The following is a 71,910-nucleotide window of genomic DNA, read 5'->3' as shown; positions in this document are numbered from 1 at the left end:
GCCGAGTTGTAAACTGCCTCCGGAAGCAACGTCAGCACAAGAACTGTTTGTCGGGAGCTTCATGAAATGGGTTTCCATGGCCAAACAGCTGCACACAAGCCTAAGATCACCATGCGGCATGCCAAGTGTCAGCTGGAGCGGTGTAAAGCTCGCTGCCATTGGTCTCTGGAGAAGTAGAAACACGTTCTCCGGAATGATAAATCACGCTTCAACATTTGGCAGTCTGACAAACCGAATTGGGTTTGACAGATGCCAGGAGAACATTAACTGCCCCAATGCATAGTGCCAACTGTAAAGTGTGGTGGAGGAGGAATAATGGTCTGGGGCTGTGTTTCATGGTTTGGGCTAGGCACCTTAATTCCATTGAAAGGACATCTTAACGCTACAGCATACAATGACATTCTAGACGCTTCTGGGCTTCCAACTTTGTGAAAACAGTTTGGGGAAGGCCCTTCCCTGTTTCAGCATGACAATGCCTCCGTGCACAAAGCGAGGACATACAGAAATGGTTTGTTGAGATCAGTGTGGAAGAACTTGATTGACCTGCACAGGGCCCTGACCTCAACCCCATCGAACACCTTTGGGATGAATTGGAATGCCGACTGCCAGCCAGGCCTAAATGCCCAACATCAGTACCCAACCTCACTAATGCTCTTGTGGCTGAATGGAAGCAAGTCCCCTCAGCAACACCTAGTGGAAAGCCTTCCCAGAAGAGTGGAGGCTGTTATAGCAGCAAAAGGGGGACCAACTCCATATTAATGCCCATTATTTAGACGAAAAGGTGTCCACATACTATTGGTCATGTAGTTTAGGTTGGTGGGTGAGGTGGTTGGTGAGGGGGTGGATGGGTGGTTAGTTGTTGTTTGTTTGGTAGCAAGGATAAAGCATAGACTTATTTCAAAATTAACCTCAAACCAATGTGTGTTCATTTTCTTCTTAGTCAGATTTTTTTATTATGTAACATTTGCATATTCGGCTAGAACTAGGTTTGGTGCTGCTCACCAGAAAGAACACAGACCTCGATGGAAAGAAAATAGGTCGTAGCATTCTAAGTTCAGAAGAGGGAAAAGAGAAAAAAGAAACACAGAAAATAAACATTTTACTCATCTACCGAAATTCCTGACACATTTAGATTGTCCCGACCCAAGAATAATAAAACGTGTGGGATTTGAAGGCAGCTGTGTATAAAAGGGAACCCTCTGCAGGATGGCTCCTTCTCATGCTAAGCATGGACAGAACCTAGGCTGGAATGACATGGTTTCCGCTGACCACAAAGTATCTGCACATCTGGCTTCCTTCACCACCGCTTGCTGAGACCAATAGCGATCCTCACCTATAAACTAGGCAAAGATTCATCTCACATTAAACAAACACAATAGTTTAACTGTTCACATCTGCTCTATCACAAATGTATAACAAATGAATGGTAGATACAGATAAATCCTAATATTCAATGTGTTCTAAACAAATCACTGCTTTAACTGCCTACATCTGGTGTGTGATATTTTGTTATTTTGTGTGTTATTTCTTACATTATTAGCCCAGAAAACGCTGTGTACACAAAAAAACGAAAAGACAATAATAAAATAAGAATACAAGCATTTTGCTACACCCGCAATAACATCTGCTAAACATGTGTATGTGACCAATACAATTTTGGATTTGATTAACAGTTTGTAACTGATAAATCCCTCCGTCTCTACCTTTGTCCCTTCATCTCTCTCCCCATCCCCCCATCTCTCCCTTCATCCCTCCATCTCTCCCTTCATGCCTCCATCTCTCCCTCCATTCCCCCCACCATCCCAACCGCCATGCTCCCCCAGGTCCTTTCAGGGACTGTCTCCAGGCCCAGGAGGCTGGCCATGGCACCAGCGGTATGTACCTGCTGAAACCTGGCGAAGCGGAGAGGCCCATGCAGGTGTGGTGTGAGCAGGGCCTGGACAACGGAGGCTGGACCGTCATCCAGAACAGGAGGGATGGCTCTGTCAACTTCTTCAGGAACTGGGACGCCTACAAGGTGATGATGAAAAAGAGAAAAGACACTGAAAACGAATAAGCCAGAGACAACAACAGTGCCGTTATGTGACCTATCCAAAATGAACTCGTCTGGTCTGGTGTCTCAGGATCCTTTCCAAGGCCTGGACCCCTTGTGTTTTCACTTATAATATAATGTATTTTGTGTGTGTCAGTGTATTATTGCTGAAGTGATTTAGTTTGAGATGGCCATTGTGAAAGGTAAGAAGACCCAACAGGAAGGTATATTCCACCGCTCAATCTCCAATGTTTACTTTCCAAACTACCACAGCTCTGCTAGGTATATCTTCTTTAATTACAGTGCACTAATTCAATCTGAAGTGAACTCTCTGATTGTTGTTTGTCTTATATATTATCATGGCCAAAGAGATTAAAGCTGTTCACCTGAACAGACCAAAGTTATTTTAGATGCATTTGTCTTCCAAAGGTACTTTCTGACAAAAATTGATTTATAGTATTCCTTTTTTTAGCGTTCCTCTTTTTCAACCACTCAGATTATACAAAACCAACAACTAACTTTTCATTTATCTTTCTTAGAATGGATTCGGCAACATAGATGGGGAGTACTGGCTGGGGCTGCTGGGGATCTACAATTTAGGGAAGCAGGGAGACTACAGACTTCTAGTGGAGCTGGAGGACTGGGTGGGGAAGAAGGTATATGCTGATTACAGCAGCTTCCACCTGGAGCATGAGAACGAGGGCTACCGCCTGAGGTTGGGCACCTACCAGGGAAACGCTGGCGACTCACTCAGCAGCCACAACGGCAAGCAGTTCACCACACTGGACAGAGACAAGGATGCCTTCTCAGGTGGGTCAATCAATCAATTCATATACTGTTGGCTAAATGCATAAGATATACAGTAGGCCCTACAGAAAGCATATGAGACAAACAAATGGGCTATTTACATTATCTCTATGCAGGTAACTGTGCACACTTCCTTAAGGGAGGCTGGTGGTACAACTCCTGTGGCCAGGCCAATCTGAATGGTGTTTGGTACACTGGCGGCGTCTACCGCAGCAAGTTCCAGGACGGAATTTTCTGGGCAGACTACGGCGGAGGATTCTACTCTATGAAGGGAGTCCGCATGATGATTAGACCTATAGACTGAGACTACAGAGGGAGAGACATGACCATCCTATCCCTCAACCAACACATGTACACTATTGCCTATCTCAGACCTACTCACTCACAGAGATTGAGTACAAACATTGTCTGACCTCATTGTGGGATGGTAAAGTATTAAAGTATACTACTAATGTCTGGGCCTTACTGTCAGCACTAGACTTAGAGCCAAGGAGTGCCAGACCTTTCAGTTACCATGGAGAGCAGAACAACTGACCATATGGTATGGAATTGAAATATGTGTATGTTGCTAGAGGTAAAAGCTTGCCTATTTTAGAGGCGTGTAAATATCTTTACATGTCATAATAACATCTTATGTAAGCATTCAATCTACTTTGTTTCAACTTCTTCATCTTGAGATGCTTTACCATTTGAATCCCTTGAGATGTTTTTTTCATGTATTTGAAATAAACCAGGGAGAAGCTGTAAATGATCCTATAGAAAACATTGGATTGTCGATTCACTGTCCATATTTGTGGATCATGCACCATTTATTGTGCTCTCACAGCTGACTTATGTACTGTAGCCTGTGTGAATGTTTTTCTCATTTTGCAGTTGATTAAATCTCAATACGAGCCAGAGGCAAAACAAGAAGAGAAAAAAAGGAAAGGAATTACGGTTTGTTTTGTGTGGTTTTCAGAGACTTAAAAAATGCACACGAAGCAGAGAGTTAGTATGAAGTATCGGAACAGACAACGAGAAACACATGGCTGAAAGCCACAGGATAGAGTGAAGGGAAGAAGGGAGAGAGGGGGAGAGGGAAAGAGACAGGGGAAGAGAGGAGGGGGGGGGGACTGGGATGGATTCTGTCCACATTTTAAAGTGATCCTTTTTTTCTTCCTTTTAAATACAGAGAAATTGACATTCTTTCCTTACAAAAGTGCTTGGGCTGTATGTTTAAAAATATATGTTTGTCATTGAAAAAGTCACGACTCCCTGTGGTCCATAATCACCGGTAGAACTGGCTAGATCTGGAGGGAAACTGACCCCAAAGGAGAGACCAGCGGGTTCCTCTGACTGATGGGTCTGCAGCACACGGCACACTACAAAAAGACATACTGTATCACACATTAAAGTCAATGGGAAAGAGACATCCATAAACTTCAACAAAACATATGATTATAATGAGCTTTGCTGTATATTTGTCACACATGGACACAAGATGAAGGGTAATATTCAAGTTTAAGTCACCAGACTTGAATGTAAACCAGTCAGAATGAACCAAACAGGCTCTTTGTGTTGTTTTATGGACATGTTTACAGACGTCCAAAAACTCAGAGCCAATTAAACATGCTGTTGTGGAATACTTAATCCAAAGATTAAGGCAGAGAATAATTGAAAGTATAATAGTGAATATTTTAATGCAAGCAGCTGGAAGGTAGATCCCTCTCTGATCTCAGTCAGGGAAGGACCTGGAAGGTAGATCCCTCTCTGATCTCAGTCAGGGAAGGAGCTGGAAGGTAGATCCCTCTCTGATCTCAGTCAGGGAAGGAGCTGGAAGGTAGATCCCTCTCTGATCTCAGTCAGGGAAGGACCTGGAAGGTAGATCCCTCTCTGATCTCAGTCAGGGAAGGAGCTGGAAGGTAGCTCCCTCTCTGATCTCAGTCAGGGAAGGAGCTGGAAGGTAGATCCCTCTCTGATCTCAGTCAGGGAAGGACCTGGAAGGTAGATCCCTCTCTGATCTCAGTCAGGGAAGGAGCTGGAAGGTAGATCCCTCTCTGATCTCAGTCAGGGAAGGAGCTGGAAGGTAGATCCCTCTCTGATCTCAGTCAGAGAAGGAGCTGGAAGGTAGATCACTCTCTGATCTCAATCAGGGAAGGAGCTGGAAGGTAGATCCCTCTCTGACCTCAGTCAGGGAAGGGCCCGGAAGGTAGATCCTTCTCTGATCTCAGTCAGGGAAGGAGCTGGAAGGTAGATCCCTCTCTGACCTCAGTCAGGGAAGCAGCTGGAAGGTAGATCCTTCTCTGATCTCAGTCAGGGAAGGAGCTGGAAGGTAGATCCCTCTCTGATCTCAGTCAGGGAAGGAGCTGGAAGGTAGATCCCTCTCTGATCTCAGTCAGGGAAGGAGCTGGAAGGTAGATCCCTCTCTGATCTCAGTCAGGGAAGGACCTGGAAGGTAGAATAACTGGTTACATGTTGTTGGTCAATTTCTTCAACAGATGATCAGATCTATATAATTATCAAACTTATATACAGTTGAAGTCGGAAGTTTACATAAACTTAAATTCTCTAACCTAAGTGTAAGTTAAACAATTTAAAGGCAATGCTACCAAATACTAACTGAGTGTATGTAAACTTCTGACCCATTGGGAATGTGATGAAATAAATCAAAGCTGAAATAAATGATTCTCTCTACTATTATTCTGACATTTCACATTCTTAAAATAAAGTGTTGATCCTAACTGACCTAAGACAGGGCATTTTTACTAGGATTAAATTGTGAAAAACGGAGTTTAAATGTATTTGGCTAACGTGTATGTAAACTTCCAACTTCAACTGTATATTGGTAGTAGAATGGAAACACAGACTCTTTGTTTAAGTATTAAACGTCTCCTTTAGTAATACAATTGTAGGCAGAAGTTGGTATAGAGTACAGTATATGATAGCTCTCCCCAGGTTCTGCAAAGTGTCTGAGACATCCTGTAACTCATATAGCCTCCCCAGTCCTACTTGCGTGAGTTTCCCTGGCAACAACATTTTAATACATCTAACCTCCCCCTGACAGTAGCAACCATCTTGTCAGCAAAAAAAAGCTCAGAAGTGGGTTTGACCGAAACTTGACCTTTCATCACAAGTATGGGGTCATAACAAGGTGAACGAGTCTAAGCATCTTCTGACAGGTGACTGTTTTTATTAGGCCTGCGGCAGCCTTGTGTTCTCAGGAAACCAGTCGTATTCTCAGAACCTCAGATAGCCAACGGCGGGGCCCAGGCACCACCTTCTGATAGTGTCTGAAGGGCACAACACTCAAAACAGGTGTTTACACACACACACACAAACACACACACACAATCATATTGTTTACGCAACAGTTATTTTATACAAGCAACAGTTCCAGAACACAATGGCCTTGTGTTAGGGTGCAGAGATAACAGGAGTCTATGAAATGCATAATATCACAGTCCAACACAGAGCAGAACATAACCCTTGAGAAGTTAAAACAGCTCACCCCAATTCTGCCACAACAATGCTTACTCACAAACTATTACAACAATGTTTTACATTTACTAGACGCTCTTATCCAGAGTCACTTACAGGAACAATTAGGAGTAAGTGCCTGGCTCAAGGGCACATTGACAGAATTGTCAGCTCAGGGATTCGAACCAGCAACTTTTGGGTTACTGGCCCAACACTCTTAACCACCTTATATTCTACATATATTTTTGAAAATGAATGATATACCCATTGATTCTTGAAGAACATGTCTTATAAATGCCTCATGAGGTTAAGACAACAAGGGAATGGACGACTAAGAGAGGTCATCCAAGGTTAATCTCTTTATGTGAGAACAGTTCAGTTCTATATGTATTTCAGCAGATTGAGCATTACCGTGATCTACATTCTGAGACCTTCTCTCCCTCAACTGATTTGCATGGGTTGCTTGAGTCTCTGTGTGTGCCTTGTGCAGTGGTATGGTTCAGTGGGGAAGAGAGAAAGAGATTTCCACTGGAGGCCTGAGGTACTGTGTATTTTTTTACAGGCTCTCTAATATTTGCATTGGATGGCGCTGGGGCCTCTCCTAAAGATGTGTGTGTGTATGAATGAGGCTGGCGGAGAGAGATGGACCAACCACATTGAGCTCTTTCTGCAGCTGTTAACATGTTCAGATTCCACAGCTTTACACTGTACTGTACACTTTCTTTGTTGCCACTCAGGGACTGGCGACAGCCAGGCTCTGGAGATGACTGGTGGTCTTCTGTGAAACCATCAGCGCCATCAGAGTCTTTGACCACCATGACAGTGCTAAGTTCGAAGATGTTTGGGAAATAATTGTGGAACCTTCAAACAACAGGTTCCCGGGGACAGTTGGGAATCTCCATAGCGATCCATTTATCCATCCCGGCCCAGTGGTTCTCAAACTTGTCACAGGCAGCACACCCACAAACAGCTAATGATATTGAGCTGGGATGCAAAACCATACCGATTGACAGAAAAAATCCCTGTATAAAAATATAACCAATTAGCTAACAGAGCTCATTTCTGTATGGAGTCTGGACTGTGCAACTCCTCCACTAAGACATACAGATTTTAGATTCATAGTCATCCAGTGAGAGCTGGGAAGTTTCATTTAAAGGCAGCTGCCCGGAGGAGTTTGCCTCTCACTCAAATAACTTTAAAACGTGGTATGATATTTCAGTGAGACGTGAAACACAGGAGCCTTTGCCAAGGCTCAATTAAATTTATTTTAACAGCACACAAGAGCAAATCCAAGCACAGAAAACATATCCAAAGACAACAAATAAAAGAGAGCCTTGAGCCATGAAAAGAGCGTTTACTCTTCTCTTCAAGCCAAGTTTTCATGCCAAGCCAAGCTGCCGTTTAGAAGGTATTTAGTCTATTAGACGTCTATTAGCTGTCCTTCAAGGCATATCAGTTGTCAGCAAGAGCTTTCCACAGTCCCTATACTTGAACAGATATATTATGTTTGCTCCCTCAACATCCAGAGCATGGCATGCATTTGTAGATGATGATAGATGAAACAACACATTTTCATATATTTTTTACAAAATGTTATTCCCCAAACCATGAAACCCGGAGAACATCAATAGTATAAACAGACGTTTGATCTTGATTCAGTTGTGCAGACAGCTTTGTCACTTGGCAGTGGCCTATGTGTCTGCTTGCCCCTAATGTGACTCCTTACTGTGTGACATAATAAGAATCATATTTGGGGCAAGATGCCTGTATGTCTGTCTGGCCCCTGGTAATAGAGCCAATACTGCCCTCCTGCTTATTGCTCAGCTGTTTTTATGGCCTAGTCCAAACAGCTGAAGTAATGGTCATGAAGAATGTATAAACAGTCGCCTACCGATAATATTTTCCCTGAAGCCAGTGGCCCCTCCTTGTGGCAAAACTAGTTACTTGACTTCTTCAAAAACATTACATAGGCCTAAATCAGATAGGCTACTGAGCAAATGGCACTAGATCCCAATGAATAAATAATTCTGCATTCTATTATCGAATGCAAATTTTGGCAAGTCAATTAGGACATCTACTTTGTGCATGACACAAGTCATTTTCCAACAATTGTTTACAGACAGATTATTTCACTTATAAGTCACTGTATCACAATTCCAGTGGGTCAGAAGTTTACATACACTAAGTTGACTGTGCCCTTAAACAGCTTTGAAAATTCCAGAAAATGATGTCATGGCTTTAAAAGCTTCTGATAGACTAAATGTAAATGTAATTGACATCATTTGAGTCAATTGGAGGTGTACCTGTGGATGTATTTCAAAACCTACCTTCAAACTCAGTGCATCTTTGCTTGACATCATGGGAAAATCTAAAGAAATCAGCTAAGACCTCAGAAAAAATATTGTACAAGTCTGGTTCATCCACAAGTCTGGTTCATCCCTGGGAGCAATTTCCAAACACCTGAAAGTACCACATTCATCGGTACAAACAATAGTATGCAAGTATAAACACCATGGGACCACGCAGCCGTCATACCGCTCAGGAAGGAGACACGTTCTGTCTCCTAGAGATTAATGTACTTTGGTGCGAAAAGTGCAACTCATTCCTAGAACAATATTTTTTATTTCACCTTTATTTAACCAGGTAGGCTAGTTGAGAACAAGTTCTAATTATATTTTTAAAAATTATTATTATTTTTAACCTTTATTTAACTAGGCAAGTCAGTTAAGAAAAAAATCTTATTTTCAATGACGGCCTAGGAACAGTGGGTTAACTGCCTGTTCAGGGGCAGAACAACAGATTTGTACCCAACTGCGACCTGGCCAAGATAAAGCAAAGCAGTGTGACACAGACACCAACACAGAGTTACACAGAGGTACAAAAGTATCTATATCCACAGTAAACAAGTCCTATATCGACATAACCTGAAAGGCCGCTCAGCAAGGAAGAAGCCACTGCTCCAAGGCCAGCATCCCGGAGTCACCTCTTCACTATTGACGTTGAGACTGGTGTTTTGCGGGAACTATTTAGGGAAACTGCCAGTTGAGGACTTGTGAGGCGTCTGTTTCTCAAACTAGACACTAATACATGTCCTCTTGCTCAGTTGTGCACCGGGGCCTCCCACTCCTCTTTCTATTCTGGTTAGAGACAGTTTGAGCTGTTCTATGAAGGGAGTAGTACACAGCGTTGTACGAGATCTTCAGTTTCTTGTTAATTTCTCGCATGGAATAGCCTTCATTTCTCAGAACAAGAATAGACTGTAGAGTTTCAGAAGAAAGTGCTTTGTTTCTGGCCATTTTGAGCCTATAATCAAACCCACAAATGCTGATGCTCCAGATACTCAACTACTCTGAAGAAGGCCAGTTGTATTGCTTCTTTAATCAGAACAACAGTTTTCAGCTGTGCTAACATAATTGCAAAAGGGTTTTCTAATGATCAATTAGCCTTTTAAAATGATGAACTTGGATTAGCTAACACAACATGCCATTGGAACACAGGAGTGATAGTTGCTGATAATGGACCTCTGTACACCTATGTAGATATTCCATTAAAAAAATACATTTCAGCTGTTTCCAGCTACAATAGTCATTTACAACATTAAACATTTTCTTCACTTTATTTCTGATCAATTGGATGTTATTTTAATGGGAAAGAACTATGCTTTTCTTTAAAAAAACAAGGACATTTCTAAGTGATCCAAACTATTGAACGGGAGAGTAGCTGTACCATAGTATTTGCATTTCTACTAAGTAAACCTACAATTGTACTCTACTATTCCAACCACTAACCCCCCCCCATTCCAAGTTGGGTTGTCAGACCACCTCTGTCCCCCTGGATTGGAGAACCTATTCAATGAAGTAAATATATTTTGAAAATGTAAAAACAAATATGTATTATTAGCTAGTGTTAGCCTGCACTGTAGCTAATGCAAATGAGCTGCTAACATAGCTAGCTAGCCAACTTCACATACTGTATAGATAGCTAGCTAAGTGATTTAAATATCCTCAGCCACCTAACTTCATATTAGCTACCTTGATACATTTATCATTGTAAATTAAAGACAAACTCCAAATACATTTGTAGCCAGCTAACAGCCATGGAAGAGAATGAAAGGATAGCAGCTCCAGCTGTCAAAGAAGGGAGAGTGCAGGCTATTCCGGATAGGGCAGGTACTTTTGTGTAGTTCCAGTCCCTAGAAAGAAGTGAGGACATAGATAATAGTAACATAATATTTAGTGCTGTCTAATATGAGTATAATGAAGCCTGTTTCTTGTGATGTTTTCTATCCTCAGATACAAAGAGCTGTGAAAGCCTGTCTGCAGATGAAAAGGTCTCAATGAAGTGCAGTGGTTCTTAGTCCTGTGGTCCTAAAGGGGGGCACATTTTAGTTTTTGCCTTAGCACTGCACAGCTGATTCAAATGATCAACTCATCAAGCTTCAACTGGCATTTATGTATTCATTTGGGATGCCATCCTTGATGTGATCCTGCTGTTGTCACATGCATCTATCTATCCAATGTTCTCATGATTTGTTATAAGATATATTATACTTCAATAATCCACAATGACCTGGTGATGCAAAAGTCTAATAATGACATTGTCTTCCATGTTCCTACAGATCCCTTGCAGGGTAGCCTACTGGTTAGAGTGTTGGACTAGTAACCAAAAGGTTGCAAGTTCATATCCCCAGCTGACAAGGACCAGAATGGGACCTGCAGCTCTCTGCCGTGTGCCAGAGGAGAGGTCTGCTGCTCTGCATGATGGATGGGGGCAAACAACGCAGCACGGTGCAGGAGATCTTCACCTCCTACTTCTTCGACGAGGGTGCTGTTCCCTGGTAACACCTTGTGCTGTACACTATACACAATCAAAGGCTCTTAAAAGCCACCCATATTGCAATATTCTTCCATTTACTTAGCTTTGTCAACTGCAGTTTTTCAATTCCCAGTTTCCCTCCCTTTAATTTTTTGCTGTTCAGGTAAGAGTGATGTCAGCACATAAACAAAACAGGCTTGATTAAACCTTGTCTTTTTTCCCCTGATGACTATGATGACTGACATTGGGTTAGAATTAAAAAAGACAAGGTTTAATCATGCAATCTTTCATCTGCAAGTATGTTTTGAAGTACAGATTTCCACTGGTCTAATGTCCATTGCTTGTGTTTCTTGGCCCAAGTAAGTCTCCTTGTTATTGGTGTCCTTTAGTAGTGGTTTCTTTGCAGCAATTTGACCATGAAGGCCTCATTCACAGTCTCCTCTGAACAGTTGATGTTGTGATGTGTCTGTTACTTGAACTCTGCGGAGCCTTTATTTGGGCTGCAATTTCTGAGGCTGGAAACTATTGAACTTATCCTCTGCAGCAGAGGTAACTCTGGGTCTTCCATTCCTGAGAGCCAGTTTCATAATATGGACTTGGTCTTTTACCAAATAGCAGTATCTTCTGTATACCACCCCTACCTTGTCAAAACACAACTGATTGGCTCAAACGCATTAAGAAGGAAATACATTCCACAAATTAACTTTTAAGTTGGCACACCTGTTAATTGAAATGCATTCCAGGTGACTACCTCATGAAGCTGGTTGAGAGAATGCCAAGAGTGCAAAGCTGTCATCAGGGCAAAGAGTGGCTACTTTGAAGAATCTCAAATATAAAATATATTTTGCTTTAACACTTTTTGGTTACTACATGATTCCATTTGTGTTATTTCATAGTTGTGATGCTTTCATTATTCTACAATGTAGAAAAAAGTAAAAAATAAAGAAAAACCATTGAATGAGAAGGTGTGTCCAAACTTTTGACTGGTACTGTATATTATGAACATGCATTTTAACTTTTCTAAAATGATTATAGATCCAGCCAAAGAATTATTCAACTTTGATGGAGATTGCTTGGTGGGTTTGCAGTTCTGAAGTTTACACAGTGTTGTGTACAGTATGTACACAGACCTCACAGACCCCTTCCTGGAGGACCTCTGTACTCTCCCACAGCTAGAGGGCCTGGACAACTCCAGCACCCTCGTCACTGAGCTGAGTACCCTCGTCACTGAGCTGAGTACCCTGCTGTGGTGCCGGGTTACACTGAGATCCCTGACTGCACGAGCTGAGGCAGCTGGACATTTCCCTTGCCAGGGTGATCTCCATCCTCAACCAGCTCCACGCCCTCAGGCACCTGGATCTCTCTGATGACTGCTTTGCCTCTGGAATGTCCACCGCAGAGGATGACTAAGAAATGGAGGGGGATGAGGCGGTTAGGCTGCTTCTGGAGGGAGTTCTGGGGTTCTCCCACTGCTGGTGTCTCTGGATGTTTCTGGAAGGAAGAGGGTGACTGAAGGGGCGGCCAAGGCCTTCGAGGAGGGGAGGAGTGGGCTGGTGTTTTTGGGGCTGCTGGCTACTGTGACGTTCGGTCTGGGAAGGACGAGTTAAAAGTGAGGTGACTTATTGTATATTACAAAACATTGTCTCATGCTTTCTGCTGTCATTGATTGCCTTGGTGGACCTGTGAAGATGTAAAGCAGTAGCTCTACCTGGTTTCAGCCATATTGCTTACACCAATGACCTATCCAGTCCTATCAGATCTGTTCAGAGGAGGGAGTGAGGGATAATGTTCTTGTGTTTGTGTTCCAGGTAACCGGTGAGGCCAATGAGAGGCAGATATGTGACTTTCTGAGGAAGTACAAAGAGAGGTACAGAGAGAGGTACAGAGAGAGCGAGAGAGAGAGAGAAAGAATTCTTCAACTTTGATGGAGATTGCTTGGTGGGTTTGCGGTTCTGAAGTTTACACAGTGTTGTGTACAGTATGTACTTGCTGAATAAACCTTGAAAGAGAAGAGCACTGTGTCCTTTGTCAATGAGCCATATGAGAGTTGCTACACTAGCTTCGGGTCTGACCCAAGTTGATAGTGTTTCAAGTTCATTGCAGACAGGCCATGTGCAGCCAATGTGATTTATATAATATTTACTTATGCAATGTTTTGATTTGTTGGCTTTATTAAGGCTATTTACATAGTTGGCAATGGCAATAGAAGTTACTTTTTGGGTTTGTTTAATTTTCATTTAGATTTGCATAGAATTTTGATTAACCACATGACACCGATTTTGAGATCTGAAGACGTTATTGTAAATTAAATTAAATTGTTTCACAAACATTTGCATATGAAAACCATAACTGGCACACAGATCGGTAGAAATGGTAAGTTAAATTGGCATTCCACATGAGAAAGGTTGCCGACTCCGCGTGTAGCCTGTTACCATCAACTTCAGGAGAGTAATGGCAGAATCTGCGAAAGCCAGCAGGAGTGGGAGGAAAATTGTTGGGTTAGGTTTTTTTCTTCTGGTTTTCTAGATCTCTGGCGCCCTCATGAGGCATCAAACCATGAATTTAAAGCATCAGACAAGCTCAATGCACGTAGTTGATTTTATTAGAACACATAGGGTGTGTTTATAAATGGAAAAATAAATGTTTAAAACTCTAACTATAAGATTTATAATGCATGTATGATATATTTATAACACTTGGATAATTCACTTTCAATAAAGCTTTTCACATTCTCTACTGGTTGAAATTAAGTCTCATTTGTTGAAATAATACACATATCCTGTGTCCTCAGATCAGTGCAGATGGAGGAAATGAGATGGTGAGATGAACCTGGTGAGATGAACCTGTTTTAGAGTATTTACATGATGCAAAGGAGGTGTAGTGTGTGTACAGTTTTAAAAGAATTCTGGTCCTGAATTACAAATCATCCTTTAACTAGTTGAATAATGTGTTCTCATCTACTGATGCCCCAAGACCAGGATTGGTAAACAATGTTGAAGTGTATAATTGTAATACATACATGCAGACACAGTATTATTTAAAAACTGGAGTATGATACTCCTGCAATTGGATATGACTGAAAAAGAATGTCTAACAGTCATTCATACCTGAACCATACCTTTATTTGTCAAGGTAGAGTACTGTACATGATCAGTGAATATATTCAATGTACAGGCTACAATGTGGGAAACTCATGCTTGGTAATAACTAATATATATATATACACACACAACTTAAAGTTATATTATATTCTACTTAATCCAGAGGCTTCATTGATGCCATTTAGTGTCTTGAAGTCAATACTACTGGCTATGATAGCTGAGGTTCATAGCTAGGTTCAAAGCTAGCTAGCTAATATTAACATTATAATATCGACATGTAACAGTCATTTTCTGCAATTTCTTGGGGATTCATGATTAACTGGTGTAAATATTTAAAACCTGAACTAATATTTATACCAAACGTTTTAAACAGTACATACACAGATCGTCTACATAGCTAGCTACACATCCATAGGCATACAATGATTTTTTATCCTCCACTATATAATAAGCAAGAAGAGTTAGTTAGCTGCATTGCATGGCAAATATTGGCACGGCAAGCTTACAAAATTGTACATTCAAATTTGCAGTAAATGCTTTAGCTAGCTAGATTCGTTAAATCCACTGTTTCACAAGATGACAGCCTGGTTTGAGGGTTTTCTCAGGAGTCCCTAAAATATTAAACACACTAATTAAAATGTCCTACTCATGTCAAAACGCCCATAAAGCTAGTCAGCTAGCTTGCTAAATTAACTTTATGACAAAAGAAATATGCATAATCATTTGTCTCTACATTAACTAACATATTTCTCTCAACTGTACATTTTTTGGATGATTCATCGTGACGTTATAATTACTTACATTTGCTTCAATCCTAGTATTTTTGTCAGCCATCTTTGCTGAAGAAAGTCTCCAGTGTTGGGTCTCAGAACATCATATTCATCATGGGGAGCACTCGATATTATCGCCCAGCGTTCGTCCCTTGTGATTTGCATAAAGTTGGTAAATGCTGAAAATGCTTTTTCACTGCCTTCCACTCCGCTCCTCACCTCTTTCCTTACATTGAAAATGAATGGGAAGCAGTGTGTCACCGCGCGATGCCGCCCGCTAATGTACATTGCTTACCAGTTGTACAAGTTTTGTATCATCAATAAAGGAAAAGGTTTATTCCAAATACTTAAAATATAGAGTGGCAAATTCAGGCTGCCTGAGCATAAAATGCTCATGTCCCTGCTGTAATGAAATGACACATACCAAGTGTACATTCATGTCAAATGTGGTTGCATCAGCTGCAATGTCATGCACTGCAGAACCAAAGCCAGCTGTGTGTCTGCCTGCAGGCTGAGGAGTTCTGTCTCCTGGCCCTGTCGGAGCTTTGTCTGGCCCAGGTGTGTCTCAGCCTGGACTCCTTCTGCAGCATGCAACCAGATGTGTCCCGGAGGCTCAGCTGGGCCCCACCACTCCCACAGGAAATGGTTGATCAGATACTGCACAAGATGGATGCCCAGGGTGAGTAGGAGGGAGGGAGGGAGGGCACCAGATAACATTCAACAGACACACACAAATGGAATTAAATAAATGTAATAGTTAACAAACATTCTATGGGTTTAAAAAAGCTCATTTCTATTCAATATGTTGCTTTTAGGTCATTTTTAGAAATAGGCCTTGCTGCTTAAAGCTAGGTCTGCATCCTGGTCATCGATGTTCTCATCCACATTTCAGCTTTACCTTACAACGACCGAATGGTCTGCCACTTCCACAGTTGTGAACAACTCTGTCTGCGCCAAGGGTGTATCCACTCCAACCCCCTCTTTGAGGAGGCCTTCTGCCTGGTCCTCTGCCCTCACCGGCTGCAGGAGCTGGATGCTTCCTGGGTCCCTCATTGGTGCCCACATCCTATCAGGCCTGGTCTCCAACCCGGAGTGCAGAGTCAGCCTGCAGAGGCTCACTCTGAGTGGGCACCAGATGGGCTGAGAGTCCCTGGAGGTTTAGGATGGGGCCCAGGTGGGCTTTAGCTCTCTGCTGGGCCTGAGGACACTAAACCTGGCATACACAGACCTCACAGACCCCTTCCTGGAGGACCTCTGTACTCTCCCACAGCTAGAGGGCCTGGACATCTCCAGCACCCTTGTCACTGAGCTGAGTACCCTGCTGTGGTGCCGGGTTACGCTGAGGCAGCTGGCCATTTCCCTTGCCAGGGTGATCTCCATCCTCAACCAGCTCCACGCCCTCAGGCACCTGGATCTCTCTGATGACTGCTTTGCCTCTGGAATGTCCACCGCAGAGGATGACTAAGAAATGGAGGGGGATGAGGTGGTTAGGCTGCTTCTGGAGGGAGTTCTGGGGTTCTCCCACTGCTTGTGTCTCTGGAAGGAAGTGGGTGACTGAAGGGGCGGCCAAGGCCTTCGAGGAGGGGAGGAGTGGGCTGGTGTTTTTGGGGCTGCTGGCTACTGTGACGTTCGGTCTGGGAAGGACGACTTAAAAGTGAGGTGACTTATTTTATATTACAAAAACATTGCCTCATGCTTTCTGAGAAACAGCTATTACAGCTGTGAATCTTTCTGGGTAAGTCTTTAAGAGCTTTGCACATAAATCTTCAAGCTCTGTCAAGTTGGTTGATCATTGCTCGACAGCCATTTTCAATTTAAGTCAAAACTGTAACTAAGCCACTAAGGAACATTCAATGTCGTCTTGGTAAGCAACTCATGTGTATCTTGGCCTTGTGTTTTAGGTTACTGTCCTGCTGAAAGGTGAATTTGTCTCCCAGTGTCTGTTGGATAGCAGACTGAACTAGGTTTTCCTTTAGGATTTTGCCTTTGATTAGCTTTATTCAATTTATTTTTATCCCTCCCAAAAAACTCCCTTGTCCTTGAAATCCCTGAGCGGTTTCCTACCTCTCCGGCAACTGAGTTAGGAAGGACGCCTGTATCTTTGTAGTGAATGGATGTATTGATACACCATCCAAAGTGTAATTAATAACTTCACCATGCTCAAAGGAATATTCAATGTCTACTTTTTTATTTTTTTTATTTACCAGTCTACCAATAGATGCCCTTCTTTGCGACCTCCCTGGTCTTTGTGGTTGAATCTGTTCACTGCTCGACTGAGGGACCTTACAGATACATGTATGTGTGGGGTACTAAAATAAAAATGTCATGTTAAACACTTGTTGCAGACATTGTCCCTCTAATCACTCTGACATCAATGCAAATGTAATCGAAAATCTAATCAAACACTTCATGAAAGCCCATGAGCTCATGTTGCGCAACATTTCTATAGGCTATGCAATTGCACGAGAAAACAGAGTGATGGCATCTACTAAAAAGAGGAGGATCCCATCAGCTTTCTAAAGGCCTACTTTATTTATTTCTCAACTTTCCAAATATTAAGCACATTACTTATATTTACAACAGGAGTACAGCCTACCTGGCTGGCATGAAAATGAACCACGTGTAATGGTTTTCATCCTCTTCGTCTGAAGAGGAGAGGCGAGAAGGATTGGAGGACCAATATGCAGCATGGTAAGTGTCCATGGTTGTTTATTAAACACATAAACTGAACACTCCTCACAAAACAATAAACGTACCGTGAAAACCAAAAACACTACCGTGTGGTGTAAAACACAGACACGGAAACAATCACCCACAAACAAACAGTGAAACCCAGACTATCTAAGTATGATTCTCAATCAGAGACAACTAACGACACCTGCCTCTGATTGAGAACCATACTAGGCCGAACACAGAAAAACAACCTAGAAACACAAAACATAGAATGCCCACCCAACTCACGTCCTGACCAACTAAAACAAACAATTAACACAATAACTAGGGCCAGGACGTGACACCACGCAAAAGTGTCCTCCATTCGATATTTAAGTGCATAGATTACATGTATTTTTTCCCGCTGCCCCATTTTCGACACAGGTGCATGATAATGGTCCGTTCTAAATCAAAACACATTTCACACATGTATTATTTAGTATATGTAAAGACAAGATTAAATCAAGAATAGTCTGATGGGTGACAATATTACCCTATCATTTGTGAATTATATATTATCACTTGTGAATGATGCCCAGCATAATAAACAACACGTTTTTTTTGCTACTTTTCCCGAATCATAGTCACACACCTCATGTAGCCTAGCCCATAGGCCTATATAGTTTTGTTAAAAATTTGTATCACAACTAATGTGGCCAAATAACTTCTCAAAATGAAGCACATTAATCTACTTTACAAGGGGTGTAGAGCCTAACTGGCATACATAAACAGCGCATGAATTTAATTTCAGTTTGGGGAATATAATTTTCGCCATATAAAATGCATCTAATAAAAGCATTACATGCATAATTGCATTTGCGGTCACTTTTGATAATGGTGTTTTCGGCTAATGGAATATTTGTGCTTATAGCCTTCTACCATGTGTGCATTGCTGTTCTTATAATGTGAAGAAATAGCTTAACAGTTTATCAACATTTTAAGCTTAACGTTCTGAACTGTTGTGTCAGCCACATTGGTTGTATTAATTTGGGATCTATCGCATCTCACAACTGTCCCAGACAATGTTTGGAATACTTATTTCTCGCACAGAATAGAATAGGTCGATTTTTGTACTATGGGGGATAGTAGATTGACATAGACTAGTGCTTTTGCTGTTCATTAGGCCTACTCATCTTGTTGGCTGACAAAGTAAATGTGGACAGTTCTTCCAAAATCATCAATATGCTACTCAGAATTGGATAAGGACGCGCACAGTTGTGTCTATCTTCACTTGTAGCCTATGAGAAAGACCCGGAGCACTCAGCACTCAGGAAGAATGGCACAACGGCCACTAGCCGCAAAACAAAAGGCATGGATTTTTTTAGGGTGCATTTACAGTCACACAAGGGGTATGTTGCCCTGAAATTCTAGGCATTATCAAGTGCTTGTCCAATTGTGAACGAGAGACTGATGTAGTGTGTACAGCCTGCGCAAAAAAAAACAAAGCAGAGCGCGTACCTTTCAAGCGACTTTTTCTCAAATCATCATTAGAGTCGCATCATGCAGCCGTACAATGTATTAAAAATCTAAACATATAGTCCAACATTTGTAGAACAACTAAAGTTACATTGATAACTCTAAATTAAGCATATAGGAGTACCTATTTCTTGTTAACCGCTCAACACAGAATAGCCGTATGTGAGCACTCCCTCAAATTGTTTGGAGAAAATATCCTATTTTATTCAGCTTTGTTCAACTGTATTTTTCATACTATAAAATAATGCCACAGAATTCTAAGCAAATCTTGTCTGCTAAATGAGCCTAGTGTAGCCCACAGCCATATGGCATAGCCAGATCAGGGCCTAACATAAGGACAACTCAGAGTATGCTATTCTGTTCTTCTGAAACAGGCAACATCTTCTTCATATCATGTTTCTTTAGACCTGTCTAAAATAAATCATGGCTTTATTGTGAAGGTGTAGGCTATATTACATGGATTTATTAGACTTTTTAAAATGTAGGTCTCTACATGTAGATTTCTGTTTGAAAATCTGTTCTCTACGAGTAGATCATAGACTGTATGTAACGTTGAGAATCACGCACACTTGCAGAAACTTCAGGACCTTTAGCTGTCCGAAAGAGGGTCCAGAAAAGTCTGATTCGCAGCCACTCCATTTGTTGAAACGGTTTCTCTGTCTGCAGCTGTCCACAGAGCAGACCACACAGCTGGGGGATGATATCTTTATTATGAAGGTAGGATATCTTAATCCCTCCATTTTCTTATCACTCTCTCTCTCTTCATTCCTCCTTACACTCTACACATTCTTCTGTCCCTCTCTATCACTCCATCCCTAACCTCACCTCTATCTCTCCTCATCTCTCCCTCTCACCCTCCTCTCCCTCTCACCTCTCTTCTATCTCCTCTCTCTCTCTCTCTCTCTCTCTCTCCCCTCACCTCACATCTCCCTCTTCACCTCATCTCTCTATTCCTCTCTCCCCCTTCACCTCCCTCTCAACCCTATCCTCACCTCACCTCTCTCCCCCCAAACAAAAGCTGCTGGGTATAATGCAGCAGAAGGCAATGGCAGGAGTAGTAGACTTCACTCTGAAGTTTGCCCTGAGTGCTCTGTGGAACCTGACTCATGAGACACCCACTGCCCTGAGAAACTTCCTCCAGTGTCAGGGCCTGCAGCTGTACTAGGATGTGCTGGAGGTAGGAGAAGAAACACACACACACACTTATAGTTTATGCCTGTCCATACCATAACCCCACCGCCATCATGGGGCACTCTCTTTACAATGTTGACATCAGCAATCCACTCGCCCACACGATGCCATACACATGGTATGCGGTTGTGAGGCCAGTTGGACGTACTGACAATTCTCTGAAATGACGTTGGAAGCGGCTTATGGTAGAGAAATTAGCATTCAAATCTCTGGCATGAGCTCTGGTGGACATTCCTGCAGTCAGCATACCAATTCCATGCTCCCTCAAAATTTGAAACATCTGTGGCATTGTATTGTGTTACAAAACTGCACATTTTAGAGTGACCTTTTATTGTCCCCAGCACAAGGTACACCTGTGTAATGGTCATGCGGTTTAATCAGCTTCTTGATATGCCACACCTATCAGGTGGATGGATTATCTTGGCAAAGGAGAAATGCTCACAGGGATGTAAACAAATTTGTTTTAATTTCAGCTCATGAAACATGGGACAAACACTTTTACATGTTGCGTTTATATTTTTGTTTAGTGTCGTTGAACCATTCAATGAATATTCTATACAGCGGAAACTTTAAGTCTTCTTCTGGGTCTTTCTGTTTCAACATGTTGTAGATGTGAGTGTGTGCTTTGTTTGAGCCAGTAAATATAAACCTGGGCAATATTCAATTGAACATGTGTACACAACCACAACCACAGCCCGCACATGTCTGATTCTGAAAACTGGAAACATTTATCGATTGATGATGCATGGTGTTCTGTGGTCTGAGGAGGCATTCTCTTACTAGTTAATTGTGTGTATACTATTGAGGTGTTTTATGTTTTGTAAATCAAGGGTGATTCTATTTGACCTCATGTGTGCAGTACTGCCGTATACTCCAGGAGGAGAGGGCATTGGACCTCCTGAAGACCTTGACCTCTGACCTTGACACCCACAGCGACATCAGAGGGATGGCAGAGAGCATCCTGGGTATGTTGGAGCGCCAACAGACCACAAGCGACCCATAAAAACACACCCAGAACAGGGAATCACGGGAGGTCATGATGGATCTGTGACCCTTGACTTCTTAGACACAGATGGGAGGAGGATTATACAAAAATTAAATAAATGTTGTATTAGGAAACGGTGTGTTTAAATAAAGAGGATTTTCATTTATATTTGTTTCGTTGGTGGGACTTAGGTTAATAAATAAATACATGTTTCAAAATATATTTCATTATTGCACAGAAATTAAATAAAAATCATGTCAGACTCATCAATACCTAGCTGTAGAAATCACACAGGGCACAGACGTCAATTCAATGTCTATTCCACGTTGGTTCAACGTAATTTCATTGAAATGACATGGAAACAACATTGATTCAACCAGTGTGTGCCCAGTGGGATTCCAGAAATAAGTGACCTAGATAACTGCATAGTTGCTGCTGTTAAAAAGAAAAGGAGATATAGTTTTAGTTGAGGCAATGAAAACAATTTTCAAAGAGACTAGGATAATGAGCATTCCTAATTCAAAAGGAATGCAACAACAAACATTCTACTGTGTGTTAGGGGATTAAATCCAAACATCATCACCAGAGGGCTCTGAGGTGCTGTGTCTATACCAGTCTCCACTCAGAATTGTATTTATTTAACCTTTATTTAAGTAGGCAAGACAGTTAAGAACAAATTCTTATTTACAATGACAGCCTACCCCAGACGGAGCTGGTCCAATTGTGCACCACCCTATGGGACTCCCAATCACAGCCGGTTGTTATACAGCCTTGAATCGAACCAGGGTCTGTAGTGACACGTTTAGCACTGAGATGCAGTGCCTTAGACCACTGCCCCACTCAAGAGCCTTACTTTTAATTTGTTATATGGAACTTTGACAAGCTAAGCAGGTGATTTTTTATATCCCAGTTCATACTTGCATTATATATAAGCTAAATTACTTTCTTCCCTCATTAAGCCACAAAATCCTTACCTTGAATATACTAATGTACTGTCCCACACACACACTCTTCCTTCAATTAGGAAAGGCATCTAATCTACATTGTAAATGTATTCCGGCTTTACATAGACCAACCTGCAAGAGAGACTACCGTTTATTCCAAGATGGTCTATTAATAATTCCTTGAGTAAGAAGTAGATTAAAATAGATCACATTAATATTGGAGAAGTCTCGCTGGGTTCAGAACTAAAAGTTTAAATTCCCTTGATGCCGCTTAGTGGGAAAAAAAGGATTGGAATATACAGTACCTTGAAATGAGACCTTCTGGAGTAGTGTAGTATAGAATTAACGTGCCAAGAGGTCATCGGGACCTTGGTGTGACAGTCTTGTGGGGTCAAAGGTCATGTTCCCAGGGAGGGAGGGAGAAAAACAGAAGGGAGGTATAAAGAGGAGGACAGTAAGTGAGGGAACTTACTGATAGATGTGGGAGCAAGATACACAAGGACATATGGTGAGAGAGCAAGAGAGCGAGACATAAAAAGAAAGGAGTGAAAGTGACAGGTGAAAAAGCGGTGTCGGTGGCCACGAGCCAGAAAAATCACAAAAAGAGAAAGGAAGAAAGAGAGTGAGAACGATAAAGGAGAGAGACAGATTGGAGATAAACTGGGTCAGACAGAACAGACAAAGTGCGGTAAAAGAATTGAAAGACTACGCAAGTATGTTTCAGGCCCTCGACCAGCCATAGCACACAGAAATACCACAGAGCAATTTGCAGATTGCCTGTCTGTTCGAGGCTGCAATATCAATGTGCTGCTCGCTCCTCTGTTGGAGCTTAGCATCTTGTTATCTCACTCTCCCAGACAAGACTATTGGATTAACATAATTGTGGATCAGTCTGGACACCCAGAATACTCTATCCAATATTCCATAATACATTGACAGAGAGGGATAGAGAGTGTGTATATGTGTGTTTGTGTGCATGCGTATGTGTATGTGTATACCCTGGGTCAAAGATGCGTGTAAGTTATTTAGGTGTGAATGAAGCTGCCAGTGTCCCTCTACAGAGGACAGTCAGAGAGACAGATACAGTGGGAGTAACAGTAAGAAGACAGAGGACACACAAGACAAAGCAGGACGCCTCTCCGGGCTGTTCTGTGATGCACAAAGGACACCACAACTCCTCTTGGATCCAATGACCTTTTATTGCTTTGGAAGGGTACAGAGTTGGCAAGCCCTCTCAGGCTGTTGTGCAGTTAAACCACACAGAGGAGCCAACCGCTGCCCTGCCAAGTACAGGCAGGGGCTGATGGTCCACCCTACTACACCAACCAATCAATCAATCATACTGTACATCAGTCATTCGTTTAATTTGATTCATCAACCTGTGCTTGTCAGTTTCCCATTGTTTTGTGCTGTCAGAACAAATAGGTTAGTTAGCAATGACAAAAACAACTTCAGAAAGGTACAAAACAGGTACAGAGCACTCAATATATACCGTCGTATAGGTTTACAATTGTAAAAATAAAAATAAACACTAGAGATGTTCACTTAATATAAGCTACAGTAGTTTTCTTATGTCTAGACCCCAGTTTAAGGTAAATCTATAGTAAAATGTGACTTAATTCTATCCAAGGACTTGGTATAATGAAATGGTTGTATAGTAAGTACCCAATACTTAGTTGGGTAGTCTGTATGGGTGTCTGTGTGTGTGTGTGTTGGGTGGTGGTTGTGGTGGTGGTGGTGGTAAGGCAGTGTAAAGGTGACTCTTGGACCTTGCTGGCCCCATATAAGAACACAAACACGTGGGTCATACCGCCTGTCATACCGTCGCAGCCCATGTGACTAGCTAGCTCAAAGAGACAGCTGTGACTGTGTCTAACTAACCCAGGTCAGCCTGCTCCTTCCTGGATCACATGCTGCCCAACTCCTCACCCACCCAATCAATGAAGCCACAACCACGACCCATGTTTTAAGTGAGAGAAATATTCAGAACCAACATAAACTTACCTCGAAGCTATCTTGGAAGACTCACAAATACCCTGTCCAATGAATGGTAAAGATAGTATGTAGCTGGATTGGGGTCGGAGAGTGTGTGTGTGTGTTTGCGTGCGTGCGTGTTGGAGGGAAAGTGGTTAAAAAGGGAGCGGGGTCGTTGAGTGGTTCATTAAGACAGGGACAGACAAGTGGTCATTCCTTGACATTCCTGCTGGGTCGCAGTGGAGACACGAGTTAGGGTTAGAGAAAGGTATCCTGTTGCAGCACCCTTCCCTACCCTTCCCCTCTCCAGAGCACCTCGTGCCTGCGCGCCCTATTGCCTAACCAGATACCTTACCAGAATGTGATGTACTCATACTGTGGTGAGTATCTGGGATATACTGACTGGTATGTGGTTTAAAGGTCATACACAGACCTTAGACTGAACATGCATAGTGACTGTATATCTGTATATATACACTGTACTGTAGGGACCATGCAGATAGGTACTGTAGTCACATACTATGGCTGTTGTATGACATGCAAGTATAATAGCAACCAGCAACCTGTGGTTGAACATGTGCAGTGAGACATCCAAGTATAGCAGGGTACAGTATGTATTGTATGTACATGAGCAACCTCCAACCTAGACAGGCTGACACTATTCTTTAGTCTGTTGGCACACAGACCCTGTGTGGGTGATTATTAAATGCGGCAGGCGCCACAGGCTAAAATGTCATTTTTTGGTATTGGTCCCTTTAATATTTTCAAAAAGTATCATATTACCGTCATCAAAATGTCACGAATTGTAACCGCTTTAAATGGACATACATCCATCATTTCAAAGCTCACTACATTGAATCACACATCATTTAAATGTCCATTTTATAGAGAATGTTACAAACTGGACTCTATTGGGACATTGACACATTTTGTGTTGTTTTGGCTCTGTACTCCAGCACTTTGGATTTGAAATGATACAGTGAATTCGAGGCTAACGTATTTTCATACCCGCATGGCAGGTAGCCTAGTGGTTAGAGAGTTGGACTTGCAAGGTTGCAAGATCGAATCCCCGAGCTGACAAGGTAAAAATCTGTCTATCTGCCCCTGAACAACCCAGTTAACCCACTGTTCCTAGGCAGTCATTGAAAGTAAGAATTTGATCTTAACTGACTTGCCTAGTTAAATAAAGGTAAAAAAAAATCCATATCAAGTGAACTGTTTTGAAATTACAGCCTTTTTTGTATATAGTCCCCCAATTTGAAGGGACAATAAGTATTGGGATGAGTTCACTTATATGTGTATTAAAGTTGTCAAAAGTGTAGTATTTGGTCACATATTCCTAGCACGCAATGATTACGTCAAGCATGTGACTCTACAAACGTGTTGGATGTATCTGCTGTTTGTTTTGGTTGTGTATCAGATTTTCTGCCCAATATATATATATATATATTATTTTTATATATATATATATATATATATATATATATATATATATATATATATATATATATATATATAAATAAAGGTATTCAATTTGTGTCCACATTCAACTGTGATATGATTAAGGGGGAAAAATACACTTATTGGGGTGTGGTGCCTGGCCTTAGACGCATAAAGCTAGGCAGACTATGTTTCTATGTCACCCCCCCTCAAAAGAAACACACAAACACGCACAAACAAACAAGCACGCTTGCGCATACATTCATGAGTATCGTATTTGAGGGGTACAGCAGTACTATGTTCATTCCACCAACATACACTACATGGCCAAAAGTATGTGCTCGTCAAACATCTCATTCCAAAAGCATGGGCATTAATATGGAGTTGGTTCCCCCTTGGCTGGGATGGCTTTCCACTAGATGTTGGAACATTGCAGCGGAGACTAGCTTCCATTCAGCCACAAGAGCATTAGTGAGGTCGGGCACTGATGTTGGGCCATTAAGACTGGCTCGCAGTCGGCATTCCAATTCATCCCAAAGGTGTTTGATGGGGGTTGAGGTCAGGGCTCTGTGCAGGTCAATCAAGTTCTTCCACACCGATCTCAAGAAACCATTTCTGTATGGACCTCGATTTGTGCATGGGGGCATTGTCATGCTGAAACAGGAAAGGACCTTCCCCAAACTGTTGCCACAAAGTTGTAAGCACAGAATCGTCCAGAATGTCATTGTATGGTGTCGTGTTAACATTTCCCTTCACTGGAACTAAGGGGCCTAGCCCGAACCATGGAAAACAGCCCCAGATTATTATTTCTCCTCCACCAAACCTTACGGTTGGCACTATGCATTCAGGCAGGTAACGTTCCCCTGGCATCCACCAAACCCAGATTCGTCTGTCAGACTGCAGATGGTAAAGCGTGATTCATCACTCCAGAGAAGGCATTTACACTGCTCCAGAGTCCAATGGTGGCGAAGTTCACACCACTAAGATCACCATGCACAACGATTGGCACTGCGCACGGTGATCTTAGGCTAGTTTGCGGCTTTTCGGCCATGGAAACCCATTTCATGAAGCTCCCAACGAACAGTTCTTGTGCTGACGTTGCTTCCAGAGGCACTTTGGAACTCGGTAGTGAGTGCTGCAACCGAGGACAGACGATTTTTACATGCTACGCGTTTCAGGACTTGGCGGTCACGTTCTGTAAGCTGGCGTGCCACTTCAAGCTGAGCCGTTGTTGCTCCTAGACGTTTCCACTTCACAATAACAGCACTTACAGTTGACCGGGGCAGCTCGAGCAGGACAGACATTTGACAAACTGACTTGTTGGAAAGGTGGCATCTTATGATGGTGCCACGTTGAAAGTCACTGAGCTCTTCAGTATGGGACATTCTACTGCCAATGCTTGTCTATGGAGATTGCATGGCTGTGTGCTTGGTTGTATACACCTGTCAGCAATGGGTGTGGCTGATCTAGCCGAATCCACTCATTTGAAGGGGTGTCCACATACTTTTGGCCAGTGTATCTCCTGGTTCAGACTTGCCTGGTGCTGACTAGAAACAGAGTGTCATAGTGTCACTATAAAAGTCATTTAACTGTAATAATAGATCTGCTTTGATCAGGACACCAGCCCAACACTCAACGCTACCTCTCCTATTCCCAGAGAACATGCTCCCAGTCGGTTAGATACATCAGAACAGAAGTTATGACATAAACACTGGCTGTACATTAATGTAGTGCATTAACCTTGGGGGCACCTTGGACCCTAGTCTATCTCTGTAACACCCATGTGCATCACCTCCTAGTGTGTGTGTGTGTGTGTGTGTGGGGAGGGGTGACAAACTGACTTAGGTGCACCAAGTTTGTCTCATATTGGCTTCTCTGTCAGTCATGTAACTTTATTCCCTCTCACACCACCTCTCCAGCTGATCAATCCTTTGTGTAGTGGATATGTCCTCGGACAGCCCCTCAGAGCCAGTGTAATCTAGCCGCAGCCTTTCCTTATTCCCTCTCACACCACCTCTCCAGCTGATCAATCCTTTGTGTAGTGGATATGTCCTCGGACAGCCCCTCAGAGCCAGTGTAATCTAGCCGCAGCCTTTCCTTAGGGCAGCTGTTGTTGTTGGGGTGAATGAGGAGACTCACCTAAGTTTATAACAGTCAAGAGTCAGGATCACCGTCAAGAGTGCAGCCGGAAGACCGACAGGACAGATAGGGAGTGCAGTGAGTGTTGATCCATGTGATCTGAATATAGCTTTAAAAAGAAGCCAGTGAATGATAGATGGTCAGTAGTATTCTGAGGGGTACGGATTAGATTAAAGCAACTGTGCCAAAGCAGGCCTAGTACTGTGATTCATAATAATCATTCTGATTCACAGTAGTGTTTTGTGCTATTGCTGTAGAAATAGTTCCGTACTTCAATAAGGCTTTTGGTGCAGTCAGTGTATGTGGAGACAGCTAGGGTGGATGGGACTCTGTGCATTGTACTAACCAGGGACAGCAGGGACACTGGAAATCAATTATCACATTCCGTGTTGACCTGGCCCCACTGAGAGGCCAGCCAGAAAAGCAACAGCATGCTGGGTTAAAGCCAAGTCCATCAGCAGACAGGGCTCTACTTGGGTAATAGTAAAGGGTCAAACTCCCAACACACACACACACACTCTCACACAGGACCAGAGAGGAACAGGGGCCTCATTTATCTGTCATGAGTTAATGTCTCACTAAATAAATCAAAGGCATACAACACTGTATTTTTGTGTTCTCGTGAACGAGCGTTTACAACCCTGTCTGGAAAACGCCCTCCATTCACCTTTTATGATAACACAAATGCCTTTGCTGTATGATTTGGAGATGTTGGAACTGAGCCACAATAGTTCCTAAAACTAAGCGCAACGGAAATGTAATCACATTTCTGTAGAGGTGTGGGCAGAATGTATTCATCTTTTGCAGTGACTTTTTCAAACTAACATTGCATGCGCCTATAGCGGGTACCAAACACTGGCCGCCACGCATTCTGTAAGATTGAATGTCTATTCGAGCAATTTAAAAGCAAATGCTACAGCCCACACTTTTATGCAGAAGACAAATTGTTGTTCAACATTTTGTTAAATCAATACATGATTCTGTTTCTATCTCCTGCCTTGGCAAAGGCTCTGAGATGAAATAGGCTGTGATGTCACACTCCTGATAAATGGTATTTGTTGTGTTGCGGTCATAAACCAGTCAGGACATCAACCAGTCATGACATAAACCAGTCATGTCAGAAAAGGAGAGATGTCCTGCAATATGACTATGATTAGGCCTATATAATAAAACCATTAGGAACACCTGCTCTTTCCATGACACAGACTGACCAGGTGAATCCATGTGAAAGCTATGATCCCTTATTGATGTCACTTGTTAAATCCACTTAGATCAGTGTAGACTCCAGCCACTTTAATAATGGGAATTGATGGGAAATTATGTAAAATATATCACTAGCCACTTTAAACAATGCTACATTATTCATCTCATATGTATATGTATATACTGTACTCTATATCATCTACTGCATCTTTATGTAATACATGTATCACTAGCCACTTTAACTATGCCACTTTGTTTACATACTCATCTCATATGTATATACTGCACTCAATACCATCTACTGTATCTTGCCTATGCCGCTCTGTACCATCACTCACTCATATATCTTTATGTACAGATTCTTATCCCCTTACACTTGTGTCTATAAGGTAGTAGTTTTGGAATTGTTAGCTAGATTACTTGTTGGTTATTACTGTATTGTCGGAACTAGAACCACAAGCATTTTGCTACCCTCGCATTAACATCTGCTAACCATGTGTATGTGACAAATAAAATTGGATTTGATTTGATGAAGGGGAGGAGACAGGTTAAAGAAGGATTTTTAAGACTTGAACCATTGTGACGGATTATGTATGTGTGCCATTCAGAGCTTGAATGGCACACATACACATGGCACACATACACATTAAGTGCCTTTGAACGGGGTATGGTGGTAGGTGCCAGGCGCAGCGGTTTGTGTCAAGAACTGCAACGCTGCTGGGTTTTTCACGCTCAACAGTGTCCCGTGTGTATCAATAATGGTAAACCACCCGAAGGACATCCAGCCAACTTGACACAACTGTGGAAAGCATTGGAGTCAACATGGGCCAGCGTCCCTATGGAACACTTTCAACACCTTGTAGAGTCTATGTCCCGACGAACTGAGGCTGTTCTGAGGGCCAAAGGGGGTGCAACTCAATATCAGGAAGGTGTTCCTAATGTTTTGTACATTCAGTGTGTATGACTATGACCATTCAACTCTCAATCTCAATGAAAGTCAGGCACATCTATGTGTTGTCTCTCATTTGTCTTTTACAAGGGAGTCAATAGAAATCCCAGTGTGCTCTACTTTGAAGTTTCTTCTTAATCTCTGCCATCCTATGACATCACAGGTTTTGTAGTTCTGTGGGTTCCGAGGCACAGCCGGAAGGGGGGGGGGCTACAGGGAGGAGTCAAACCACTATGTGACCAGTGTTTTTCAAACCTCCATTGCCATGTGGATTTGCATCGTGACGATCCCCGCTCCCCGTGCCAGGTCCTGCGCCCTGCTCCACCTCGTCCTCTGGGTCCATCTGCTCGCTCTTCTTCTTGACGTAGCGTTCGTACAGCACCATGACCACCCCGATGGCCCACGCCGACACCGTGCCCGCCGCGAAGATGACGAAGCCGATGGCGATGAAGAACAGGTAGTCCCACGATCCCAGGCCCTGGTGGCACCGTGACCGCAGCTGCAGCCCCAGCTCACCCAAACGCTGCCCCCGCAGGTCAGGAGGACCACCACACGCCGTCTGGCCCTCGTCTGGAAGAGAGAACACAGCACAGGTGGGGGTTAATGACATTACTTACGTAAGTCATACTGAAACTTGCATTGGAGACACAGCACTAAAAGCCTATCACTAGCTGTAATGATTAGAGGTTTTCTTAGGCATGTCACCTGACCAGTAAAAACTCTGGGTCCTAGTCATAGGCTACAGTAGTGCAGACTGTTTTTCCTGGTCAGGTCACATGACCAGGAAAGAGTGTGGGCCCTAGTAGTCATAGCAATTAGTACTGAGCCCATACAGTATTACCAAAACAAGAACAACTAACTGACACCATTATTATGCTCAATTCCCTAACCTTAACTTGAGAATAACTCTTAGGACTAGGCCTGCCAAGGTTAAGACAACAGTAGTAGTTGGTTTTTCTCTATAAAAGCTGATGTGGGAAATACTCTAAGTCAGACGCATTAGTCAGCACACTGCGTACACATAATAATGATGAACATGTTCTTTGAAGTGTTGCCAGTGTTGGGGAGCGCGTTGGTTACCCACCCAGGGAAGGTGATATCAATATTATAATTCATCAAATCGAGATCTCTGGCCTGTTGAATAATTCACACACATTACATTATATAGTTTTACATAACATTCATGAGAGATGGATAACACACACACACACACTCCCTACTGAAATATCTTTCCATTTGCAGCTATAATAAAAACTACCATGTAAGAAAACAGTACCTGCTAAATCATTTTCTATTGCTACATATTGCTCCACTGTTGGACATAGAAGCATGAGCATTTCGCTGCCCCTGCGACAGCATCTGCAAAACTGTGTGCGGGACCAATAAATGTTGATTTGTTTCCCTTGTCAGAAAATAACCGAACAGGAGTGACAGCCCGCTATTGGTGTGTTGTCACGTCGGTATTGCATCACACCAAGTTCAAGGCATTTGAATAATTCAAGTGCATTTCAGCCCCTCTGGATTTCACTGGGTATATTCTCTGTCTTTTGTGTCTGACTGGTATGGTAGTTAGCATGGCTTTTCATCTTCTAAGCTGCCTGGCACCAACAGGCTCCTAGTTGGATCATGACTAAGCCCCTCACTCACTCAGAATTCGTGAATCTCAATAGAAAAAGGGGATGTTTGTTTTGAATGTGAGAACAGGGAACTGCTGTTCTGTAGCTTCAACACTGACAGGTGACACCTATTGTACGGGGGGGGGGGGGAGAGGAAATGTTTGTGTTTTGGGATGCATTAGTTTGATTTAGTTGGTCTAATAACAGATGCTATCGATCTAATGATGCTAATACTGTGTGTGTGGCTGCCTGGGTATCATCTAAAAGTCCCCGTTTGTTAGGGGTAATATTTCGGAAGAAGAAAAAAGCCTGGAATGTGCTTGCAATACTCATAGTGTTGGAGAATTTCAAAGGACACGCTTTAATTTGCTTTTGTGTTCGCAGCTTTTTGTGTTGGGGGGGGGGGATCTCTCTCGGGATGAGATCAAACGACTTTAGCTTTTTCTGCCTGGCTGGCTGGATGACTGGCTGGCTCGCTGACTGGCTGGCTCTGCTCTGTTCTGTATTCTGTGTTTCATGCCAGCAGACTTTGTTCGGGCTTATTTTGCCCAACAGAACCTGTGCAGGCAGGCTTTGTCCATACATTGTGCATGTACAGTATGGACTTTTTGAGGAAATGGAGACATGCAGTATGTTGTGCTAGTTTCACTTTAGAGACCTTTCAAATCCTTAAGTACAAATCTGAATGGAGCTACAGACAATGATATGTACTGAAACAGAATAGCACAAGGGAAGGGCCATAATATATCCGATTTACATCAAATGAATACTTAAGTGTTCCATTGTGGAAATCCACACCATATATTCTTGATTTGCCATAGCCTACACCACAACTGAACCTTTGCTCTCCGTCTTTGATTGTTTAATTAAAGGCAGGGCAGATGCATGACCCAGTAAATAAGGGAGTACATAACTACCAATGGAGTTAGGGATAAGGGATAACAACAGAGACAGGCCGAGATTTCCTGTTGCCTCCAAAGACATTCCATTTTGTCTTCAGATGCCCTGAGAGTTTAGAAACAAATATAGCAGCACAGATGTGTGACACACACAGCACTACACTTGGAACTGTCCTCTGACCTAGCTAGCCTCAGACCTCCTGACACCACTACAGTAGCACTCCTTTCAATAATACAACACGCTACCCTCCTCTTCCCAGTGAACATGAAGTACTCCTTCCACTTCCTCTACTTAGCTAGAGTTCATTCTCTCCCCAAGGCATGGAAGCCCCCGGGCCACACTCTCACCCCCCTTTGTGGCCGACATCAAAGGAGAGGCTTCCTCTCCCCATCCCGTCCGCACACAACGCTATTCCTAGCGTCTCTCCGTATATAACTACTAACTACAGGCAGTATGCTAATCTTCGGGAGGCGAGACAGCAGTGGAGAATCTGTTAGTTGCTTCTGTGAGTTTTTCTTCCCTTCTTCCTTCTGCATTATTTCTAAGCTGCTGAGAGAAGGACAGGCGGTGCCTCTCAGAACAGGTGAGATCCAGGCGGCTGATGGTGACGATCAAAAACACAGCATCTCTATACACCTTCTGTCCTTCTGCTTTATACAGTACCCCGTCCCCCCCCCCCCGTCCCCTGTGTGCGTGTGTGTGTTCTCCCTTTCTGGGAGCTGTGACTGGAAGGGACTCCGCTCCAAATGAAAGCAGACAAAGGAAATAAGCAGCAAGTAGAAGAGCTCTTACAGGACTAGTTTAGGATTCTGCCTGAGCTGCAGAGGAGAGGAAGACAAGCTGGTCTGTGTGCGCATTTGATGGGGGATGCCTGTTAGTAAGTGTATCATGGTGTGACAGGCTCTTGTTCAGCGAGATGCACTATCAATACAGTTGAAGTCGGAAGTTTACATACACATAGGTTGGAGTCATTAAAACTCGTTTTTTTTAACCACTCCACAAATGTCTTGTTAAGAAACTATAGTTTTGGGAAGTCGGTTAGGACATCTACTTTGTGCATGACACAAGTCATTTTTCCAACAATTGTTTACAGACAGATTATTTAATTTATAATTCACTGTATCACAATTCCAATGGGTCAGAAGTTTACATACCCTAAGTTTACTGTGCCTTTAAACAGCTTGATAAATTCCAGAAAATTATGTCATGGCTTTAGAAGCTTCTGATAGGCTAATTGACATCATTTGAGTCAATTGGAGGTGTACCTGTGGATGTATTTCAAGGCCTACTTTCAAACTCAGTGCCTCTTTGCTTGACATCAAGGTGGGAAAAAAAAATCTGCCAAGACCTCAGAAAAAAAATTGTAGACCTCCACAAGTCTGGGTCATCCTTGGGAGCAATTTCCAAACGCTTGAAGGTACCACGTTCATCTGTACAAACAATAGTATGCAAGTATAAACACCATGGGACCACGCAGCTGTCATAACGCTCTGGAAGGAGACTGACTGGTGCTGACTGGTGCACTTCAAAAAATAGATGGCTTCATGAGAAAGGAAAATTATGTGGATATATTGAAGCAACATCTAAAGACATCAGTCAGGAAGTTAAAGCTTGGTTGCAAATGGGTCTTCCAAATGGACAATGACCCCAAGCATACTTCCAAAGTTGTGCCAAAATGGCTTAAGGACAACAAAGTCTAGGTATTGGAGTGGCCATCACCAAGCCCTGACCTCAATCCTATAGAAAATGTGTGGGCAGAACTGAAAAAGCATGTGCAAGCGAGGAGGCCTACAAACCTGACTCAGTTACACCCGCTCTGTCAGGAGGAATGGGCCAAAATTCACCCAACTTATTTTGGGAAGCTTGTGGAGGGCTACCCGAAAGGTTTGACCCAAGTTAAACAATTTAAAGGCAATGCTACCAAATACTATTGAGTGTATGTCAACTTCTGACCCACTGGGAATGTGATGAAAGAAATAAAAGCTAAAATAAAAAATTCTCTCTACTATTATTCTGACATTTCACATTCTTAAAATAAAGTGGTGATCTTAACTGACCTAAGACAGAGCATTTTTACTAGGACTAAATGTCAAGAGTTGTGAAAAACTGAGTTTAAATGTATTTGGCTAAGGTGTATATAAACTTCCGACTTCAACTGTAGCTACCCTTTTAAGTATTGCTACATCCCAAAAAAGCAGGGAATACCACTCCAAACTGAACAAAGCCAAAATCTGATGTACAGTACATTAGTTTGTCAAGATACAAGAATACAACAGAAAAATAATAAATTCTTATTCAAAACAAATGTTGTTGCATAGTGTAACCGACTGGATTTTAACCCAAGTCTATCGCGCACAACAAGACTGTTAGTCCACTGAGCTAAAGGCCTAAGGCACTAACTGAAGTGTTCAAGTCTAAGGCAAGGTTACTGATCACATGAGTGTGGTTCCATGAGGCACGTTCGTTACATATAGGCATATACACAGAGTATACCAAACATTAAGACATTAACACATCCCTCCCCTCTTTTGCCCTCAGAACAGCCTCAACTGGACGGGGCATGGACTCTACAAGGTGTCGAAAGCGTTCCACAGGGATGCTGGCCCGTGTTGACTCCAATGCTTTCCACAGTCGTGTCAAGTTGGCTGGATGTCATTTGGGTGGTGGACCCTTCTTGATACACACAGGAAACTGTTGAGTGTGGAAAACCCCAGCAGCGTTGCAGTTCTTGCAACAAACCGGTGCGCCTGGCACCTACTACCATACCCCGTTCAAAGGCACTCACCCGCTGAATGGCACACATGCACGTCTCAATTGTCTCGAGGCTTAAAAATTATTCTTTAACCTGTATACATCCCCTTCATCTACACTGATTGAAGTGGATTGAACAAGTGATATCAATAAGGGATCGTAGCTTTCTCCTGGATTCATCTGGTCAGTCTGTGTCAATGAAAGAGGAGGCGTTCATGTTTGGTATACTCAGTGTAGTTTGTTGATTGAAGTGTTTCCGGTTGGTGGGGCATGTGCAGATGGACCCAGGCAGAGATTCACTGGTCATTTCACGTCTCGACACTGTGGGTTTTGGGATTAAGCCTTAATTGCGTGTTATTTGATCGTCTACAATTGCTGTTTCAAAACGTATCCTAGGCCCCGTGACGCAGGCAACCGCGCATGAAATGTATGCAGTAAAGGAATACAGGTAACTGCCAAAATAAAGGAAACACCAACATAAAGTGTCTTAATAGGGGGTTGGTCCACCACGAGCCAGAACAGCTTCCATGTGCATTGGCATAGATTCTACAAGTGTCTGCAAACTCTACTGGAGGGATGCGACACCTTTCTTCCCCGAGAAATTCCATAATTTGGTGTTTTGTTGATGGTGGTGGAAAAATGCTGTCTCAGGCATCGCTCCAGAATCTCCCACAAGTGTTAGATTGGGTTGAGATCTGGTGACTGAGACACACACACACACACACACACACTTTAAAACCCCCTATGCTCATTTGAGACCCCTCTTTCAAACTCACTGAGATCTATTTTTTTAGCCATGGTAGCCAAAATAATGTGCAACTGGGCATTTTTATACATGACCCTAAGCTTTATAACTGTCTTAAATGTCTTAATGTTGAGGTGTAGCAGACCTCATTCATGAACTCATAATGAAACACGTAACACGCATCCAGAATGCACTTTGTGCACCAAACAAGATCAGGCTTAGAGTCCTGAAGAAGAACCCACTGAAGAACCTGAGATTTTCCCATAAATCAGCATCTTATTTCTAAACTGCTGAGACAAGGACAGATGGTACCTCTCAAAACAGGTGAGATCCAGACGGCTGATAGTGACGATCAAAGGGACTGAGCTGATAGCTTAAAACACAGCATGTGGTTGTGAAAGTGAAGTGCTTTCAGTGAGCATTTCAGGAGTGTGAACACCCTAAAACAAGTAAATAAGTAAATCAAATCAATGATGAGAGAACAGTCAGATTAACTGATAATGGACACAGACATGGTGGTGTAGCAGGAAGATTGGCTTGCTGTGAACTAAGAGGTTGCGAGCTCAAATCCCAGGAAAGGACAAGCTGAAAAATGATTACTGTATAAATGAACATGCACAATGTCAATTGTTGGTCAAATATGTAACCACAAAGAATAGATCAAATGTCATAGTTACATATTGTCTCTGGATGTGTATTTCTCTCTGAAAGTGCATACAGTTTTACCTTGAAACTTGAATCCCTCAACGTGGATCCAAAGACAGAGGTCTTCATTGTCGCAGTCGCAGCTCCAGGGGTTCCCGCTGAGGCCGACAGAGCGCAGGGTGGGCAGCCCGATGAGAGAGCTGATGTTGAGCACCGTCAGGTTGTTTCTACTAACGTCCAGCACCTGCAGCGCCGAGTTCTCCGCGAAACTGTCTGGGTGAATGTCCCACAGGCCGGGGTTGTCCGTCATCCTCAGCATCACGAGGCTGGACAGCGGCCCGAACGTCCTGTCCTCTATCCGCGTCAAGGTGTTGAAGGACAAATCCAGGTAAGCAAGTTTCCGCAGGTTACCGAATGTGGACTCCGAAATCTCCGTCAGTGAATTGTTGCTACAGTCCAAATACACCAAGTCCGACAGGTAGTTGAGCTGAAGCGGCGGTAGCTCAATGATGCGGTTGTTGGAGATGATGAGCTGCCTCGTGGAGAGTGGCATTTCGGTGGGGAAGGTGGTGAGGTGCTGCCCGGCGCACTGGACCACCAGCTGGTCATCGCACACGCAGCGTGCCGGGCATCCCGCCGTCAGAGCCGGGGACGGGGCCACCCCCATGACGAGGATCAGCAGAATGATGAGCCGCAAGGATTGCGCGCTGGGCTGCGGGGCAAGACGCATGACACCGCCAAGGGCTTCATCAATTCCGTTTGAACAAACCACCCACTGGGGACAGACGTCAGTTCAACGTCTAGTTTTGATTTACATTTGTTTGGTAATTGAAATCCACAAAAAAGTTACCATGTCATTCGATTAAGGTTAAAAGTTGGATGAAAAAAATACGAAATCCCCTTATGTTGATGACATTTGGCAAATCCAATCAGTTTTCCACGTTGATTCAAAGTCATCACATATAATTTTATGGTTGAAATGACATGGAAACAACGTTGATTCAACCAGTTTTTGCCCAGTGGGCACGCCGTCGCATTCTTAATTGATAGCATATGTCCTCTGCCTGTTATCAGTTAATGCTATTAACCAGGCCTATTTAAAATTATCATCCAATTATAGTTACCTGATATTGAGGTTTGTTGTTTGCCACTTGTCCTCGCAAGTTGTCATTGTAGTTCATTCCGAGAGTCGCCTCAGGTTTGGGTTTTCGTGCGTATTCATTATAGTGGGCATGCAGGACTCAAGACGCCCGAGCTCTCCACTCAGTTCCAATTCTCTGGTATTCGATTTGGTCGATTAGAACATTTTTCCTCCAGTATCAATCATTTTTTGCGTAACAACTGCCATTTGAACTCACTATGCAGGAGAGTTCATTGGAGCGTCGTAGCCAAGTGTTATAATGGTATTTTGGTCTCCTGCAAGTGTGGTGGAGTGACTGCCTTCTCTGAAACTGAGCAACGAATGAGAAGGTGGGCGATTTGGTGTGCTCACTGCTCACGCGTTGCATTGAGTGTGTGGGGAGAGAGAGGAGCTCAAGGAAGCATAAACAACTGGAGTCAAGCTGTCACAAAAGCTAGAAGAGGCTACCTAATTCTACCAATGTACCCAAAGCGTTCTAGAAATAGAATGCCTAAGTTGTAGCCAATTGTGACACTATAACGACCCAACATAATACTCTATTTATCTCAGTTTAATAATGATAATAATTCATTACATTTGTCAAGCGCTTTTCTCAAATCCCAGGTTCAACAAGAAAAATAGGGTTCTGGGGGTAACTAGCCCTTCTAAGCACAATGTCTAATTGCTGACACAAAAAAGCAACAGTTGGAGAAAAAAAATGGTATGTGGATGAAGGTCATTCTCAGGTGACTAAACCATAAAGGGAAATAAATGGCTACAGTTGACACTTGAGTTATTTCATGAAAGGTTGTTTTTAGAAAAGGGGCATTTTTAAAGTACTGGGGTAACTATAACCCCCCCATGGGGTAAATTGCATAGGGTTTAAGATTATGGCATAGGGTTCAAATCCATTTAATCTGTTTTATTTAGAAATTCTTTAGTAAGTCATACTTAAAAGCTAAGTCTATTTGTCCTGTTTTAATAATTTAAATAAAATATGGGGGGAAATGGTGTTGCACATGTCACCATTCATATCCGCACTATGAGGACATTGATTGTCTTTGTTGTTTCTTTTCTATACAATAAATTATGTACAATTGCACTAAATATTATTTGAGTAATGCAATATTTTAAATCCCAGCGGTCTTCAAAATGACATTCAGAAGCAAAAGGTTTTCAATAGTTGTTTATAATTGGGCTCCTGAGTGGCACTGCATCTCCGTGCTAAAGGTGTCCCTACAGACACACTGATTCGAATCCAGGCTGTTTAACAACTGGCGGTGATTGGGAGGCGCACAATTGGCCCAACGTCGTCCGGGGTAAGCCGTCATTGTAAATAATAATTTGTTCTTAACTGACTAGCCTAGTTAAATAAAGGAAGAAAAAAAAGTATTAATTGGAATGGAATATATAATTTAATAACAATGACTTAACTAATTAATTCAGTGTAACATTTATGTGACAACTCTCTTATGCTCTGCTAATTTGTAAATACGTCACAAATAAAACCATCCCCAGTCAAATTGGGGCCCACCTCCACTGCTCACACCTAATCTAGTCCCCACCTGAGAGAAGCCAATTGAAAAGCTCTTTCTTAAAAACGTAGCTAGCTATCAAGCTATATGACATACAATTCTGTGTAAAATAGCTAAAAGGCTATAAAATAACATTAACTGTAAAGCTATCAGTCACTAGTGGAAACATTTACAACTGCAATTAAGTTACGTTATCTTTTTCATGTGTTTTACCTCAGACAATCTGGTAATAAGGTTGCTAGCTAGCCCTCCTAGCAGTTTATGCTAACTAGCTAGCTGGCTAGCATTTACTGCTAGTGAAGTTGCTAGCTAGCAAGTAAGCATTAACTAGCACTAACGGTGCCAGTCATTGTCGAAATGACAAATAGAAACATTCATAACCATAAAGGGGTAGCTAGCCCCCAGGGTCCTAGTAGGGGGGCGAGTTTCCCACAAAACACTCATGCAACAAATTGCTACTTTACTCAAAAAGTATACATTTTTTCTGTCTAAACAAGTGAATTATTTATCTTAAGGCTTTCATACTTTTATATATATATATAATATATATTTAAATATATATATATAGATCTAACTTCATTGGCATATATCTACAACATATATCAACTTCAAAATACATCAACTTACTACAAAATCGTTTTGTTGAAAGTTGTGCTAACATAATTGCAAAAGGGTTTTCTAATGATCAATTAGCCTTTTGAAATGATAAACTTGGATTAGCTAACACAACGTGCCATTGGAACACAGGAGTGATGGTTGCTGATAATGGACATCTGTGTGCCTATGTAGATATTCCATAAAAAAATCAGCTGTTTCCAGCTACAATAGTCATTTACAACATTAACAATGTCTACACTGTATTTCGGATCAAGTTGATGTTATTTTAATGGACAAAACATGTGTTTTTCTTTAAAAAACAAGGACATTTCTAAGTGACCCCAAACTTTTGAACGGGAGTGTATGTCCCTGCTTCAAAAAGAACAAAGAGGCATCAAAAATATTAGTGCATTTATTCACACTTCTCATAAGGGGATAGTCACAATCCTTTCAAGACCAGTCTCAAAGCTTCTGCCATTCAGAAAGTGTACTTTGGCTGCTGTTTACGTTTACTGAGAATATAGTGCCATCTAGTGTGGTAGTATTGTTAAATCACTACCTCTTGTAAAACAGGATTCCATTCCCTTTGATCAACAGATAGAATGCACATTGAATGTATGTATTCAGTTGTTTACATTTTATATTGAGAATAATTAAGAATACAATTAGGAATTAGAATACTAAAATGGACATGAAAGTTCTTATCACAGTATAACATGTCAGCATTTTGGTCAGAGACTTGGTCACCCATGGTCACCCAGTGGTGTGATGAGGTATTGTGTAAAACAAAGAATTTTAACATAATCATCATAGCCTACTGTGCAGATCAGCTAGATTCGTAGCCAGTTTAAGTGGAAAGATTCCAATAATTTTTCAAATTAAATGCCAATATGGCAACATTCCATATAAACAATGGAGTCAATCAGTACCAGTCAAAAGTTTGGACACACCTAGTCATTCAAGGGTTTTCTTTATTTGTACTATTTTCTACATTGTAGAAAATGAAATAACACACATAGAATCGTGTAGTAACCAAAAAAAGTGTTAAACAAATCGATGACAGCTTTGCACACTCTTTGCATTCGCTCAACCAGCTTCATGAGGAATGCTTTTCCAACAGTCTTGAATGAGTTCCCACATATGCTGAGAACTTGTTGGCTGCTTTTCCTTCACTATGCGGTCCAACTCATCTCAAACCATCTCAATTGGGTTGAGGTCGGGTGATTGTGGAGGCCAGGTCATCTGAGGCAGCACTCCATCACTCTTTCTTGGTAGCCCTTACATAGCCCTTACACAGCCTGGAGGTGTTGGATCATTGTCCTGTTGAAAAACAAATGATAGTCCCACTAAGCGCAAACCAGATGGGATGGCTTATCGCTTCAGAATGCTGTGGAAGCCATGCTGGTTAAGTGTGCCTTGAATTCTAAATAAATCACAGACAGTGTCCCCAGCAAAGCACACCCACACCATCACACCTCCTCCTCCATGCTTCACAGTGGGAACCACACATGCAGAGATCATCTGTTCACCTACTATGCATCTCAAAAAGACATTGGTTGGAACCAAATATCTCAAATTTGGACTGACCAAAGGACACATTTCCACCGGTCTAATATCCATTGCTCGTGTTTCTTGGCCCCAGTAAGTCTCTTCTTCTTATTGGTGTCCTTTAGTAGTGTTTTTTGTTGTTGCAGCAATTCAACCATGAAGGCCTGATTCACACAGTCTCCCCTGAACAGTTGATGTTGAAATGTGTCTGTTACTTGAACACTGTGAAGGATTTATTTGGGGTTCAGTTTCTGAGGCTGGTATTGAACGTATCTTCTGCAGCAGAGGTAACTCTGGGTCTTCCATTACTGTGGCGGTCCTCATGAGAGCCAGTTTCATCATAGTGCTTGATGGTTTTTGCGACTGCACTTGAAGAAACTTCAAAAGTTCTTGAAATTTTCCAGACTGACTGACCTTCATGTTTTAAAGTAATAATGGACTGTCATTTGTGTTTGCTTATTTGATCTGTTCTTGCCGTAATGGACTTTTACCAAATAGGGCTATCGTCTGTATACCACCCCTACCTTGTCACAACACAACTGATGGCTCAAATGCATTAAGAAGGAAATAAATTACACAAATGAACTTTTAACAAGGCACACCTGTTAATTTAAATGCATTCCAGGTGACTACCTCATGAAGCTGGTTGAGAGAATGCCAAGAGTGTGCTTACTTTGAAGAATCTCAAATATAAAATTTATTTTTATTTGTTTAACACTTTTTTGGTTACTACATGATTCCATATGTGTTATTTCATAGTTTTGATGTCCACTATTATTCTACAATGTAGAAAATAGTAAAAAATAAAGAAAATCCCTTGAATGAGTAGGTGTGTCCAAACTTTTGACCGGTACTCAATATATATACAGAACGTGTGAATAAAACATGTATAAACTGTGTTCATAATTATATGACAATGTTGTAGGTTAAAATTATATTAGACAATTTCTGATATATCACATTCCTTACTTAAAAGCAGTAAATTCATCACCTATGCCTCTACTAACATTGAGACTAATTTGGATTTCTCCATGACCACCACGGCTGTCATTTACATACTATTCTGGAACGTTGAGGGTTTATGCCAGCCTCTAGTAATTTGATTGGATCTCTATGGTTGTGAGTGAAATATAGCCCTGTTTAAACTCATTAGGAAGTTTCACACTCCCCCACCTATATTATGGTATGGCCCATGAACTCTACCCCACTACGTGAAAGCGCCACGCCTCTCCTGTGTGTTAATTTGTGACTCATCTATGCAGGAGCAAACGAGGAAGGATTACTGACAGGAAGAATACAGACAATTTGCGAACATTATTCAGATCATCATTTACAGGTAAATGCTATTTATTTTACAAGTAGTATTCAAGATGATGTGTTGTTGCTGGATATAATGCTGCACTCCTAGTTCTCCATTGGCTTAACCTTATTTTGGGAGATATTAGCGCACCAAGTTTAACTGCATTTACCCGGTTGAAAATGCGTCAAATGCGCATTTTATGTTTTCCCTGGTATCTTTTATGTACTACACATGCATAGACGATATTTCGAATCAAGCAGCTGGTCTCATATACTACGTAACATAGTAAACGTAAATCTGGGACCCTCAATAGTATGATAAAAAAAGTTGGGTGGTTAATCTGTTTTATGAATGTATGTTTACCCCTGCGTCCAGGTTGAATCAAGGGGTGAAACCTTGGTAAGGGTAAAGGGTTTTTAGTAGCCTAGTTACACCATAAACTAGCCTACAAATAGACAGAATAAGTACATTTCATATTTGCATAGAAGCCTATGCTCCATGGCAGTGGAATAGCTTTCATGTAATGTCCTTTAAAACACAAGGCCTACTAACTAATCTGTTACCTGATTGGATTGAACTTTCAACCAGTATCTTATCTACAGTGAAAGTGGGATAGACCAACTCACCTATAGTAGACTATGCATTTTCCTCTTGCAGATCAGTGCCAGGATGGTTGTGTTGTCTAAAGAATATGGGTTTGTCGTTCTCACTGGTGTTGCCAGCATTGTCATGATCGGCCACCTCGCCGTGAAAGTTGGCAAAGCCCGCAAGAAGTACCAGATCAAAGTGAGTGGCCCGGGACCTGGGACAGCTAAATGGATACGGCTTACCATGTGACTTCCTCTGACCAGGAAACATTTTGGGCTTAAGTTACAGCCTTAAAGAAGGACCCAGTTTTCCTAACCTCACTAGTAAGCCTACTCTGTGTTTGCTAAGAAAACCTCATCTTCTCTTTTCTGTTGGACAGTACCCTCAGATGTACAGCGATGACCCAGATACCGGAAATATCTTCAATTGCATCCAGCGGGCCCATCAGAACACGTATGTAGTAATACTATAGTATGTACATGTAGTAAGTAGCTGACAGAGTCAGCAGAGAGAACACAAGATGTTTTCACACACAGAGTTAACATTTCTTACTGTGATATTAGGTCCACTAATAGTTATTTCTTTACAGCCTGGAGATCTACCCCGCCTTCCTCTTCTGTCTCACCATCGGTGGCCTGCATAGTCCTGTAATTTGACTTCCATTTATTAGTTTACTCTATGTTAAATTCACATACCGTGCATGCCAGACTGTACAGCTGATTAGTCAAAGTATATTTGGAAGCACACTCATCTGTGTCTCTGCAAAATTTGATTCCCATTCATTAATCCTTAACACTTTTACGATGGTCATACCAAGGATCATTTAGCAATTTGATTTGGAATTTTAGGACCCATTTAGGTATAAAATAAAACCTAAAATATGTTATTTGATGAAACATTGAATTTGGGCTTACTGCTATTAGCCCATAGAAACACAGTGAATACAGATTCATACATGTAAAAGCAAATAGTAACAAATTAATCAAAAGGAAGTTTGTTTTAAAGTGTCTGTCCTATATTTGAGAGAGATAAGAAAGATCAGAAAATTATGTAAAAAGGTTTTCACCTATATTTTTAACACTTGTATTGGGGGCCACTTAACTACTTCCATGTATACTTCCATTAATTATTTTAACTGATACCGGGCTACCTTCAGGGCGTCCTGGAGCAAAACATTAGTGTGTAGCCAAAACTCGGCGGTACCGGCTTAAGATGAGTCCTATGATGAGTCCCATGACACTTGTGGGCGGCGTAGAGCAAAACGGAGAACACCATTGTGTTCATGAGAGTCTCCTCTTTCCATAGACTGGTCATATTAGTCAGTAGGCCAAACCTCGGGGGGCTACAGACGTTTTTGTGAGAAGACCGATTTTTGGGATGTTTCATGGTCTGACAAACAAACACCTCTGTTGCTCGGCTACCTTCCACCACAGATGTGGAAGACCACCATTGGCGAATGCGGTGGATTGAGATCCAGCCCATGCTTAAACACACACATTTTGATGGAGTTTTTTATTTATTATACTAAGAGCGTCTGCTAAATGACTTAAATGTAAATGTAAATCGATTTCCTCGGGGGTGCGGACATTGACTTGTTTTTTTTTAAGGTATTAAGAGTCTTCTGTAGTATACTAACAGGGAGCCTTGTGTGTTACAGCGCCTAGTCAGTGGTCTTGGAATGACTTGGGTTATAAGCAGGGAGATCTACGCATACGGATACTCCACTGGAGGTAAGATAATAGATATGCTTATAATACAATAGTTGATTAAAACAAAACCATATGGCAGCCATTACTCAAGGGTTTTGTTCTATGTTATCCTTCCAGATCCTAAGAAAAGGGTGCGTGGGGCGTTCGGGAACATTGCTCTGCTGGGCATGATGCTGATCGTAGCCAACTTTGGCAGAACCCTGTTGGGCTGTGGTGACTGGGTGTGGTCTGGGATGAGACCGGGCATGAGGTTCTCAGCTCCCCTTCCTGCTACCATTCCCCAGTGAGGTACTGCAACCCCATCCGACCCCAATCTAATAGTAGTAGAATGTCTCTTGGGGCCATCCATACATGTGTATGGCATATGTAGAAATACAGAGTTCAGTAAACGTGGAAACAGACAACCACTGCTGTTTGTGCCTCATTCCGTAACTACACCACCCCAACTCCTCCCTGACCCACTTACTGAACACTGACAGGCCCAGAGAACCTTCTGCAACGAACGACAGAGGCGGCACATGCTTCACCACATTGATGAACCTATTCTTTGTGAGCGTGATGTTTTAATAAATATATTTGCCAAAACTGTATTCTTAATGAAATAATGACGTTAATGCTGGTATCCATGGCCGTGTGTGAAATGTGTGTTTTAACGCTGTTATCTATGGGCGTGTGGGAGATGTGTGTAGGTGTATTAGGAAAAAGGTTGCCAAGAGGTTAATGTGTTTGTCCTCATTGTTCTGAGTTGCATAGTTGTCCAAAGTTCACACACCACCTCTAAGTCTACATGCAGACACAAGCACACTATTATTACCTTAGCCATTAGGCAATTTCTGTCCTTGATTTGTTGAATAGGTTTGGATTAAGGCTGGGGACTGTACTAAGTAACAATACAATAACTCTCTAAACTTGTGAATCCCTCATCTGCTGAAGAGTCGAAAGCACACAGCTAAAAGGGTTTCAGTTGTATTATCAAACAAAGGAACAAGTCCTTAAAACATGTTTCTTACAGTTAACTCTGCAACTGTATATCATCCTGTATCACTTTAGGCACTTACAGGTAAATCACAAGTTAAACACTTAAACACTAAATATGATTTGTTGCAGTGCAAGACAAAACATGTCATTTTCAATCTAGATGTAATTTAAAACCTCAGTTCTTAGACATACATTGCTGTTTCTGCATTTAGGTATTTTCAATTTACAAATCTAAAGGATCATTTGGTGAGACTTAACTATCAACTGAATAGTTAATAAATATGTAAGTGTACATTTTGCATTCACATTTTGATAATAGTAATATTTTTCATAATTTGTGTTTCACAAAGTTCCTTAACCGATCACTTTCACATGAAAGCACCATTGTGCTTCTTAACACCTTGCCTGCTTAACTCAAAAGCCAGCCACACCAACGTGTCAGAGGAAACACCATTCAACTGATGACGAAGTCTACCGGCAGGCGACCAGCCTGCTACAAGGAGCCAAGTAAAGCCCCCCTGGCCAAACCCTCCCCCAACCCAGACAACGCTGGGACAATTGTGCACTGACCTATGGGACTCCTGATTACAGCTGGTTGTGATCCAGCCTGGGATCAAACCCAGGTCTGTAGTGATGCCTCTAGCACTGTGATGCAGTGCATTAAACCGCTGCCCTACTCAGGAGGCCTAGATATGGTTTTTAATCAAGTCACCCTTATTGGAGGGGACCCCCTTTCTGTCACTACCCCCTAAAAAATGAACTTCTCTCTGTACATTGGTTAAATGTTTTTTTATTTTGCCTTTATTTAACTCAGCAAGTCAGTTAAGAACAACTTCTTATTTTCAATGACAGCCTAGGAACAGTGGGTTAACTGCCTTGTTCAGGGGTAGAACGACAGAATTTGACTTTGTTTGCTCAGGGATTCGATCTTGCAACCTTTCAGTTACTAGTCCAATGCTCTAACCACTAGGCTACCCTGCCTTTTTGGGGTTACAATTACAGAATCTTTACCAGTTCTCATGCAAGTAAGACCAAGGATGGGTGTTTTTCAAGAAACTCAAGCCCTTGTTAAGACAACCCACTAGGCATTCAGGTTTGAAAGAATACTTCACTCATGGGGCGGCAGGTAGCCTAGTGGTTAGAGCGTTGGGCCAGAGCTAGAGCTAATAAATTTTCTGACAAGGTAAAAATCTGTCGGTCTGCCCCTGAACAAGGCAGTTAACCCTAGGCCGTCATTGTAAATAAGAACTTGTTAACTGACTTGCCAAGATATATTTAAAAAAAATGTTTGGCCAGTTCATGGATTAGAATAGTCCCATAACATGGAGACTGGTGAACATTTAAATCACCTAAGGTCCCTCTACAGTAAGCATCTTTCACTCCTTGTCTATTTCCCCTCTATCATGGTCCTTGGCAACATCATCAAATGTGGCATTGTGTTTTCTTCATACATTACCAACTCATTTGGGGACACCACTTCCACTCATATCCCCTAGAGGGCACTGTGACTGTTTCTATAGCACAATAAAGTGGTCTGTGCTGTGTATGACCTGTATAAGGAGGGGGGGGGGGGGGTACATTACAAAGAACAAAACAGACATCTGTGCAGATGAAACGTCTGAAAGCTTCAAAGGGAATAATGATGGTGTTGGCCTAATGTCGAAACGGAACCTCTGATGTCCTAATACTGCAACCCCTGATTGGGTATTGAATGCCTTCTAATTGTTAACATAATACAATCAAATTGGAAACTGCTCAGCAGGGGGAATCATAGTGAGGCAACATGGTCACTGGCCGAGGGCCTCCAATCCAGTCAAAAGCTTTGCCAGGATCCAAAACGGTGGTCGATTGGGTGTCTGCTGTGTAGCTGGGCTAGAAGTAAAGTTGACTGTTGATGATGAGAGGGTTCCGTCATCAGTAGGTGTAAGTGTATCTGGAAAGTGGTGTGCCTTCCATCAAGTCATCCTGGACAGGAAGACAAGACTAGGACGAGTTAATGTTGAAAAACACTAGATCACTTCAAATTCATCGAAATCATATATCCCACATCAAATGACATGCCATAGAAGACCTGAATCTAGCATGTCCAGTAGAGGATGCTCACCATGGGTAGATCCTGCAGTCGGTGGAAGTCAGGGTGATCGGTCCGTTGGCGGAATTTGAGGAAGAGGACAACAGAGACAATGGCTGTGGTGATGATAAAGATAGAGACCAGGCTAGCCAGCAAAGGGTCCAGAGGAGAGTGGAGGTGTGGCCCTTTGTCTGAAACAAAATGTCAAATGCTTTGATTGATTCATTGGCTAATTTGATGCGTCTTTTGCTATCTGGATAATCAGTGAATTAGTTGATTGGTTAATTGGTCAATTCTCCCCTTACCCTCATCTCCAACGGTGAGCTCTGATGGAACCTCCTGGTGAGGCGAGCCGGCAGGGACATGTACTGGGGTGGAGGTCTTGGTGTGCTCCGTGGTGAGGGTTTGGGTTGGAGCAGGGGTCAGTGCTGGGGTGCTGGGTTGGACAGAGGACTGGATCGGTGTTAAAACATGGGATGGAGGTGGGGTGGTATCTAAAACAGGAGGAGTAGAGGTGGTGAGGTGGCCTCCAGCAGGGACAGGGTATGTTGTGTCCCCTAGGGTGGAGGTCAGTCCTGCAAGGGAGGTGCTCTTTACAGGGGACGAGGAGGAGGAGCTGTCTGAGAGAAAGTCCCAGAGAAATAGAATTACAACATTATTATACATTGAGTGTACTAACACCTGCTCTTTGCAAGACAGACTGACCAGGTGAATACAGGTGAAAGCTAAGATCACTTATTGATGTCACTTGTTAAATCCATGTCAATCAGTGTAGATGAAGGGGAGGAGACAGGTTAAGGAGGATTTTTTAAGCCTTGAGACAATTGTGATATGGATTGTGTATGTGCCATTCAGAGGTTGAATGGTCAAGACAAAAGATTTAAGTACCTTTGAACGGGAAAAGGTAGTAGGTGCCAGGCGCACCGGTTTGTGTCAAGAACTGCAACGCTGCTGGGTTTTTCACGCTCAACAGTTTCCGGTGTGTATCAAGAGTGGTCTACCACCAAAAGGACATCCAGCCAACTTGACAAAACTGTGTGAAGCATTGGAGTCAACAAGGGCCAAGGGCATCCCTGTGGAACGCTTTCGACATCTTGTAGAGTACATGCCTCTACGAATTGAGGCTGTTTTGATGGCAAAAGCAGGTGGGTCGGAACCCAATATTAGGAAGCTGTTCTTAATGTTTTGTACACTATGTATAATAACTGTATTACATAGTGTACACATACAGGATCTCTAAGTAAGATACAAAGAAAGGTTCTGCAATGCCAAGCCTTTTTTCATGTACCATCATTCCTGATTCTCCTAAATAAGGCTCGGCTTATTATTTGAAATCAAAAGGAGAGGAATTAGTCAAAGAACGCAAGTATGTGCGCAAGAGAGAGAGAGAGTGGGAGATAGCGAGACTGAAATCTGGATGCTGTTATGTAACATTGTGTGTTTTTTCAGTGTCAGACAGAAGAGGTGTCAGACACAGAAGACACGCTCAGCATCGACAGAGAGAGTTATATTTGTCCGTCCAGTAAAACGATAGTTCCTACATCACGTTGCCACATCCCACTCTACACCCCTCAACTTTCTATACCCCTGGTATGCTGCCTGGCGGTGGGTTGGAACCTGAGGCAAGCTTCTGTGTTTGCAAACAAGCAGCTTTTGCAGAATGCGGCTCTCTATTTTCAGACTGTACACAGTCCACTGGTACCAGCTACCTCTGGGTAACCATGGGTAATATAGGCAGGCTTAATATCTCTGATAGAAGTCAAATATCATTTGGGTTACTGTACCTGCGAGAGTGGCGTTGTCTTGGGTGGCGGTAACGGTGTTGACTGTGTGTGCAGGTGCAGGCAGAGACGTGGTCATCTGATTGGTCAGAGCCATGTCATCCCAGTCACCAGCATCTGTAACAGACTCTGATTGAAGCAGCCTGTCGCCATCAATAAAAGCTGGTTTGGTTGGGGCTCCATTCACTTGGTCTGGAGAGGTCTGTTTGGCAGGACTTGGCTCTGGCTCCTCCTCATCTTCATTGACCAATGGGAAGACTGGGGATGCAGTGGACACGCCCTCATGCCGGAAGGCGCCTGGGGTGACAGGGGGCAAAGAAGTGCTCTGACCTGCAAGAAAAGAATGATGAGGTCACTGTAGAAATAGAATTTTCTGGTGTTTTATTTTGTTGTGAATAGATGAAATAGCTAATAGACATTACAAAAACATGACTGGGAAATAAGTAGGAAAGTCATATCATTAGGCCTACAGCATGTGTTTCCAGGGTAACTGTGTGACACATGCAGCTGTTGAACAGAAGTGAATGTTGTTCTGTAAATAGTGTCAACAACACAATTTGGGATGAGTGACCTCTGGTCAGACATGGTGTTCTACACATAATGCTTGATTATATGTTTGAGAAATTGTAAGAGTATTCCTACTGGCCCATTCGTGTCAATAGAAACTTCCTTCACTATAATAAACTGATAATAACCCGCACTGACACGCAGTCCTAGTGTATAACCAATCAATGAACACTGCCAAATAAAATCGGTAACATTAGGCTACATCTAAATGTAACCTACATTATACAGATTGTCCTACTGTCATCAGAACATACTGCGATGACAAGGTAGACTGAATGTGGAGCACAAAATATCGCTCTGCTCAGCGGGCTGTCTACTCAAAACACATCACACACACGGTTGACACCCAGGCCTACCCTTTGTCTCCGATGAACGGGTAAAGATCACCAAGGCACAAAGCAGTAGATTATTTTCAATATTCATTTCACTTGCTGCTTCCCGTGGATGACTAAACGCTCAACGCAATAACGCCAGTTATCTTCTTCTTTGCTGGAGCGTGTTCTTTTCTGTTCTTTCCGTTAGATTAGTTGACAGTGAACATCACTGCTAAAAATACATACAGGGATCTGGCATTGGAGAGAAGGGGTGGGGTTGATATGTGAAGCGCGTCGCGCAATGTCAGTTTCAAATGTTTTGCTCAGCTCCGTCAGGACGACGTCTGTCGATGGAACTCAAAGCCCACAGTGTGTTCTGAATGTGTCACCGTCTCACCGCCATGCCCGTGCACTATTGCATTCCTCAGTCTACCCTCAACCCCGTTACGCCAACCATCCAAAATAGTGAAATTATTGTTATGTGACATGATCAACGGGAAATTATATCATACAACTCTTCTGAACAACATGGTGCAAAGACAGGTAAATTTGATATCTATCTTTGATCCATTTGTATTGTTAGATTGGGGTCGTCAAGCTCAACCACTCATCTCTGTTACATGAAATAAAGATTGAAAAACTGCTACTTATTGAAACTATATTTTTTTATTGAAAAAGATATATGCAATTTATTCATTGTATGCATGCCATCTGGTCTCCTGTTCTTCACCACATTAGGAGCAGTGGACATATTGAGCCAAAAAACTAAACCTGTCACACTCAACCCTGTTCCTTGTTTGATCATAACAAGGTTGTGAGCCTGACAGGGTTGAGTTTGTCACTTATATATATATTTTTATATTTGGGGGGGTATATAAGCTTTTATATTGCAGATAGATGGTGGCTTCCATCAATGTGATTGTCTGCGTCATTTCCAATCCCCCATATTTTTTTGTAAACATACAGTGCATTCAGAAAGTATTCTCTTTGAATTATTCCACATTTTGCTACGTTACAGCCTTATTCTAAAATGGGATATATATTTTTTAAAGTCCTCAATCTACACACACTTTACCCGATACTGACAAAGTGAAAACAGGTTTAGACATTTTTGGAAATGTATTAAAAATAAAACAAAAATACCTTATTTACAGAATGTATTCAGACCCTTTGCTATGAGACTCGAAATTGAGCTCTGGTTTATCCTGTTTCCATTGATCATCCTTGAGAAGTTTTTACAACTTGATTGGAGGCCAGCTGTGGTAAATTCAATTGATTGGACATGATTTGGAAAGGCACACACCTGTCTATATAAGGTCCCACAGCTGACAGTGCATGTCAGAGCAAAAACCAAGCTATGAGATCGAAGGAATTGTCTGTAGAGCTCCGAGACAGGATTGTGTCAAGGCACAGATCTGGGGAAAGGTACCCCAAAAAATTCTGCAGCATTGAAGGTCCCCCAAAACACAGTGACCTCCATCATTCTTAAAGGGAAGAAGTTTGGAACCACCAAGACTCTTCCTAGAGCTGGCCGCCCAGCTCTAGGAAGAGCAATCAGGGGAGAGGGCTTTTTAATGTATTATTTTTTTAACCTTTATTTAGCAAGTCAGTTAAGAACAAATTCTTATTTTCAATGACAGCCTAGGAACAGTGGGTTAACTGCCTGTTCAGGGGCAGAACAACAGATTTGTACCTTGTCAGCTTGGGGATTTGAACTTGCAACCTTCCGGTTGTGAGTCCAACGCTCTAACGCTCTAACCACTAGCACCTCCCTTTGTCAGGGAGGTGACCAAGAACCCGATGGTCACGCTTCAATGTTCCTCTGTGGAGATGGGAGAACCTTCCAGAAGGACAACCATCTCTGCAGCACTCCACCAATCAGGCCTTTATGGTAGAGTGGCCAGACGGAAGCCACTCCTCAGTAAAAGGCACATGACAACCCGCTTGGAGTTTGCCAAAAGGCAACTAAAGACTCAGACCACGAGAAACAAGATTCTCTGGTCTGATGAAACAAAGATTGAACTCTTTGGCCTGAATGCCAAGTGTCACATCTGGAGGACACCTGGCACCATCCCTGCGGTGAAGCATTGTGGTGGCAGCATCTCTGAATGTCCTTGAGTGGCCCAGCCAAAGCCCGGACTTGAACCCGATCGAACATCTCTGGGGAGACCTAAAAATAGCTGTGCATCGACGCTCCCCATCCAACCTGACAGAGCTTGAGAGGATCTGCAGAGAAGAATGGGAGAAACTCCCCAAATACAGGTGTGCCAAACTTGTAGTGTCATACCCAAGAAGACTATAGGCTGTAATGGCTGCCAAAGGTGCTTCAACAAAGTACTGAGTAAAGGGTTAGAAGACAAATCAAATCAGATGTTATTGGTCACATACACATGGTTAGCAGATGTTATTGCGAGTGTAGCAAAATGCTTATGTAAATGTGATATCAGTTTTTTATTTTCAATACATTTACAAAAATGTTTAAAAAAAACGTTTTTGCTTTGTCATTATGGGGTATTGTGTGTAGATTGATGAGGGAAAAAAACGATTTAATTAATTTTAGAATAAGGCTGTAACCTAACAAAGTGTGTAAAAAGTCAAGGGGTCTGAATACTTCCCGAATACTCTGTATATTTAAATGATTTTCCTTCATTATTTTCCTCTAACCCTACCGTCCCTCCCCTTATTGGAGTAAACTAATAAACAACAACACTTAGGCTTCTACTCCCAGCTTATACATACTATATACATTTTAGGGACACAATCTATTTTACAATAGTTATATTTTGTTTGTTTTTAGGCCCGTCCTTCATCTCCACACAACCCCTCCCATCTACCTGTCACGGCCGTTGTTGGTGGAGAAGGTGAGGACCAAGGTGCAGCGTGGTATGTGTCCATATTTACTAGAATGAACACGGAAATAACCAAAATAACAAAGAGAAAAGACCTAAAACCATTCTGGCTGGTGCAGACACACAACAGACAACAGAAAATAATCACCCACGAAACACAATAGAAAACAGGCTACCTAAATATGGTTCTCAATCAGGGACGATTGACAGCTGCCTCTGATTGAGAACCATACCAGGCCAAACACAGAAATAGCAAATCATAGAAAAGCTAACATAGACAACCCACCCAACTCACGCCCTGACCATACCAAAACAAAGACATAACAAAAGAACTAAGGTCAGAACGTGACACTACCTCTGAACACCATCCAGTTTTGATTTCTATTTGCTGTATATTTTTACACTGTGCTGTGATGTTTCAAAAAACTTCTGAACCTTTCTATTCTCATAGATAAACATTTTTGCTGTTGAGTATTATTATATTATTGATCGATTGACTGTTACTTTTTAAATCATCCAGCAGTGCTATTTGCCGAGTTAACTCACTTTGTTTGTCAAGTTATCCAATTATTGAAATTAGACATTTTTTACTTCATTCATCTAACCAAATGCATATGTTGACTGTAATGTTGTCCATTTTAAGAATATGTACAGTAGTCCAGTGTATAAGCCTATTAGAGTGCAGTCACTGGAGAGAGCATTCGATTCTTGTTAATCAACATTCCTGCTTAGATCTTCACATCTCAGTCTAAAGTAAATTGCCATGGAAATCTTGATTTTTGTGGATATTCCATCTGATATACGGTATCGTGATGTCAGCTGCATGTGCTCAACACAGAAGCTACTCGACTGCAAGTGATTCAACACACAGCATTTCAGTTTCAGCAAGGTGCCAACTGCTGGGCCACAGCCAGCCAGTGAATGAAAGCCACAACTACAGCCAGTGAAGGAAATCCAGTGGGAAGTGGTGAAGGGGTGCTTGGGAAGTGGTGTATGCTGAGGTACGATGAAGACCTACTATAATGTCCAGGCATCATCCTGAACACAGATGAAACGCATGTCCAGGTAAAGTGGATGGATCGCGTTGGATCAAACAGATTCTTCTGGCCTGCTCGTGATGACATCCACTGGTAGCTGTTTATTGATGTCCTTGAAACCATTCCACCCCCACAGTCTGTGACATCCCGCCACGTAAAGATCTTGAAAGGGGTGTGGGCCAGACTTTCAGGATGAACGGCATGAAGCAAGAGGCACACACACACACCCAAAGTATCTACCTACCTTTGAGACATGCTCCATGTTTCCGCTGAGTGTCTCCATGTCCGCACATACACAAAAGCACAGAGTTGACCTTTTGTGTAGCTGAACCGTTGGCGGTCAGATTGACCTTCTCTTATAAAAATAGCGTCAGTGACTCATGCATGAATATTAACAACAATACGCGACACTGTGACATCATTGTGTGAGACCAATCATTGAGTACGGCCATTTGTGACCCCACCCACCGGCTTACTTGGTTCGAGGTCAGTACCAGATATCAAACCAGGCTGAATATCCCGTTTGGTTCCAAATAATCAAGCAGGCCATGGGCAAATGGAAATTAAATAGGAACCGTGATATTCACGGCCCTTCATGGTCCTGCAGTGAAAATGTGCCTTAAGATGACTTGTTCTGATGACCTATTCAATGTTATTCTCTGATATGTTTTTTTTTTTTTTTTTTTACTGCAGTTGGGTTAGTTAAACTCAGTTTAATTCAAATAGATATCTATTGTCCTCATTTTCATAGTTATATCTATGAAATACAATGTTTATAGTAAATCAAAACCAATTTATATGGAAGCCATATCTGTTACCCTAGTCTCAAAACTGTTACATGCAGGGGGTAGTGGGGTCTGCACAACGCATCACCGGGGGCAAACTACCTGCCCTCCAGGACACCTACACCACCCGATGTTACAGGAAGGCCATAAAGATCATCAAGGACAACAACGACCCGAGCCACTGCCTGTTCACCCCGCTATCATCCAGAAGGCGAGGTCAGTACAGGTGCATCAAAGCTGGGACCGAGAGACTGAAAAACAGCTTCTATCTCAAGGCCATCAGACTGTTAAACAGCCACCACTAACATTGAGTGGCTGCTGCCAACACACTGACTCAACTCCAGCCACTTTAATAATGGGAATTGATGGGAAATGATGTAAAATATATCACTAGCCACTTTAAACAATGCTACCTAATATAATGTTTACATACCCTACATTATTCATCTCATATGTATACGTATATACTGTACTCTATATCATCTACTGCATCCTTATGTAATACATGTATCACTAGCCACTTTAACTATGCCACTTTGTTTACATACTCATCTCATATGTATATACTGCACTCGATACCATCTACTGTATCTTGCCTATGCTGCTCTGTACCATCACTCATTCATATATCTTTATGTACATATTCTTTATCCCCCTACACTTGTGTGTATAAGACAATAGTTTTGGAATTGTTAGTTAGATTACTTGTTGGTTATTACTGCATTGTCGGAACTAGAAGCACAAGCATTTCGCTACACTCGCATTAACATCTGCTAACCATGTGTATGTGACGAATAAAAATTTGATTTGATATCTAATAAGTAACCAAATCATTGATGGATCAATAGATAAAATAAGAGTCTCATCTGCCCCTGCAAGCTGGTCGCCATACACCTCCTCATCTGATTGGTAGTTTCGCACAAACAGTAAACCGGCATCACACTCACTCATCTAATTGGTTGAGTAGATGGGCCTTCGGACATTGTGGCTGTGCTAAAAGCGCACACCAGTGGCCAATGTCGCCCCTATTTTGAATTAATTCCTGTCCTATAGCAGAAGTTTTCCTTTAGGTTCCACTAGAGGTCTTCACGGGTCCAAAAAGTTGGACCTTTTCCGAAATGGATCCATGGCTTTCCCACCCGACCCGATATGCATAAATTATCACTCTTATAACGGAGACCCGTTCCGAATGGACCAGCGGACAGTCAGACCCTTTCCAAAAAGGAAAATCAGACCCAAACAGACCCCTGCTGGTTTGGATACGAGAGACGCGTTCAGAGCGATTGGCTAAATGATCCAAACTGCCAATTTTTTTTAAATTATAATAATGTGTTTCAATGTGCAGCATATTCAAAAGTTGTTTTCTTGGTTTTTACTTCCCTAAAACAATAATTGTCCACCTCACGGTTCAGTTGTCAGAGATTTGAGCGCTAAATGCATCAGGGCATTGCATACACCTATAGGCCCAGGCATCCACCGTATGATATTCATATTTTAAAAAATGTAAAGGAAGAGAAGCTTAGGCCAGCCTAGAAAGAGCGAGAGAAAGATAGAGATATGCTGGCACCATGTTCCCAACACCGACATGCATCTCTTTGTAGTTGTCAGATAGGCCACTACTGCTATACAGATATTGATGTACAGAAGGAGGCTAATTCGTGAATTTTTGATCCGAATATTTAAGCATTATGTTGTTAGATTAAAGGAGTAACTCTGGCAGGCCTAAAACATTCTTCCTCAACTCAAGTTCAGCTGTCGCTAGTGCGCACTGCCTTCATAAACCTGCAGTAGCTAAGCCTAATAATAGCCATACCACATCAAACCTTCACAAAGTTTCTTAACTTCAAAAGTAAGTCAAGTCATTGTTTATAGGGAAAATACAAACATGTTATTTTATTGCGGCATTCAATTAAGTTTTGCACATTGCCCTCTTTGGTTTTTCCTTTTCATGGTTTGAGTGTGAGTAGCCCTAGGCCTACTGGTAGTTCTATTATATTGCGTCAAACACAACATTACAGTTGGAACTTAATATGGCCAAAGAAAATGGCTCAACAGAATTAAATAAAACATTTGTTGCATATTTAAAAAACTGGTTTGTAAATTAAATACGAAGCACAAAATTAAAAAGACAGAACATAACTTAGCCAACGAAAATGTCTGAACAAAATGTTTGTTTGTTGCTTATTTAAAGAACTGGTTTCGATTATTAAAATGGGCCTACAATAATACAAAATAATGATATACAATTTTAATAATAATGATAAAATAAATAAATAAATACAGGTTTCAAAATTGCATCAAACCTCAGGTCGGATTTCGGAATTTCGGGTCTGTTGGACCTGTGAAGACCTCTAGGTTCCACCTCTGAAGAATGATGCAGGCTGCTCGTAGATATTCACGAATTGGGGGTTGGAATGTTGTGGGTGATTTCCAGCTGTCAGTGTAGCTAGCTAGCATGCTAACATTAACTAGCTAACTAATATTATCTGTTGTTGCTACACCTTATGCAAAAGATTAGCCAGCTAACCTATGGCTGGATCTGTAGCTGGATTTGTCATAAGCATATAGGGAAAACTTTGCCACAGATGGATAGGGGAAACCAGGATCTTTGACTTTGCCATCTATTGTTATCGCCAAAGTTTTGGCATCTTCCACAAATTGTGGCCTCGAATCTGCCGTAGAAATAGAAAGAATAACATGAAGCTTCTGTAATATGGATAGCAGGGTTCTCACAGCTAGGGGAAGTGAAATGATAGGCTACAATGACTTAGCTCATGATGCACGCTGCAAATGATATGTAACACCCTGACCGCATCGGACACGAAATGAAACATCAATACTTGATGTAACAGCACAAAATAGATAAAGAAGTTAGTGGAATTTTCTTTCGCAGGTGCCTTTTCATTATAGTCGAGACACTAGTGATTTCTAACTGTACCAATCAAAGCAGTGAGAGTGGTCAAAACCTGAGACGGAAGAGAAAGCGCGACACCCCACTCGCTTTATTTTTTGGGGTTCAATGAAAGTCAATGAACAAAGTAGACCTGACCCAGCTGCTATTGCATTGGTGTCTATGGGAGACCACCCCGAGTGGCACAGCGGTCTAAGGCAATGCATCTCAGTGCTAGAGGCGTCCCTACAGACCCCCTAGTTTGAATCCAGGCTGTATCACAACTGGCTGTGATTGGAAGTATCATAGGGCGGAGCACAATTGGCCCAGCATCGTCAGGGTTTGGCCGGTGTAGGCCGTCATTGTAAATAAGAATTTGTTCTTAACTGACTTGCCTAGTTATATAAAAAGTAGACTGAACTGAGATTTTTTTTTTCAATGGTAAAAGGCCTGAGTGAACTATCATCTTTGCTGTAGCCAAATATGATCTATTATATTGCTCAGCTTTTTTGCGACCTCTCAAACTTTGCATGTGTTTCTGATTAATAAACAGTGCCATGCTGGTGGGTGGTACCATTCAAATAAACCCAGCCCTAAATGAAATATAGCAAAAAACACATCATTGGCACAAATTTGCATGAAGCGGGAAGTTCGGTTTAGTCACTTCAAGCACAAATATATCATACTATGACTAAAACGATGACTTATTGACTTACATTGTTGTGCAACATCATGGGTAAGCTCTGGCCATCATCTTTCAGCTTGAAAATGTGATTTCTACTGGTGTGGGCATTTAATAAAGAAGAGTTTTAAAACCAGAGTACGGTTTAGAAACTCTGTGGTTTAAGCGCTGCTCAACGGCCACGTGGCGTGACGTGACGGCCACGTTTTTGGTTTCTCGCAGTCAGCGATTGAATTGTACACCAATTTACAACATCAATTATAAATAATGATCAAATAGTAACTAGCAAAACACCTAATATAATACCATGTTAAAATATGCAATTCAAAACAACAATACTACAACACCACGGTTTGGGTGGCAGCTTAAAAAAAAATACATCTTTAGAGTTCAGTATGGTGTGTGCATAGATTAGTTCAGTGAAGTATGGAATGAGAGAGTTCTTATAGCTGCCTGTGTGTATCATGGGAGTGTTCCGTTTGTGGCTGTTGTGAGTTTCCTGTCCCAGTCTCCAGACTGGGAGTTCTGCAGGGATTTACCAAATGTCAGGCAGATCTGCTCCAGTCTGCTCTCCAATGACATTCTAAATATTTTGAGGGCTTTCCAATAACTGTTGTACAACCCATCCAGAATTATTCTGCATGCTTTCTAGCCCCCAGCAAGGTTATCATAACTTTGTGATTCAATATTTGTTTATTTGAACTTCAGTTTAGTTTCAGTACATTTTCATATTTGATTTACTAGTTTTTATTTAGTTTCAGTTTTAGTGTTAGGGACAGATTGTACCTTACCTGTGGGAGGCTTGGGGCCATTTATGTGTTGTAGGCCTATAGTTTTTTGCGGGGGGGTATCACTTATTGCCACTGGGGGCCAGTAATACATAAGGTGATGGGCCAGGACCATAGACTTGGATAGACATAACATCTCTGTATCTGTGTCATGATGGCGTCTGGGATAGGATGGGCAGCGCCATTGAGGCCCTCTCCATCTTCAAATAGTACATTTTCTTCTTCACAAGTAAAATTCATTGTCTGATCACTCCTGATGATCCGGCTGTCACGACTCCAACCGGGAGGGGTCAGCCAATGAAGTTGGACGTCCCGCCCAGGTGACTCAATTAAAATGGTGAAAGTCCCCAAAGGTGCTGCCCATGCTAACACAGGCCTTTGGCCACTAGAGGACTCCATACATCTCCATGTCCAGGACATAGGTTTGGTTAGGTTCAAATTATAAATCAATGTGATTTGGATTTAAAAGGATGAGCACCTAGACTGGTGCAAGAAATATGGTGGAAGGAAATTGTTTACGCCAATCCAATGCTTTTTAAAAAACTACAGTAGGAGATGTAAGAAGAATCAAGTTCCTTTGCCTTTAATCTGACGGAGGGGGAATTTAAAAAAAAAAGGAAATCATGGCACATTTGACATGTTATCTTTATTTAATATTAAACATGTATCACTGACTAACCCCTTCAAATAGGGTTTAATAAAAACAACGGCAACAAGAAGCAATACAACAATTCTTCACAAATCTATCAGTTTACCGCCAGCTTGTGTGTGTGTTTGTGTGTCAAATCAAATGTAATTTGTCCCATGCTTCATAAACAGGTGTAGACCAACAGTGAAATGCTTACTTATAGGTCCTTGCCAACAATGCAGAGAGAAAAAAGGATAAATAATAGAAAAATGATAACTCAAGGAATAAATACACAATGAGTAATGATAACTTGGATACATATGCACAGGATACCAGTACCAAGTCGATGTGCATGGGGTACAAGGTAATTGAGGTTGATATGTAGATATAGGTAGGGAAATCGATAATAAACAGTAGCAGCAGCTGTGATGAGTCAAAATAGTTAGTCCAAAAAAGATCACTGCAGATAGTTAAATAGTTAACCAATAGCTACCTGGACTAACTACTTAGCAGTCTTATGGCTTGGGGGTAGAAGCTGTTCATGGTCCTGTTGGTTCCGGACTTGGTGCATTGATACCACTTGCCATGGACTAGCAGAGAAAACAGTCTGTGAACATTTGTAGGGCCTTCCTTTGACACCGCCTGGTATAGAGGTCCTGGATGTCATAGAGCTCAGCCCCAGTGATGTACTGGGCCATACACACTACTTCTTGTATGCTGAGAATTTCATGTGCAATTATAATTAATATGCTTTGTTTAACTGATTGAACAAACTTTTAACATATATTTATGGTGTGGTTTTTATATAAGCCCTTATGGGCATCCAACCTCACCTGCAGACTGTTTTTAACCATTTTTATCTGTAGCCTTGTGTGTTTTTCACTTATTTTCTTTGGTGCAAATAAATAAAACCTCAAACCTCTGTAGCGCCTTGTGGTCAGACATATCGCTGGACAAAAACAAAAAAAACTCCACTGAGCATGGTTTTTAGTTCAGCAAAAAGGCTTAATTTATGTCTGAAAAACCAAACCCTACTGTATACAGTAGGTACATGCAGCAAAGGGAATGAGAGCCTCCTCATGCACAAACTTCCCATCAGCCTCCAGGAAGTTAATTCTGATCAGCCAGTACAGAGGAGAGGAAACAAAATAGTTTTTAGCTACCTTGGGAATGGAGTACCCTCTCAGCGCTGTGTCCCTGGTGAACATGTGTGGCAGACTCAGAGGAGCTACATTTCCCATCCGCTTGCCCTCGTGGACCACAGCATCAGTGTAGGCCCTACATAGAATAGTGAGAGGGACGAACCAGCCCACCATGGCTGACAGAGCCAACATGCCCTACAGGGCATGTTCAGAGTAGGGCTGTGGTGGTCATGAAATTTTGTCAGCTGGTGATTGTCAAGCAAATAACTGACTGTCTCACAGTAATTTACCATATAATTAACATAAACACATTTCGCATCTCCTGGCTTCCACGCATAGCCTATACGCCACTGATGCAGACCTTTGGAACATCTACATTTTATAAAGTCTGATAAATCTATTTAATATATATATACCCTGCACCATCACAATAAATCCATGATATATTTTAGACAGGTCTAAAGAAAAATAAAATGAAGAAAATTTAGTTTCTTTCAGAAGAACAGATTAGCATACTCCGAGTTGTTCTTAAGTCAGGCCCTACCTGATCTACCTATGCCATTTGGCTGCGGGCTACACTAGATCATTTAGACAAGTTTGCTTAGAATTCTGTGGCATTATTTAATATATTATGAAGAACACAAATTGAACATATCCTTTCAATTTTATTCAGCTATTTTCTCCAAATTATTTGAGGGAGTGCACATTCTATTCTGTGTTGAGCATTAACAAAGAAACAGGTACTCCTCCTATGTTCTTAATTTCGAGTTATATATGCAACATTAGTTGTGATACAAACGTTTGGCTATATGTTAGATTTTTTTTATACATTCTAAGGCTGCATGATGCAACAATAACGATGAGTTGAAAAATGTAGCATGAAAGACATGAGGTCTGCTTTGTTTCTTGGCCAGGCTGCACACACTTCATAAGTATCTCATTTGACAAGCACTTGATAATGCCTCAAATTTCCCAAATTTGCGTCGCCATAATGCCCCCTAAAAAAATCTATGCCTTTCACAGCCAGTGGCCATTGTGCCCTTGGGCTGAATATATTCATTATGATTCCCTTCTCCCGGCTGCATGTGAAGCCCCTCTCACTCACATGACTCTCTCAGATATCTAAATTCTTATTAGCCAATGGCCGTCACGTGATCGTTTCCTTCTCACAGGTATCTCAGGTCTTTTCTTACAGGCTACAAGTGAAGACAGAGACATCAGGGACGCAACTGCACAAATCCTTATCGAATTTCACGGTGCATATTGAAGATGTTGGAACAACTGTCCGCATTTACTTTTCGTCAGCCAACAAGATGAGTAGGCCTAACAAACAAAGACACTCGCCTAGGTCAATCTACTATCCCCCATTGTAAAAAAGTTGACCTATTCTGTTGGTCAACTTGTTATTCTGTGCAAGAAAAAAATATTGCAAACATAGTCTGGGACAGTTGTGGGACGCGATAAATTAAGATTAATACAACCTCTAGCGTCAAAAAAACATTTAAAAGCAATGAGGCTGATTCAACAGATCAGAATGTTTAGCTTAAATTATTAGGCTATTTCTTCACATTATAAGTGCAACAATGCATACACGGCAGTAGGCTATTAGTGCAAATGTTTCAAAATGAAATCAATTAGTGGGAAAACACCATTTTTAAAAGTGACCACAGATGCGATTATGCATGTAATGCTTTGTTATAAAGGTGCATTTTTATGGTGAAAATGATCTTCCCCAAACTTGAAACTCAAGCGCAGCCTATCTTATTCCAGTTACTAATAAACTAGTTAGGCTCTACACCGGATGAAAAGCAGATTAATGTGCTTAATTTTAAGATTTTTTTCGGGACACTTTTCCCGTGGTTCATTTTCATGCCAGCCAGGTAGGCTATACTCTTGTTGTAAAGAGAAGCAATGTGCTTAATATTAGAAAAGTTGAGAAATAAATATAGTAGGTCAAGCCTATAGAAAGCTTTTTATTAGAGGCCATAACAACTTTTTTCTCTCACTCTATTGCATAGCCTGTAGAAATGTTGCATAACATGACCTCATGGGCTCTCATTAAGTGTTTGAATATATTTTTAATGACATTTGCAATTTTTTATTTTACTAGGCAAGTCAGCTAAGAACAAATTCTTATTTTTAATGACAGCCTAGGAACAGTGGGTTAACTGCCTGTTCAGGGGCAGAACGACAGATTTGTACCTTGTCAGCTCGGGGGTTTTGAACTTGCAACCTTCCGGTTACTAGTCCAATGCTCTAACCACTAGGCTACCCTGCCGCCCCATTGATGTCAGAGTGATTAGAGGGACAATAAAGTGTTGAGTACCAGGCAGTTAGCAAGTTTGGTAGGCTACTAATGACCATCAGCAGCAACAGCTCTTGGAGAAGCTAAGTTACCGTGATTAAACAGTCATGTGGAATTTGACTGCTGTCATGACTCGTGACCGCCGGCAGTAATACAGTCACCTTAACAGCCCAGGTTCAGAGCCAACATGGCCTACACAGCTTGTAGTCATCTGATTAGCCAAATTATAATGATCACAAAAATATTCAACAGGAGTCTGATGAAACCAGACACTCTTGTCAATGTCAACCCCCCCCCACGACCCCCGTGCGTAGCCCCGCCCAGACTGCTTGATGTATCCAAACCAACACCACACTTATGACCATCACAGAAGGGTATGGTCAAGATGATCTATTGTATTGACAAGATGGTCGAGTTAGGTGGAACCATTCTAACCAATGAGAGGGCAGAACAAAAGGAACAACTCTGATATAAAGATGAGGGGTGTTAAATATGTGGTATCGTCAACCGCCTGAATTCAATGTAACTGCTAGCTGTACACTGTACTGCGTGATAGTAAACCCGCAATCCAATCCATGTGTACAAACTTAGTTCTAGATTGTTGGCTATAACATTAATATGCTGTCAACGGTGTAGGCGGTGTAGCGATTAGTGGTTATGGTATGAAGGTTTGGCCTGGGTAAGTTTTTGCACCTGGTCACAGACAGCTGTTGCGTTGTGCACTGAAGTCCACAAGCGAAGGGAAAAGGTGAGAGGAGTAGAGCGCGTAGATGCGGGAAGAAATTATGCAACAAGCAAAGTGATGATGCTGTATGTGTCTGCTATGAAAGTGAACTGTGTGTGCGGGTGATCTGTGGTCAAATCAAATCGCATTTTATTGGTCATACACACATGGTTAGCAGCTGTTAATGTGAGTGTAGCGAAATGCTTGTGCTTCTAGTTCCAACAGTGCAGTAATATCTAACGAGCAATCTACAATTGAACAATAACTACATAATACACACAAATGTAAAGGGATGGAATAAGAATATGTACATATAAATATATGGATGAGCGGTGGCCGAGCGGCATTGGCAAGATGCAATAGTTGCTATAAAATACAGTATATACACATATGAGATGAGTCATGTAAGATAAGTACACATTAAAGTGGCATTTTTTAAAAATGACTAGTGATCCATTTATTAAAGTGGCTAATGATTTGAGTCTGTATGTAGGCAGCAGCCTCTCTGTGTTAGTTGATGGCTGTCTAACAGTCTGATGGCCTTGAGATAGAAGATGTTTTTCAGTCTCTCTGTCCCAGCTTTGATGCACCTGTACTGACCTCGTCTTCTGGATGGTAGCGGGGTGAACAGGCAGTGGCTCGGGTGGTTGTTGTCCTTGATGATCTTTTTGTCCCTGTGAAATCGGGGGCTGTAGGTGTCCTGGAGGGCAGGTAGTTTACCCCCAGTGATGCGTTGTGCAGACCGTACAACCCTCTGGAGAGCCTTGCGGTTGAGAGTGGTGCAGTAGCCGTACCAGTCGGTGATACAGCCCGACAGGATGCTCTCAATTGTGCATCTGTTAAAGTTTGTGAGGGTTTTAGGTGACAAGCCAAATTTCTTCAGACTCCTGAGGTTGAAGAGACACTGTTGCGCCTTCATCGCACTGTCTGTGTGGGTGGACCATTTCAGTTTGTCCGTGATGTGTACACCGATGAACTTAAAACTTTCCACCTTCTCCACTACTGTGTATTCATTCTGCCGATTCTGAATGAAAGCAAACGGAATGACAAAGGGAGGGACCTACCTGAGGCCAAGCTCCCTGGGGTCGAGCTCCCTGCCATCCAAGATCTCTATTTCAGGCGGTGTGAAAGGAAGGCCCAGAAAATTGTTAAAGACTCCAGCCACCCAAGCCATAGACTGTCCTCTCTGCTTCCGCGTTGGCAAGTGGTACCGCAGCAACAAGTCTGACACCAACAGCCTCCTTCTATCCCAAGCCTTAAAATGGCTAAATAACTAACAAAATGGCTATGCGGTCTATCTGCACTGACCCTTTTCTTTTATTTACATTTTTGCACGCTCACAGGACTCTCACTCACACTGACGCACACACAAACACACTTAATTTGCTCATACACATATAACACGCACACACATTCATATTGACACTACACACACACACACAAAATCATCATATGCGCTGCTGCTACTCTGTTTATCATATATGTATCCTGATGCCTACCCAATGGGCACACACTGGTTGAACCTTCGTTGTTTCCACGTCATTTCAATGAAATTACGTTGAACCAACGTGGAAGACGTTCTATTTCTTGTGTGTTTTTGTTCTACTTTACTTTATAGTATAATACTTTTACTACTGATATTGATTACTGCATTGTTGGGAAAGTGCTTGCAAGAAAGGCATTTCACTGTAAAACTTGAAACTTGAATTAGTCCAATAAAAACTCTTGTTTGGACTAATGAGGACTGTTTGGACTGAGTATACCCCAGATCAGCTAGATGCAAGCAAGGGTGTGCAAGGCGGTATTGAACTTGTCGCTGTCTGTCACCTTGATTACTCAAATTTGTCTCTCGGCCTGTGACCCACATTATAAACATTAATTTGTAGGCCAGGTTATAGCAACCTCATGATGGGTATAGGGCAAATGCAAGTATCATGTAGTAGCCTAAACCTATCAACGTTACAATGAACTGGGTAAATGGAATATGATTGACAGTCATCCAATAGACGGGTTGGTTGTTTAGCAACATAACCAATGTGTGCGCAACTATGGGGGGGGGAAACATACAGGGTTTGCTTAGATTGTTGACAACATGTATTTTTCATCTCCAAACGTTTATTGAAAACAAATAAATTTGCACAACAAGCACTTGTTGTCTCTCAAATACATCGTTACAGTTGTTGGTTAGCTAGCTAGCGAATGTTTGCCACATTGGCATTGACATGAAATGAATCAAAACACCTGGTATGGTATCAAGAACAACATCAAACTTGCTGAAACGAGCCACCTTCCGATTCCCCACATGGCAGCTTGTCATTGTTGCCAGCTATCTGATCGTGCGACGTTGTCAGCCAACCCATCTATACACTGTAATAGAAATAAGGCCATGCTCATAAAGGCCAAGCTCGTCCTGCCTAATGTTGAACGGCATGAACTGCCACTGATCTAAACCTCACCTCTGTCTGAACACCATAGCATAGATGATATTGGCAACAGCTTGTTCAGAAACAGCTGTGGTTCAGAAAGGGCCACCTGGAAAAGGAGACAGAGTTACGGTATTTGCCAGTAGTTCCTTCCCCCATAATAATAGTGTAATAGTAACTTAGAAACCTGATCACGTATTCATAAAGCATCTGAGAGGCTGATCTAGGATCAGTTTTGCCTTTAGATCAAAATGAATATAATTACATGGACCTGGTCCTAGATCCGACTCTGAGATGCTTTGTGAGTACAGGACCAAACCAGTTTGATTTTCGCCCATGACTTCATACCTCTCTACTGCATCACCTCCTCTTGAATGAACCTACACTCTTCCAAAATGGATCTCTTTCCCAATCCCAGGAGTGTGGGAAGGACAAAACACCTCTTCCACAGAAAGCTATGCTATTGAAAATGTACATTTAAGCAGACGCTCTTATCCAGATCGACTTACATGAGCAATTAGGGTTTGGTGCCTTGCTCAAGGGGACATTGACAGATTTGTCACCTAGTCATCTTGGGGATTCGGACCAGAACCCTTTCAGGTTACTGGCCCAACGCTCTTAACCGCTAGGCTACCTGAGTAAAGGGTCAAAGAGAAAATGTTAATTTTCATAATGCTTTCACAATTATGATTGAACACAAGTATGTACATAGTTTAAAGTGGCTCAGGTGTTCATGATTGTTGGTTGGAATGGTTTGCTCAAACTGGATGACGATCTATCAGAGTTACGGTAACGAAAAGAGACTTTCCATTGGTTCTGTATGGCCTGTTGAGGATGGCACTGGGTGATCTTGCCGCAAAATCATCTCCCACTAGCCCCTCTGTCACTGTGTTGAAGCCAGACACACACATCCTTTTCTCAGAGTCGAAGCTGATATGGAAGACGTTCCATGGATTTCAGCCATCTACTGCATGATACAAAAAAAAAAGAGCACCTTCATGGCTAACTGCTATTTACTGTACCATAACCAGCTGAAATGTGGTGCATTCAGTTTGGATTTCTAGATCAAGTGTCACGCCCTGGTCGAAGTATTTTGTATTTATCTTCATGTATTGGGTCAGGCCAGGGTGTGGCATGGGGTTATTGTATTGTGGTGTGTTTGTCTTGGGGTTTTGGTGTGTATGTATTGGGATTGTAGCTAGTGGGGTGATCTAGCAAAGTCTATGGCTGTCTGGAGTGGTTCTCAATCAGAGGCAGGTGTTTATCGTTGTCTCTGATTGGGAACCATATTTAGGCAGCCATATTCTTTGAGTGTCTTGTGGGTGATTGTCCTTCGTGTCTTTGTTCCTGTCGCTGTGTTAGTTCACACAAGTATAGGCTGTTTCGGTTTTCGTTTCGTTATTTACATTCTTTGTTTTGTAGTGTTTGTGTTTATTTCGTGTTTACGTTGTTTATTAAACATGGATCGCAATCTACACGCTGCGGTTTGGTCCGACTCTCCTTCACACCTAGAAAGCCGTTACATCAAGTCATAGCTTCTTTCTAAAAACACTTTTCTCACCCAGTCATTGTGTTCACAGTATATCGCACACCTTATTTTTGCAACAAATTCAAATCTCTACCGTGTGTCGATAAATGTGAGGGAGTTTAGCATCCATATCAAATAAATTGCCCACGAGAGGCATAGCTAGTGTTCCTGGAGGGAAGTCGGGTGGCTTCCAGTGTCCAGAAGGAAGATGCAGAGGAACCCTTGACATCCAGCCACTTCAACACAGACTGGAGTAACATGGTGAGGGTGGTTCAAAAACAGAGGGAAGATAAAGAAAAAGTCAAACTGCAACATTATGCTTTTTCATAATTACTTATCCAGACACAAACACCACATTCTCCCCACCCCATCGAAGGCTAAAAACACTGTCGAACCGTTCCGCAACCTAAAAAACAATTAAAGAAAACACAAGATATTTTGTAATAAGCGTCAAACAATTATTTTAATGAATTGATCGACTGAATGATTTGTTGCTGTATCATTACTGTATAAGTCAGCTGCTAAGATGGCCTTTGAGCCATTTGGCTTCTTAGCCATCTTAGCAATTGTATCAGGTGCCAGTTAGACATTAAATACATTTTCTGAACTTGATGACCACCATCTGATTGGTCTCCTTTCACACCAAGTTCTCCCTCGAAGCCTTCAATGGTGTCAGAAGTGGGATGCCCACTGGATATTTTATAGATATTTTATGGCCATTTCACAAAGTTGTGTTGGGGCACCTGCAGGGCTGTGCTTATGCATATTTAAATCCTACCACTTGGTGGCACTCTCTCTCTAGAATGATGATGACTGGTGACTACCTCCCTGTTGAATATAGAGCTCTGAACCAGGAAGAGGTATTATTAGAGGGGGGGAAAAATCATCAGGAATGTGTGAGTGCTTGTGCGCCAGTGAGTGTGTGCACATGTGTGAGTGTGTATGCATAAGCGAAAGAGAGAGAAGAGCGAGCAAGGAATCCCTCCCTTAGTTATAGTCCAGCATATACTGTGGCCTAGGCTGTGCCTTGCTTGTGTAGGACCTCAGCTCCAATGCCTAAGGCTAAACAGACACGCGGTTAACCAGCGCTCATCCAAATGAGTGACTCTGGGTTCCCTTTCGCCTGATTTAGTGGTTGTGTAGTTCCCTCTCTTATGTTACTCTGTTGTTTTTATAGTATGTCAGATGTACTCACACAGCCTTTCCAACCCTTGTTAAATTGAACAGGTTATTTGTTGGCCATTGAATAAACAGCCAGTGAAATGCTATGGTTGCTGACACCATTCAAAAACAGAACATGATAGTTCCTTTTTTTTTTTCTCAGTCCTCAAGATGTTGGAAAAGAGACATCAGCAGTATAGAATCAATGTAGAGAGACTATTTCAAGGAGATACACTGTACATTTCTATACTATCTCTCTCTAATCTCTCCCCTTGAGCCACTCTGCTTATACTCATATAAAGCTATAGGTCAGTCCTCCGGTCAGTCCTCCTCCTGATGTAAGATTGATTGACAGCTGACAGGGCAGCCAGATAACACCCAGGTTATACATTTGACCCCAGATTTAACCTTTTAAACCAAGTCCTGTCTTCACCCTACCACCTCTCTTCACCAGACATAATACTAAACCCAAATACATTTACTCAGCGTCCTACGGCAGCTTGCAGCCCTCTCGCCGTAGCCCACCTATTAGTAGACAGTTGGCACCCTGTGGAGATGACCCTTGACCCCTCAGAGGCTATAGATAACATCAGTGCAATGTCATGAAATTGCCTCACTCACTCCTTGTCGGCGCAGTGTTGTGGCATATACTGTATGGAATACATGTAGGCTATGTAATAAAAATATAGGGTTGAAAAAAACTAGGTACTATCCAAATGATTCAAGTCAATTGAAAATACTTTATTTATCCCAAAAGGAGCTGCATGAGCAGTGTCATTGGGTTTAAGACATAAGACACATACATGGCCTACATACTACAGAAAACACATGCATGATAATACTGTAGTGAAACGTGAAAACAGTATTATTGTAATACTTACTTGTATTTATGATAATACGGTAACGTGTAGTTTGATTTGAAATCAAGACAGAGAGTGGGGGGAAGAGACAGTGAGAGGGACAGAGAAAGAGACAGATACAGAGAGAGAGAGGAGAGAGCTGGATCAAGTCCCTATCCGGCAGAGACAAGCCCGAGCAACATGACCAAAATAACCCAGTCAAGCATTTCCTTGTGGGTAGTGAGTATGATGATCGTTGTAATGACACTGGAGGAGATTAGGCATGTAAAATAAACTATACTAAAGAGGGGGAAATGTTGATCTCTCTCTCTGTCTCTCTCGTCTTTGGCTGATATTGAATCAATTCACTTAACATCTTTATGCCCGAGGTCACATCGTCACGGATGTGGACGGAGAGAAAGAGGGTAAGAAGAAGAGGGGAACAATAAGATAAGGAGTAGAGGAATGGGAGGAGAAGAGGACGTGAGACTCTCGTGCCGTCACCTGAGGGACTCCAGAACATTGGGGGACAAAGCTATTGTCCTCATTGTCTTCCAATAGCCTACACACAGTAACTTACCTGTTGTTGGTCCATCCTCACCAGAACAGTCACAGAACAAGAACAGTCACAGAAAAACAACACCAACAGGCCTCTATTGTCACAGGCAGGAACATTACAGCAGAGAAGAAAGTTATGACTATGTGACCTAGAAAATAGAATAGGCTCTTCCAGGTCACGGTGACACTCCAAAGTTGAGGTAACAGGGTGGAGGTGAAGAACAGGAACCTCTCCTGTGGTGTTTTAAACACATTTCATCACTATTATTGGTGCACGCTGTCCTATACGAGTTGTATCCATAATGGTCATTGACTTTAGATCCGTCTGGGGATCAAGCAGCTTATGTTCCATAAACCCCATGACTCACGGTCATATCGTGTTCACTCTACGTAGTGACTTAGTTGACTTGAAAAAGGTTTAGTCTGTTCTGTTAACACAATATTCTGGAACACCGTGTTCTGATGTTCCATTTGTCTGAAATGGCCTGAACTATTTTTTTAGTGTATTGGACGAAAACACAACACCAAATCAGATTTACCCTATGCTCCCCGACCCAGTCATATTGCATGGGGTAAACTTTGCTTGTATCCTACATTGCACTCCCATTCTTGCACAGTTTGATTACTGTACAATGCCCACATTCCAAATGGTCGTATGTGCAGTCTGAGACATTCTGACTGTATCATCCAAGAAGTCACCAGTCCAAAGAGTCACAGAACGGTCCATAGTAATTGATGGCTAATGACATCATGGAGAAATGTCCATGATGCATTTCTCACCCAACGACCTCCCTAAAGGTTAATCCCAGTGT

The 71,910-nt window shown here is 42.1% G+C and overlaps 4 protein-coding genes and 1 pseudogene across 8 annotated transcripts in view; 3 read left to right on the top strand and 2 right to left on the bottom strand.

Annotated features, from left to right (window-relative positions):
- The window catches only part of LOC115102910 (angiopoietin-related protein 1-like), a 16,642-nt gene extending 13,040 nt beyond the window's left edge, over positions 1-3,602 (top strand). Inside the window, exons 3-5 of the mRNA XM_029623345.2 lie at positions 1,824-2,017; positions 2,572-2,842; positions 2,956-3,602. Coding sequence (XP_029479205.1) covers positions 1,824-2,017; positions 2,572-2,842; positions 2,956-3,143 — 653 coding nt within the window. The 3' untranslated portion in view covers positions 3,144-3,602. The remainder of the gene's footprint in view (positions 1-1,823; positions 2,018-2,571; positions 2,843-2,955) is intronic.
- Positions 3,603-15,248: 11,646 nt separating this feature from the next.
- Positions 15,249-21,363, top strand: LOC135563106 (protein zyg-11 homolog; annotated as a pseudogene).
- Positions 21,364-25,791: 4,428 nt separating this feature from the next.
- LOC115101754 (leucine-rich repeat-containing protein 52-like) lies at positions 25,792-37,728 on the bottom strand. Its single transcript, XM_029621217.2, has 2 exons — positions 36,733-37,728; positions 25,792-30,564 (listed from the first exon to the last, which is right to left on the bottom strand). The coding sequence occupies exons 1-2, from the start codon at positions 37,379-37,381 to the stop codon at positions 30,218-30,220; spliced, it is 996 nt and encodes a 331-aa protein (XP_029477077.1). The 5' UTR covers positions 37,382-37,728; the 3' UTR covers positions 25,792-30,217.
- A 4,950-nt stretch (positions 37,729-42,678) lies between these two features.
- On the top strand, positions 42,679-45,638 carry LOC115102909 (glutathione S-transferase 3, mitochondrial-like). 2 transcript variants are annotated; one of them, XM_029623343.2, is made up of 6 exons: positions 42,679-42,787; positions 43,409-43,537; positions 43,719-43,792; positions 43,929-43,986; positions 44,997-45,069; positions 45,166-45,638. In XM_029623343.2, the coding sequence occupies exons 2-6, from the start codon at positions 43,421-43,423 to the stop codon at positions 45,333-45,335; spliced, it is 492 nt and encodes a 163-aa protein (XP_029479203.1). In that variant the 5' UTR covers positions 42,679-42,787; positions 43,409-43,420; the 3' UTR covers positions 45,336-45,638. The 2 variants fall into 2 exon arrangements, with proteins under 2 accessions (XP_029479203.1, XP_029479204.1); XM_029623344.2 differs by having other exon boundaries at positions 42,692-42,787; positions 43,387-43,537.
- Positions 45,639-46,800: 1,162 nt separating this feature from the next.
- On the bottom strand, positions 46,801-54,969 carry LOC115102908 (mucin-1-like). Of its 4 annotated transcripts, none has more exons than XM_029623341.2 (5): positions 54,627-54,969; positions 49,882-50,208; positions 48,403-48,591; positions 48,131-48,288; positions 46,801-48,009 (listed from the first exon to the last, which is right to left on the bottom strand). In XM_029623341.2, the coding sequence occupies exons 1-5, from the start codon at positions 54,766-54,768 to the stop codon at positions 47,941-47,943; spliced, it is 885 nt and encodes a 294-aa protein (XP_029479201.1). In that variant the 5' UTR covers positions 54,769-54,969; the 3' UTR covers positions 46,801-47,940. The 4 variants fall into 4 exon arrangements, with proteins under 4 accessions (XP_029479201.1, XP_029479198.1, XP_029479199.1 ...); XM_029623338.2 differs by having other exon boundaries at positions 48,403-48,717; positions 54,627-54,967; XM_029623339.2 differs by having other exon boundaries at positions 46,801-47,991; positions 48,403-48,717; positions 54,627-54,964.
- Between the last annotated feature and the right edge of the window lie 16,941 nt (positions 54,970-71,910).

The sequence above is a fragment of the Oncorhynchus nerka genome, linkage group LG20, assembly GCF_034236695.1.
Source record: "Oncorhynchus nerka isolate Pitt River linkage group LG20, Oner_Uvic_2.0, whole genome shotgun sequence".
In the NCBI taxonomy this organism is placed as follows: domain Eukaryota; kingdom Metazoa; phylum Chordata; class Actinopteri; order Salmoniformes; family Salmonidae; genus Oncorhynchus; species Oncorhynchus nerka.
The sequence above is the reverse complement of the archived record's forward strand: the minus strand, read 5'-3'. Positions and strand labels throughout refer to the sequence as shown.

What these genes read in the sequence shown, in the direction of transcription:
- LOC115101754 (XM_029621217.2), bottom strand. Translation starts at nt 37,381, where the DNA reads ATGCGTCTTGCCCCGCAGCCCAGCGCGCAATCCTTGCGGCTCATCATT. An exon ending in TGAGGGATTCAAGTTTCAAG is followed by an intron (nt 30,565 to 36,732) that starts GTAAAACTGTAT and finishes TCTCTCTTCCAG; the next exon opens with ACGAGGGCCAGACGGCGTGT.
- LOC115102909 (XM_029623343.2), top strand. Translation starts at nt 43,421, where the DNA reads ATGGTTGTGTTGTCTAAAGAATATGGGTTTGTCGTTCTCACTGGTGTT. An exon ending in CAGCGGGCCCATCAGAACAC is followed by an intron (nt 43,793 to 43,928) that starts GTATGTAGTAAT and finishes ATTTCTTTACAG; the next exon opens with CCTGGAGATCTACCCCGCCT. An exon ending in ATACGGATACTCCACTGGAG is followed by an intron (nt 45,070 to 45,165) that starts GTAAGATAATAG and finishes TTATCCTTCCAG; the next exon opens with ATCCTAAGAAAAGGGTGCGT.
- LOC115102908 (XM_029623338.2), bottom strand. Translation starts at nt 54,768, where the DNA reads ATGGTTTCAAGGACATCAATAAACAGCTACCAGTGGATGTCATCACGA. An exon ending in GATGATGCCTGGACATTATA is followed by an intron (nt 50,209 to 54,626) that starts GTAGGTCTTCAT and finishes CTTTTCTTGCAG; the next exon opens with GTCAGAGCACTTCTTTGCCC. An exon ending in GCTCACCGTTGGAGATGAGG is followed by an intron (nt 48,289 to 48,402) that starts GTAAGGGGAGAA and finishes ATTTTGTTTCAG; the next exon opens with ACAAAGGGCCACACCTCCAC.